This window comes from Castanea sativa, chromosome 11, assembly GCF_040712315.1.
Source record: "Castanea sativa cultivar Marrone di Chiusa Pesio chromosome 11, ASM4071231v1".
Lineage (NCBI taxonomy): Eukaryota > Viridiplantae > Streptophyta > Magnoliopsida > Fagales > Fagaceae > Castanea > Castanea sativa.
The window spans coordinates 46,856,367-46,915,463 of record NC_134023.1 but is presented as its reverse complement, the minus strand read 5'-3'; the positions used below and the strand labels follow the sequence as shown (position 1 = coordinate 46,915,463).

Here is a 59,097-nt window from a genome sequence, read left to right as displayed (position 1 = left end):
GATAGATGGGAGAAAAGAGAAAGAATGAGTTGATAGGGTATTTTATATTATTTTATTGGGCTATATGTATAAATAAAAACTGAGATGTTAAGTGTATTGTTGGATGAATTGGTAAAATAGATAAAGTAGTATTTGATGATGTAAAATAAATATTTTTTCATCTCCCATTGCTAGTACTCTAACACATTTTAACATTCAGAATTCTCTGATAGTTAGGTCAGCTAGTAAAATCTTTCAAAAAGTTAATCAATCTGTGTCTTGGCTTGATGATATGAAGTTATCATAAAAAACAGACACTATTGGTTAAAATTCTCTTTAAAAAAATTATATATAAAAAAAACACTCTGGTAGTTTGACTTTTTTATTTTAATGAGAATTTTTTTGACCTATCCTACCATTTTCATTGGTCCTTAATGCTTTTGTTTGCAACTTTAATGATTGATTTTTTTTTAAAATTTTTATAAATACGGTAGAATTTCAACTTTTAGTATCTACTTCAATTACTCTTATCATGAAGTTTGAGGAAGGGGGATTTAAATTCTAGATGTTGACATTTAAATCTTCAACAAAGTTAAAATAATTTATTTTATTACTTTACAAAATTTAAAATGATGATTTTTAGTCCTATCAAATATGATGTCAGATTTTTTTTAGGTTATGTCCTCTAAGGGACTGAGAGTAACCATTTTAAATGTCATGGACTAAATCACAAGCTAAGCTTTTGTTATCAATAGTATTTTTAAGCCATTGTTCTAAACAAAATTTGTGGGATGTAATCCACCCTCTAGCAAGGTCCATCAGCTACTTGCATCCAGAAAATGCCAAACTTTTTTTTCCTATGGAAATAAACATTCACAAGTTAACTCTATTTTACGCACCAATTTGTTAAAAACAAAACTACCAACCTATATGGAATGATTTAATACAGGAGAACCAAGTTGGAATGTTGAGGTTGTTCCCTGAAAGAAGACCAGTTTAAGGAGCAGCTCATCCTTAAGTGAAGATTATTAAAAAGGAGATGCTTTATTGTCTGTGGCAACTTTTACATGGACGACAGAGGCCATTCAGAATTTGCCGCTTCCTCTGTATAAAAATATGGCAAAGAATTTTCCAAGGAAATGTATTGCATTTGTTAGATGTGCTTAATGAGGCATACTGTAGGTGCATGTTTGTGTTATTTCAAAACTCTTTCGACTAGACTCAGATTGCCAATTCTCAAAGGCTAGGAAAAACAGGTAAATTGATCTAGAAATATAACTTATAGTTCTAAAGAAAAATTACCAAATAGGAGGTGGCACTAGCACAGACTTGTTTGGCTTAAAATCTCAGCAGACCATTGTTTTGTGGTTTGGTTTGTCACGAAGGGGAGACTGCAAAATATGGACAACTGAGAAAATCGAGATTTTCTGTCTTGATTAGGCTAGTAGGAAAAGTGCAACCCTTGTATCTGATTGTGACTTAAGATATCTTGTTTAGGCTATTTGCAAGATGCAAAATGATGCACTGCAATTAATGTAATGAGGTTCATAAATCAATGGCTATGAATCATCTTAAAGGGGAGAATGCGATTTGCTCAAATCAAGATAAAGTCCAAGCAAATTGAATCGGTAACAGTGCTGTGTTGGCTAAGCAAGTTGTATCTGCAGTAGCCCTCAATGAAGCTGCACTTATTCTAGGTTGTAAAATGAAGGCTCCTTCTTTGTTAAGGAAATTTCCTCCCTAGATATCACAGTAAGTCCCACAATCTCTGACATTTAGGCTATTGACTGTGCAGCAGTCAAATGAGGATCACATTTAAAACTGAATATTTGAACTAATGTAGTTGCAAAATTGTAGGGATTAAGTAGAACCACGCAAAATTCTTGTTATTTTTTTTTTCCTGTTTTAATTACACAGGTAAGGAAGTTGCCCCTGAGATAAATTTTTCTGTAGAACCCAAAATGCATATGTAGGAGCAGAGACCAAAAATATAGAAAGCCAACTAATAAGTTATATATATTCGTTTTCCCACTGCAGTATCAAATTGCTTCTGTTTAACTTGAACCAACTAACCTGTTGAGGTTTGCACTAAGTTTAAACTCCTGGCTTGTTATTCTGAACATCTGATACAATGTGTTGAAATTTTCCATTAATCTATTTGCTGTTTAGATGTTCACTTCAAACTTCAAAGTATCAAGCTTTCAACAAAGCATGCTTGAAAACTTGCACTTCATCACTAAATCTTTCCATACGTATTGAAATGCTTTTGTTAAATTAATATTCAACATCAATTCTATAGGAAATTGTGTCTTACTCTTATGGTCATAGCCCCTAGGACTTGCCAGTCTACTAGAATGTAACCTTTCTTGGATCATGGTCGAGTGGATCAGTATCATATTCAACAGCTTAGCATTTGGCCTGCTTCTACACTTGCATGCTCTACAGGTTAGCAAACGTCTAATGAATTATCCCACAAATGTCTTGGTGGGAAACAATTTACCACTTGTGGATTCAAAGGAATAATAGAATCTATGTTGATGAGGTTAAGACACGAGCAAATCCTTAAGTCTATAAAATAAATATATATATATAAGGTGAAGAATGGAGGGAAGCAGTGAAGTGGACAACTCCAACCTTAGCACAATTCTCTGTGCAAATTGGGCTATTCTAAATGAATTTATCAGCTTTGTAACTTGTTGTAACTTGGACGGGCTGGTCTTGGCCCTGATTGATGTTGTGTAGTGAAGTTTGTGAACTTGTCTTTGTAGTTAAGTTAGTTTTGACTCTTCACTTGTGCTCTGTTGTTTTGGCTTTGCTGGCTCCAGGCCTTGGAGCCCGAAAATTATATGTTGTACCCGGCATATATGCTGGGTCTCTCACACAGAGGCGGGCCTCACAATGTGTGGGACCCGCCAGTGTGTGAGTGACCCGGCATATATGCCGGGTACACCATATACCAGCTCCTTGGAGCCGGTCTAGTGCTGGGTTATGAACTTTGTTCTTAGTTCAATGAAATCAAGAATTCTCAAAAAATAAATAAATAAAATTTGAATAGATATCTATTCATCAGTGCTGTAACCGGTTTCTCTAGGATAAGCTATTAATCATTTTCAAAAGATGACCACAAAATTATTAAATAGAAACACAATGCATTAGCAGCTGAACATACTCATTGCTTCTTATTTCCCCTAAACAAACATATGATTTAGCCACTAATGCATGAGGAGGAACAATTCTGTGGGGGGTAAAAAGATCCTGATGGGAACGTGGGCCTTTTGGGCCGTGTTAAGGAAGGCCGACCTGACCCTGGGTTTAGAAGTTGTTAATACTATGAGTCGGCCCATGCGCCGAGGATCCGAGGATCCAGCCGAGGGTGAACTTACCCTCGGATGAGCACCGAAGAACTCGGGACTTCATAGTAAAGGTTAGGGGATGGCACAGTTAAGGCCAATGGTTAAAAGGGGGGAACCCTAGAACGCCCCAAAAGCACCGGTGTTGAAGAAATGTCAAAGATAAAGGCTGCTACCTCCACATTAAAGACCCTGCACCTACCACCCTGGCCGCATTAATGAGGAAGTGACACTTGAACAGTGGAAGGGAAACTTCTAGTTACTGTTCAAAGGCACTAAGAAAAGAAATATCTAGGCTAAGGGAGGAATTGGGGCAACACGTGTATAAAGTATTAAAAAGAGGAGTATTTAAGGAAGGACCTGGGACAGAAAGAAGGACGGACTTTTTTGTAACCTAAAAAGAAAAGAAACAAAGAAAGATATAATATAAGAACAGCCCTTGGCTTACGTCCGAGGAGGCCAATTTGCAATATTCCTTGTTGTTTCCAATTATTTACCACCCTTAGTTTGTTATTTGATTCCCACCCATTTCTAATCTAGGTTTCAAGCCCACACTCTACAAATTCGTATTGTTTAAGGCTCATTGGGCCTGAGCCCATAACTGTTCTTGGGTCCAGGTGCAATTGTGCACTTACAAATTCCAACACCCAAACAGTCAAGGTGTTGACAAATATTAAAAAGTAAATGTTTAATAAATATGTTCTGTCATGAAACTGCCAGAAGCTTCAAGATTTGATATAAATCAAGAATAATATTCACCCCTTTACATCAGACCAATACATTTATGCCCACCACAAAACAAAATGACAGCATAGGAAACAACATGATAATGATCTCATTTATATCACACTTACATAACAAAATCCTATGATTATCAATAATAATTTCACCTCTTATGCGGATAGCTCGGTTCCTTCATCAAGTAACACAAGGCTTTCCATGAAAGTAGTAGCTATATTTGGAACATGTTGAACAACATGTAAAGTTTCGAGATCGATTGAAACAATCATGCAGTCATCAATTAGACCCTTGACTTCTCTTTGCACTAGAATTCCACCACGACTAGTGAAACTAAAGCAGTCTACAACATCTCCCATCCGTAATGACAAAATTTTATTCCATGATTCATGTACACCATACTCCCCCATCACCGAAATGGAGCATGGCTTTCCTAATATAATGTGGGCCAACTTCCCCTTGAACACTGCTACCTTTTTGTGATTCATTTTACGTTTACCAGGGAGTGCTATCTCTCCGAATTTCTCATTGTTTACATCAAATGACAAAATCTTTGTTTCATCATCATTGTCTTCATTAAGTTCAAGAAATTCTCCTAACCAATGCAAAGCCCCACCAACAAATGTGGCAGTTGAATTAGCCGTGAAACAATTACTGACCTCAACCTCGGGTCTCAATGAGATTTCAACCCTTCTCCGCGAGCCGGAGCTTAATGTGTATACTTCAGCCACAAGCTGAGGTTCTTCATCATAGCATTCAGAAAGAAGAAGACGAATAGATCTTTGCAACCTTGCAGTCATTGGTCTCGGACTGATAAGTAAATCCGTTAGCCTGCCATTTATATTTTTTTATGCACCAGGCAACCTCTTAAATTTCCTAATACTGGGATTTCACAAATTTATAACTTCAGCCATATTGGCAATAGTTCTGAAGTCCGTGACACACAATAGGCCATTGCATGAATCGACTATTTCAGCAAGGTATTAACGAAGGTGAGAGGGAATTGGATAGTTGGAAATCCTATCTAACATGCAGTCACAATCAACCATGCAAACTGGGCTCTTGGAAATCGAAGAAGAAAGCATGTGCATGAGACGAATATGATCTTCGCTGTTATTGTTATTTAAGGTGTGTATAGATGAAACTGGGGCAAGTGATTTCGGAGGCCTAAGGCAGAATCTTCAAATTTAGTATTTATGTTATCACTTAATTATTATTTAACTAGCATTTTATATAATATATTTTCTTAAATCCATTCTTTTTACTTATTGATATGATTTTTTTATATAGAAAATGCTAAAGTTCTAATAAATTTTACTACATACTGATGTTGTAACGGATGTGAGCAGTGACATGAGCTTACAAAAATGCTAGAGATATTATAAAATTTACAACATGAGAATTACAAAATGTATCACTAATCACAAAAATTCATTAAAAAATGCATTTAATAGTTTGTTAAAGCCCACATATCATATTCATTGTCACATCAAATTATAAAAGTTATGTAATAAAATTTATAGTATTTTTAACATTTTCTATTTGAATTAGTTGTGATTAGTAATACGTCTATTTGTAAGACTAATTTATTTATATTTGTCTTATCTCTATCTCTAGCATTACTTATAAATTTTTTTTTTTGAAGTTAGGGGGTTCATTTGAACCCCCTCTGAATAGACTGTAGCACCACCCTTGAATCACCTGGTGTTGGATATGGGAGAAACAAATGGACCAAGTACCTTCTTAAATTTTGTATTATGTCAAAAGCAAATATCAGTTCTCGATAGCCTAGAAACTAAGTGATGGCACAATGAAAAAAGAAATGGTGTTCCCTTCCCCATTTCCATGGAAGGGTATTTGGACCATTAAGGTTCCTAGGTTGTGTTCTTTATGTGGACGGCAGCATTAGGTCAGATCCTTGTGTTTTGGATAATCTTATGAGGAGGGGATTGCCATTAGTGAATCGGTGTTGTGTGTGTTGAAGTAACGGGGAGTCAATGAATCATCTATTACTTCACTGTGATATTGCCATGCTATCACATGCTTTGTGGGGGCATGTGTTTCAGATATTTGGGATTCATTAGGTCATGTCAAGTTCTGTGGTGAATTTATTGTTTTGTGAGAAATTGGTTTAGGAAGCATGGCTAAGATAATTGGAACTTGGAACCAAATTTTTTTATGTGAATTATTTGGAAGAAAAGAAATCATACTTTGTTTGATGACAAAGAAAACTCCTCCTTGGATCAATTAAAATCTGTGCTTCGCACTCTTTTTAATCTGTCAAGGTGTTGGGGTCCATCTAATTGTTCATCCATGTTTGAGTTCCTAGCTTCTCTTAGACCTACAATTTGATATTTGTGTAATTCCTGTTTGTGTTCATCATCATGAACTCAAAGTTCCTTTTTTTTCCTGATTAATAAAATTGCTCTACTTACCTATCAGGAACAAGCTACAATTTGAGACTTCACAATGACAAGGGAAATGAGCTTCAATTCATCACACACACACACACTCTCTCTCTCTCTCTCTCTCACACACACACACACACACACAGCAAACCAGACTTAAAAGTTCATACATGCCTTATCATCTCCAAATTATCATATCTTAGGAATTATGAATATAAGTGTATAAAATATAGTAATGTAATGAAATTGATTCCTTGTTGGGTCAATGAGGACAGGTTAGTAGTGAAGAGAAAATTTTGGTTCCAAAAGGCAGGCTATTGTTGATAATGTAATTTGGGTTAAGAGGGATAACAACAATTAACAAGACAGAGAGTATCCAAAATAAAATAAACAGAAAAATTCTTAAACTACAGCTTTTAAAAGCAGATACAAAGGCTGCTACTTGGAATTGGAAAATACGAAATTTCAATTTATTGATGTTGCTAAAACTTAAAAACCATCAATTAGGGTAACCTACCACATTGTCTAGGGGGCTACAAAAACATTAAAATGTAAAAAAAAAAAAAAAAAAAAAAATTATTATCTTAATGGAAAAGCTTGACTTATCATAACTATGTGAGAAGGATTACTATACACTCTTTTGTGCTTTGGTTGACCATAAATCATTCCAAACAACCACCTCTATCGTTCTCGTTACATCACAGTCGTAAAATTTATGCTTGACGTAAAATAAGTGGATGAAGGCTGGGTTAGAGAATTCTATGTTGGAAGAAAATTTCTGTTTCATATGATATAAGTATGAAATTTCTAGAGGATAGATTGATATTTGATCTAAGTTAACTCTAATTCAATGGTAGCAAAAAGAACCAAAAAAAAAAAAAAAAACACCAGTTAGCTGTACTAATATTATTTATGGAGCGATTAAATATGAGAAAAACCATTGTTGGAATGTCAGGTGTGCACTAACCTAGGTGAAGACCACTTCTAGACACAGGTGACAATGTCAGTTGTTTCATGCCTAATCCAAATATATTTAACTGCAAAAAATTATCAGAGGCCCCAAATCAATAAAAAATACAAAGTTTCCATATATGTATATATATATATATATAGGTAAAACTTCCAATTTATCAAAAATTAAAACAAAAGGACCTGAAGAAACACGACTAATAGGAGATGGCATGCGCTAGCACAAAATTGTTTGGTTTAAAGGCACTACCAACCAAATGTTCGTGCTTTGATTGGCAAGGAACACAACAGACCACCATCTGTTAAAAGAGTCCTAAGCCCAAAGGCTTAGCAAATTGCTGCAAACTTACAATTACCAACACAGAATAAACAAACACAGAGTAAACAAACACAGAGTAAGGGAGTTCAAACAGAACTAAGAATTAAGAACCTGTAATCCAAAAACATTGTCAAGAAAACACAACATAAAGCTCTATTAAAAACAAAGTTTTTAAACCTCGCTCTAGCAACTACACAGGTCTTGAATCTTTACTTCCCATTTGATAGACTGCACAATACCTTCTTCAGAGCTAATCATACCTCCATATATGTTCCATCTCTCTGCAATAAAAGATGGTAAACTGCAGAACCCCAAGCAAATCCGCACAAAACAGCATTCAAACTCCAAGCAAATCTCCTGTATTAGATACCCCAATCCAGAAGCAGTAAGGGATTTTATCCATCATGAATAAAATCCACCCCTCCATGTTATAAGACTACTAGTTGGGATTAACTAGTAGTAGTTATCGTTTGCATAAACACTAACTTCTATTTCTAATCAGGATGGCTTTGTTTATACCGTTGATTGACCTCTGTAGTCTCAAAAATGTTGCAAGTTCATATATCTCAATGTATATTGCATGTTTTTTAAAACACCTCTTGTGCTTGGAAAGGAACTTTAACTTTCAATCACCCAAAAAGAACAAAAAAAACACCAATTAGCAGTACTAATATTCTTGATGGAATGATTAATTATGAGAAAAACCATTGTTGGAATGTCAGGTGTACACTAACTAACCTAGGTGATGAGCACTACTAGACACAGGAAAATGTCAGTTGTTTCAAAACTAATCTTCTAACTGAAAATTTATCAGCGACTCCATATCAATGAAAAATAACATTAAAAATTCCAATTTATCAAAAATTAAAATAAAAGGACCTGACAAAACATTGACTAATAGGAGGTGACATACACTACCAAAAAATCGTTTGGTTAAAAAGCACTACCAACCAAAATTTGTTTAGCTATGATTGTGAAGGAACACAACAGACTGACATCTGTCACAACAGTCATAAGCCCCATGCTTAAATTGCCGCAAACATACAATTGCCAACTCAGAATAAGCAAACACAGTTCAAACAGATACTATTACTAAGAATTAAGAACCTGTTATCCAAAAACAGAGTAAAAAAAAAAACACAATGTAAAGCTCTATTAAAAACAAAATTCTTAAACCTCCCTCTATCAACCACACCATTCTTGACTTCCACTAGATTACATAATACCTTCTTCAGAGCTGATCAGGCCTCCATAAATGTTCTATATCTCTGCAAAAAAAGATGGTAAACTGCAGAACCCCAAACAAATATGCACAAAATAGCATTCAAACTCCAAGCAAATCTCCTGTATTTGATACCCCATTCCGCAAGCAGTAAGGGATATTATCCGTCATCTAAAAAATCCAACCCTCTGTGTCATACCAATACTTTCATGCCTACCACATAACTAAAAGTAAAAACATGATAATGATCTCATTTCTATTAAAGATTGCATAACAAAATTCTATGAAAGCTAATGATTTCACTTCCTATCCAGACTGCCCATCTGCTCGATCAAGTATAACAAGGCTTTCCTCAAAAGTAGTAGCTATATTTGGAAGATGTTGAACACCAAGATACTTCTCATGTAAAGTTTCAGGGTCAAGTGAAGCAATCACACAATTATTCCACCTCAATACTTCACTAGCACCATACTTAAACTTGAAAGCCTTTTGAACTAGAAGTTCACCAAACCTGGTGCAACCAAAGAAACTATCAACTTTTCCCAACCGCACAGAAAAAAGTTTATTCCAAGATTCACATACACCATATTCCTCCATCACCCAAACGACACATTGGCAAGGCCTGATACTATCTACTAAGTAAAAAAATTCGCGATCTCCAAATGTAATTAAGGCCAGTTTCCCCTTAAACACCGCTAGATTTTCTTTGAAGCGCTCCGAATGTAGCCGTTTCCGTCCATGCCTACCAGGGAGTGCAATCTCACCAAATTTATCATCATCCACATCAAATGACAAAATTATTTTCCTATTTCGAAATTCCACTTCACCTTCACTAACACACACCAACCAATGCAAAGCCCCATTAACAAACGAGGCCGACGAATAATCCTTGACCTTGGAGACCACAACATTGGGCCTCAATGAGATGCCAACCCTCGTCCACGAATCCGAGCTTAAACTATAAACCTCAGCCTCAACCTCAGGCCTTTTAATTCTGTTCGACGAGGGAGAATAAATCTTTACAACCTTGTAGTCATCTCTCTCCGAATGATAAGCAAACCCAGTAGCATCCCAATCATATTGGCTTAACCGAGTCCGAGGCAACCTCTTGAATTTTCGAATACTGGGGTTCCACAAGTATATAACTTCATCATAAGTAGCACCATTTCCATACTCAGCGAGACACAATAGACCATTAAACGAACCTACTATTTCGGCGAAGTTGATCAGAAGATCAGAGGGAATTGGGTACTCGGAAATCCTATTGAAAGTTCGGTCACAAACAACAGTACAGACTGGGTTGCTAGAACTAGAAGACGAATACATGGTCCTTGTAATAACGTTGGGCATGTGTAAGAGATAACCATGATGATCATCGTCATCTTTGTTCACGTTGTTGATGATTTTGTTGTTGTTAAGGTGGGTAGAGATGAAATTGGGGGTGGTGATTGAGGAGTCCCAGGATTTGCAAACGCACCTGAATCTCATTACTGGTTTGACCGGCAGCCTTGCGAGGATGTTGTGTACGATGTCGATTGGGACATCGGTGTTCCTCCGTCGGAGAAACGGTGGTAGTGAACGATGTTCTCCCGTTTCCTGCATTTCTTTCAACGGAAGGAAAGAGAGAGTTTAGGGCTGGAGAGTAAAAAGATACGAATATAATACTAGATTGGTAATCGGATAAGTTATAAATCTCCACTTTTAGTTTTCCCCTATTACCCTTATATTTTAGTTTTTTTTTTTTTTTTGAAAATTAAAAGTTACCTTAGGTGTTGTTTGACCGAAATTTAAGTCCCATATTTGGGGTTTGAAAACTCATGATGCCAGTATTCCACTGTATTCTTTTTATATTATTTGATCTGGTAATTTTATGTTTTTTGTGTTTTTGAAGAAGAGAGACATACTTAGCCTTGTTGTGGGTTACAAAACTATAATTGAGTTAACTTTAGGTAGGTAAAATGTCAAATTTTAAACCACATGTGAATAAGTTGTAATTTAGTATTTTTTTATATTATAAGTTAAGACATAAACTCTACATTCGAATCAACAATTATCCTATGAGATCATTTTGGTGGATTACGGAACTTTAATTAAGCTAATTTTAAATGAGTAAAATGTTAAATTTTAAATCATATGTAGATAAATTGTAATTTTTTTTTTAAGTTAAAACATAAAATCTACATTCGAATCAACAATTATCTTATGAGATTGTCTTGGTGTTTTATAAGCCATCTTTCTCATAATATATGTGGAACTCATGTAGAAATGTCTCATTAAATACTTTCTTTATCGGGGCACCCTACTCCTAAAATAAAATAAGTTCTAACGTTCTCGAAAATTTCTTAGTCCATGACTACACCGTCTACTGTAATGCAAGGAGATACAAGGAATTTACCAATGTAAATATATAGGACTTAGAGCATCCACATTCATTTTTCTCAATTCTATCCTATTTTACCATCAAAAAATCACTTTATCAATTATACAATACCATTTTTCAATATACTCAACATCAAAACTTCTATTTTTCTATTCTACTCATTAAAATAATATATTTTCACAATAAAATATTTTTTTTTCTTTTTTTCTTTTTTCTCAATTTTTTCTTCCTTCCCGAATCTTCTGTTAGTTTATTTCTCACCCACCTATGTCTATCACATATACCAGCAAACCCAGAAAAAAAAAAACCCATCCAGCCAAATCAAAAACCCATCCAGCCAAATCAAAATCCACCACCCAGAAAAAAAAACCCACGCCGATCTCGTCGAAACCACCCACCTACGCCGATCTCCACCACGCTGATCTCGTCAAAACCCACGCCGATCACAACCACCACAACGCCGATCACAACCACCCACGCCGATCAAAACCTATGAACAAACCCATCTAGCCAAATCAAAATCAAAAATCAAAAATCAAAAATCAAAATCAAAAACCAAAATCCATCATCAAACCCAACAAACCCATCAGAACAAATCCCCCAAACGCCGGCCTAAATCCGACCCAAACGCCGGAAACCCATCAACAAACTCACGCCGGAAACCCATCAACAACCCCACGACCTCCACGCCTCCACCACAGCAGTTGATCGAGCCTCCACACCGTTGCCTCCATGCCGTTGAAGAAGAGAGACCATGAAGAAGAGAAAGTAGAAAGAAAGAGAGAAAGATAGGAAGAAAAAGAGTAGAGAGAGCAGAAATGATTGGAGAGAGTTGAATAAAAAATAGTTTTTTTTATACTATTGAGCTACAGTGCAATTCTAAATGTAGAATTGCACTGTAGCTCAATTGCATTTTTTTTTAACAATTCTGGCATTGTACAACTTTCAATGGAGAAAGGTTTTGGGCCTCAATGCTATTGTACTTTATAATTTGGCATGGAGAATGGGTTTAGCCCATTCAATGTTGGTGCTCTTACAACGATCCAAGGGCGACTCAACTTCTATTTCGAATCTGGATGGCTTTGTTTGAAAGGTTATTGACCTCTGTAGTCTAAAAAATGTTGATAATTGATATATCTCAATTTGTATTGCATGTTTTTTTCGAAACACCTCTTGTGCTTGGAAAGGAACTTTTACTTTTAATCAAATGATTTTGTTAAAAAAAAAAAAAAACAACAACAACAACAACAATAACAAAGGAAAGAACATAACATCTATTGATAATTCCGTAATTTCTCAATAAAAATTCAACAAGTTCTACAATTTTCTTATAGTTTATAATTTATTACAATTTTTCACAAATTCTATAATTTCAAATTTGTACGCAAATAAATCTATACAAACAATTCGTAAATTTAAGATCCATACACCCAAATCGTTAAGTTTGACTATTGCACTCAAGCTAACCCTTGTAAATAAGGTTGGACAAAGTTTAGATACAAAATTAATTGTAGTCTAAGACAATAACCTTACTCAATAAAATAAATATTACTACATATTTTGTAAATTTAACTGTTGAATGACATATTCTTTACACTCTTACTACACATGTCAAATTTTGTGTCAATTAGATATTATTTACTATATGATTTATAAGCTTATATTTTATGCATAATTTTAAACAACCAAAACTTGTCATTTAAACAATTTATTGATGATATATCTATTGATCTTTAATTTCATAGAAATTTTGCAAGCATGGGGGATATAAGAAGAAGATATAATCCAATGGTAAATTTGTCAAAGTTTACCTCCAATAAAAAAATATTTAGTAAGATTGTAATTTTAGGGTACAACTAATTTTGCAGCTAAATTTTATTCATTAGGTTTTTGATTTAGCTTCCTACTTGAGTTTAAATGGAATTTGCTAAAGAACTTGTGGGGACTAAAATGACCTAAGTAAGTATTTGGGCCTTGGGCTTTGTTGATGGGCGCTAGTTTGTTTAAGACTAAAAGCCCCCTAGAACTGTAGGTCGGCCCATGAGTCGAGAGTCCGAGGATTCGTCCGAGGACGAATCTCTCCTCGGACAGACCCACGATGACCTTGGGATTCACCAAAAAGATCAAGGCAGAGTTCTGCAAAAATCGTTGGTTAAGAGGGGGATTTAAGCACCCTCCAGATGCAACGGTGTGAGAGAAATATCTCAGAAAAAGGCTGCTACCTCCACATTAAAGACCCTGCACCTACCTCCCTGGCCGCATTAATGGGGGAATGACCATTGAATAGTAGAAGTCAGCCTTCTTGTTGTCATTTAAAGACTTCCAGAGGGTGGTGGATAGGACATGTGTCTAAAGGGGTGATTTGCGTTACACGTGGATAAAGAGGGAAGAAGAAGAAGTATTTAAGGAGGGAAGAGAGTAAAGAAAAAGGAGGGGGAAAAACATTAAAGAATGTAACCTTTGAAAGAATAAAGAGAAATAATATATTAAAAAAGGGAAGTTGTCCTCGGCTTACGTCCGAGGAGGTTCATTTTGCCCCATTTGTCTATTATTTGTAAATACTGTAATATTTTAGCCTGTTCATCAAGTTTCGAATATCACTAAAACTAGGTTGCGAGTCCACATTCTACAAATTTCATTGTTTAAGGCTCATTGGGTCTGAGCCCAAGTGTGCTTTTGGATCCAGGCGTAATTGTGCTCTTACAATTAGCGCCGTCTGTGGGAATCTAATGTTGAAGGAACTGGAACACCATGGCAGGCTTAAGCTCACACCATGCAGAATCTAAGGGATCGCAACCTGAGGATCTTTTCGAGCGTCTTGAGTGCCGGAGGGGTCGAGAGGGTAACGTTCACATCGAGTATCCTAGAGCGAGTCATACTCATGGTGGAGGAGACAGTACCACCCATGAAGATGGTGCCAAAGCCATACAGAAGGAGATCAATCATCTTAAGAGGAAGTTACTCCGCGTCAGACGGAGGCATTCGCCATCCTCATCTAGTCTTTCTTCAGGGAGATCCCGGGGAAGTAGTTACAGTTCAAGGTCATGGTCGCCCCCCAGCAAAACATCCTCTTGTGAAGAGAATGGCTCACCAGGTCATAGGCACAGGAAGCTCCCCTCCAGGGGCTTGGGGAACGATGCTATGAGCCGGGCGTTGCACCAACTCTCTAAGTCACCATTCTCACGTAGGATTGAGAATGGATGACTCCTCAGAAGGTTCACCCAGCCCACTTTTATCATTTATAACGGCCGGACTGACCCGGTGGAACATGTGAGCCACTTTAACCAGAGAATGGCAGTGCATTCTTACAATGAGACCCTGATGTGCAAAGTCTTCCCTTCTAGCTTGGAACCTGTTGCTATAAGGTGGTTCAACGGTCTGAAATCTAGGTCTGTAGGTTCATTCGAGGAACTGACTAGAGCATTCGCATCACGGTTTATTACATGCAACAGAGTTCCTCGACCATTGGACTCGTTGTTATCTATGGCTATGAAGGAGGGCGAGATGTTGAAAGCATACTCCGACAGGTATTAGGAGATATTTAACGAGATAGACGGTGATTTTGACGAGATGGCGATCAATACTTTTAAAGTAGGTCTTCCAACCGATCATGACTTGTGGAAGTCCTTGACCAAGAAACCCGTACGGAGTGTACGTTGCCTCATGGACCGTATTGACGAATACAAAAGGGTCGAGGAAGACCAACAGCAGGGGAAGGGTAAGGCGAAGGTTATCCCGCAGGAGAGAAGGGATTTCAGGTCGGACAGATATCACAACAACAAGCTGAGAAGAGATTACTCCGGACAGTCTGGCTCGGCGGCACCTCAAATTGTTAATACCATATTTCGAGAACCGGTGCACCAGCTATTGGAGAAGGTCCGTAAGGAACCCTACTTCAGATGGCCTAGTAAGATGGCGAGGGATCCTACCAGGAGGAATCAGAATCTCTTTTGTCAGTACCATCAAGACGTGGGTCATACTACCGAGAACTGTCGGACCCTCTAGAACCACTTGGAGCAGCTCGTCAGTGAAGGAAAATTAAAGCAGCACCTGTACCAACCTAGCGGACAGGGCAGTCAGTCTGGCTCGAATAACTAGAGGAATAATTCATCTCGGCCTCCTTTGGGAACGATCAACGTTATCTTCGCTGCGCCTGGCAGGACTGGCTCATGTCCCACCAGGGTGATGGCAGTTTCACACTCCCAAGCCGAGGAGCGGGGCTCCAAGCCGAAGAGATTGAAGTTGAATGTGCCTGTCTTGGGATTTTCGGAGGAAGATAAGGCTGGAACCATCCAACCCCATGACGACGCCCTAGTGGTCACTCTGAGGATAGGGAATTATGATGTAAAAAGGGTGATGATTGATCAAGGCAGTGGCATGGATATCATGTATCCTGACTTATTCAAGGGGTTGAAGTGAAGTTGGAGGACTTCACCCCTTACGACTCACCGTTAATAAGTTTTGAAGGGAAAGCCATTATACCAAAGGGACAGATTCGGTTGCCCGTGCAATCTAGCTCCGAGACGGTTGAGGTGGATTTTATAGTGGTCGATGCATATTCCCCATACACAGCCATTTGCCCGGCCCTGGCTGCACACTCTGGGGGCTATTTCCTCCACCTTGCATGTTAAGGTTAAGTTCCCTTCGGAGGAGTGCATTGAAGAGATTCTCGGCAGCCAATTGATGGCCAGGCAATGCATATCGGCCGCAGTACTGCATCAGACCGAAGCGCAGTCCTCGACCTCGGCTGTGAAAGACTTATAGCAATTAATGACTCTGGATGCGCTCAGCGTGGTGACAGCAGATGAGGCCATATGCGAAGACCTTGAGAAGTTTTTGATATCGAATGATCCCGAAAGGTTCTTTCAGGTTGGAGTATGTTTACCACACCAAGAGAAGATGAAATTGGTGGAGTTTCTAAAGAATAACATCGATGTTTTTGCTTGGGACCTCTATGGAGCTCCGGGTGTTGACCCAAGCTTCATTTGTCATCATTTGAACATCAATCCTGCTATTCCTTCTAGAAGGCAGCCCCCTCGGCGTTCCTCCAAGGAGCATTCCGAAGCCGTTAAAGAGGAGGTGCTCAAGCTCAAGAAGGCTGGGGCTATCAAGGAAGTTTTTTATCCGGAGTAGTTGGCGCATGCGGTTGTGGTAAAAAAGAAGAATGGAAAATGGCGAGTATGTGTAGACTTCACAGATTTAAACAAAGCCTGTCCAAAGGACTCGTTCCCGATGCCCCGCATCAACCAGCTAGTGGACGCCACCGTTGGGCATCCTCGAATGAGTTTTTTGGATGCCTTCCAGGGTTATCACCAAATTCCATTAGCGACAGAAGATTAGGAGAAAACTGCCTTTATTACTCCAACAGGGAATTATCACTATAAAGTGATGCCGTTCGGGTTGAAGAATGCTGGGGTAACTTACCAAAGGATGATGACCAGAATGTTTGAATTACAGCTGGGAAAGACCATTGAGATATATGTGGATGACATGGTAGTGAAGAGTAAGGCGATATCTGCGCACGTGAAAGATTTGGACGACACTTTTCAGGTACTTAGAAAGTACAGGTTGCGTCTTAATGCCTCGAAGTGTTCTTTTGGGGTGAGTTCTGGTAAGTTCTTGGGTTATATGGTTACTCATAGAGGGATAGAGGTGAATCCAGCACAGGTCAGAGCCATTCAAACTTTACAGCTACCTCGAAATCCAAAGGAAGTTCAGAAATTAATTGGAATGATCGCTGCTCTCAGCAGGTTCATCTCGCGGTCAGCTGACCGATGCAGGCCTTTCTTCCAACTGTTGAATAAATGGAAGGGGTTCCAATGGTTTGAGGAGTGCGTTGTAGCCTTCCAACAACTTAAGGAATATCTTTTTCGGCCACCCATTATGTCTCGGCCTGAAGTAGATGAGGTCCTATTTGCGTATCTGGCAGTGGCTGTCCATGCGATCAGCCTGGTCCTCATAAGGGACGACAGTGGGGTGCAAAGACCGGTCTATTACGTTAGTAAGATGCTGAATGACGCCGAGGTGCATTACTTACTTTTAGAGAAAGCACTTCTAGCTGTAGTTCATGCCACGCGGAGGCTTCCTCATTATTTCCAGTTCCACACCGTTGTAGTTTTGACCCAACTGCCTCTCAAGTCAGTGTTGCGTAGTGCCGACTACTCTAGAAGGGTGGCTAAATGGGAAACTATTTTGAGAGCCTTTGACATCAAATATATGCCACGTACCTCAGTGAAAGGCCAGGTTCTTGCAGATTTGGTGGCAGAGTTCGCTGAACCATTGTTGGAAGAAACTTTGAAGGAATCACACATGGATGAGAAATCAGTTGGCATGATTACAAACGAAAGACCTTTGACTTGGAACGTATCCGTTGATGGGGTAGCTAACCAGAGAGGTTCTGGCATCGGACTCGTCTTGGTATCCCCCGAAGGGATTGTCTTCGAAAAATCCCTAAGGTTGGCGTTCTCGGCTACTAATAATAAGGCCGAGTACGAAGCAGTCTTGGTCGGCATGAACATGGTACATAGGATGGGCGGAAAGGAAGTTCACATGCTCTCAGATTCTCAGTTAGTGGTCGGCCAGGTGACAGGGACCATAGAGGCTAGGGACCCAAGAATGCAAGAATACTTGACCGAGGTCAAACGTTTACAATCTAAATTCGATTCCTTTATCTTGTCTCACGTTTCTAGAAGTGGAAATATGCATGCAGACTCTTTGGCTACCTTAGCTACGTCATCGACTCAGGGTTTGCCTAGGATTATCCTTGTCGAAGATTTGCTAGCGCTAGCTCTTACCACTGTTAGTGCAGCCCGGATCCATTTGATAAGGCCTGGACCTAGTTGGATCGATCCTATGATATCTTTTCTGAAAAACGACATTCTTCCCAACGACAAGTCTGAAGCAAACAAGATCCGTCGAAAGGCACCGCATTTCTGGTTGTCCGAGGATCTAAAATTGTATAAACGGTCCTTCTCCGGACCATATTTGTTATGTGTGCACCCCGAATCAACGGAGACACTTTTGGAAGAACTGCATGAGGGAATTTGTGGTAGCTTTACTGGGGGAAGGTCCCTAGCTCATAGGGCACTCACTCAAGGATATTGGTGGCCGAATATGCAGAGGGAAGCTCAGGACTATGCAAGAAAGTGTGATCAATGCCAGAGGTTTGCTCCTAACATCCATAAACCTGGGGGAGTCCTTAACCCTCTTTCTAGTCCTTGGCCTTTCGCTCAATGGGGATTGGACATAGTAGGACCCTTTCCGAGGGTTGTAGGAAACAAAAGGTGGCTACTTGTAGGGACCGACTACTTCACCAAATGGGTAGAGGCCGAGCCCTTGGCAAATATTAGGGACATCGATTCCAAGAAGTTCATATGGAAAAACATCATCACTAGATTTGGAGTACCACATACACTCATTTCGGATAATGGCGTTCAATTTGATAGTAGAGCTTTTAGGAAATATTGTGGTGACATGGACATCATAAATAGATACTCCACTCCAACTTATCCTCAGGGAAACAGGCAAGCCGAGGCCGTTAATAAGGTTATAGTTAATGGACTCAAGAAAAGGCTGGACGATGCGAAGGGCAGATGGGTAGAAGAATTATCACACGTTCTATGGACGTATCAAACTACGCCGCGCAGATCCATAGGAGAAACGTCATTCTCTATGACTTATGGGGCGGAGGCAGTGATACCTTTAGAGTCGGGCTTCTCCACATTGAGGACGAGTACTTTTAGCCCAAAAACTAACAACGGCCTCCTATATAAGAGCCTAGATTTAGTTGAGGAACGGCGAGAGACAGCTATGGTCCAAATGGCTTATTATCATCAGAAGCTTAAACGAGGGTATGATGCCCATGTGAAGCTCAGGCCACTCGCGCCTGGGGATCTGGTCTTGAGAAAGGTTGTAGGTACTACTAGAAACCCAGCCTAGGGTAAATTAGGACCGAACTGAGAAGGACCATATCAGATTATTTCTGTAGTAGGCATAGGGTCATATCGACTAGCTGATCTAGATGAAAAAGTTGTACAACGTCCGTGGAATGTAAACAACCTTTGAAGGTATTATTATTAATAAAGGGTGCTTTTGTCGTTTGTGGTTTAAATTATAAATGTATATGGGCTTATCAATCACAACTCTCAAAATATCAAATAGAAACTTGGTAATGCATGGTCCTCGGATCACATACCTTGTGAAAATTGATATGTTCTAAAATATCAAACAGAAACTTGGTAATGCATGGTCCTCGGACCACATACCTTGTGGAAATTGACATGTTCTAAAATATCAAACAGAAACTTGGTAATGCATGGTCCTCGGACCACATACTTTGTGGAAATTGACATGTTCTAAAATATCAAATAGAAACTTGGTAATGCATGGTCCTCGGGCCACATACCTTGTGGAAATTGATATGTTCTAAAATATCAAACAGAAACTTGGTAATGCATGGTCCTCGGACCACATACCTTGTGAAAATTGATATGTTCTAAAATATCAAACAGAAACTTGGTAATGCATGGTCCTCGGACCACATACCTTGTGGAAATTGATATGTTCTAAAATATCAAACAGAAACTTGGTAAGGCATGGTCCTCAGACCAAATACCTTGTGGAAATTGATATGTTTTAAAATATCAAACAGAAATTTGGTTAAATATGGTCCTTGGACCACATATCATGTTTAAATAGAATTTTAAGTCATACATCTTTAAGTATTAAACATAAATTTGGTAAGGTAGGATTCTCGGACTCCACATTTTACTATTATTAGCATTTAAGTTACAAATTCTAAGTATCACATGGGTTTGCAAAGTGTGGCACTATTTATCATCTAAACCAAGTTTATTTTTGGTAGGTTCTTGAACGCTTTACTTTTCAAATGTTTGCAAATAGTTAAGTTAGTCTGTTAGGCGTTTGTTATTACTTCATGCCTGATATACTCATGAAATATAGTTTGAGAGGAATTCTTATGGCAAACACAAAGATTAAATAAGTACAAGTCAAATGAAAATCAAACGAAACTGTCTTTCATTAATTATTCAGACATACATTACATGCTAAATTTTAATTACAAAGAAAGAGAAGTCCTAGGCTCGGCCCTAAACTTTTGGAAGGGGGTCTTGCTGAGAAGTGCTGGTTGACTCATTGTTTCTTAGCTCCAACTCAAAGGAAGATAGAACTTGCTTCCCTTTGTCTGCTGTAGTTGTTGGAGGGACAATAGGCTCCACACTTTGGCTTGGGTCTTTCTCGGCACCTCCGCACCCTTATTTTTCTTTATTGGAACCTGAAGGTTCTGTAGGATTTGAAATGGGTTTTGGGATCACAGGAGGGAGAGCAAAAGGAGCTGTCTCAAGGGCAGGTGCGACACTAAGAGCCTTTTCTATCTTTTGTATGTCAAGGGGAAGCCAAACGTTCTCTGGCTTCCTCAGCTCGAAAATTGAAGGAACCCCTGCTATGTTTAGGGCTTCACCCCAGACCTGTTAACAGTATTCTCGGCACAAGGCCGCGAATGCCTCTGTCAGCTGGTCTTGTGCCGCCGTCACCCCTTCTTGGTAGCTAGCCTTCTTCTCAGTCTCTAGTAAACCTTTGAAGGTGCAAGCTTCCTTCTTCATTTGCGCAAGCTCCTTCTCCAAGTCATAGTGTTTCTTCTGTACTCTGGAGAGTTCATCGTCCTTTTGATGAAGAAGCTTGCGCTGCCCCTCCACTTGAGTCCTCATCGTTCTTAGGCTGGCCTCAGCACCGTCTCTCCCCCTTTTTAGGTTGGCCAGCTAAAAGGTGAGTTTCTCGTTTTCTGCGAGGGCCTGGCCCAGGGACTTCTCAGTCTCCAGTCGTATATCCTGCTCCATTCTGGCTTTCTTCCGAGAATCCTCCACAAATTTCTCGGCAGTAAAGACCTCTTGAATGGCCTGTGGCAAAGTATCAGAGAGTTAGATGCAGAAAAACACTTACTAATAATCCGATATCATTAAAAATGAAATATCCATAAGAAGTGAAACTTACCAGGGCTAAGTCCATTTTCAAAGAAAGAAACAGCTGAGGCTAGCTCATTTTTTTCAAGGCGTCTATATCCTTGGGCAGCAGAAGGGGACGTTCCAACGCCTCGGCCAGGTGGTGGGTGTGGCCTTGTTGGAATGCCCTGATGCTGGACTGGCAAGAGATTGGTGCTCCGTCCAATCTTAAGTCAGGAGACCAAGTAGCCGGTGCTCGGCGCACTTCGGCCATGTCCCTAATTTCCCCACTTTCAACTGAACAAGCACGTCCCTTGCCTTTGTCCAGCTTCTGCTGCTGAGCTTGCTGAGGCTGCTGTCTTGGCTTCTTCGGCTTTTCGCCACCAGCCTCCTCGGCCTCCCCCTTTCTTTTCTTCTTGGGCTCCTCAACCGGAGGTTTAGGATCAGCTGGAGGAGGAGGAGGTGGCAAGGATGGAGGAACTTGGGACCCTCCTGCTCTTTTTTGGGCGACTTTCTCGCCTCTCTTCATTAGAAGGCCTTGAAGCACGTCCATTTCTTCCTCTTCAGAATCGTCGTCAGGCTGAGCAACTATTAAACCTGCAACTCCGGAGGCCTTGGCGGGCTCTTCTTCCTCGTCAGAGAGCACGATAAATTGGTTTCCTTGGGGTCTTTCGACGTCCTCAAGCTGAAACTGGTCTATCTCGTTGTCCAACGTGTGCGAAGAGGACACTTGCTCATCCGGAACGGTAGTTGCTTGAGAGTGCGCCGAGAGAGGTATCGCCGCGATGGGTCGCATGTATAGGATGGTGTTGAGGTCGTTGGGGATGTCGTGGTCGGCAAGAAAGTGCGGCCTTGCTATGTTTATTCTCTTACGCCTCCTATCCCCCGCGATAATCGCGTTTTCTATCTCCTGGAAATCCGAGGATATTAGGTCGTACCCTAGTATTAGGTGAGCCACTCTAAGTTGTAGGTCTTCACTCACAAACACTTCTGAGCGCAGTATGCAGTTCAGATCAGCAACGTTGCAGTGGCTCAGACGGGGGCGCACGAGTTGTTTATCTGTAAGAAAGAATACCAAAGAAGCCAAGTATGGTCAGATTTGCAATGCATATGAGAAATCGAAATGGACAATGTGTAAAAAGGAAATAAATAATAGAAGATTTTTAGATTAAAGGTCGGGGTAGAGAAATTAACTCCTAAAGAGCCACACCTGGGTCTCCCCATACGACTAGGCAGTGAGGGCCGTCGTGCCAGTTGCCTGACGCGATGAGGTAGTCGTCTTTCATGCCTTTATTAGATTTGGGCAGACAGGAAATTAACCTAACTACACTAGACCGAGATTTAATGTAATAGCCTACGTTCCTAAGTTTGTGGCATTCGTACATGAAGACAACATCATGCCAAGTGAGGTTCAGGCCCATCTACTCATTTAGAGCGTCGACACTTCCTAAGACCCTAAAAACATTGGGTGCGCATTGGTCTGGACACAACCTGTGGTTGCGAAGGTATTCCCTAGTTACGCTTCTCATATGGAGGGTCATCCCACCTTCTATGAAGGCAATCATGGGGATAATGACCTCTCCCGTATTCCTAGAACCACCTACGGCTTCTACCGGGCAGTATTTCAAACCCACGTCACTGGGAATATGGTATTTGGCCCTAAAGCCTTCCATCCCAGCGGCGGTATCAACTAAACACTTAAATCTACCCATCTAAGAGAAAGGAAAGGGCAAGCTTTAAAAAGGAATGTGGTTAAGAAGGAAGCCGAGGACATAATCCGAGGAGAAAAAGAGTAGAGAAAGTAAGGACTCACGAGTTTGTAGTTATGCGAGTTTCCATGGGTTTCTGGAGAGAAAAGATGATGATTGACGCTCTGATGTGATTGAATTCTGAAGAAATGAATGAGGGTGCAGATTTCCAAATGTCATGACATGCGGGAGGCGGCCTAGAAAATTGGATTCTTCCCGCCCAAATTTTTAGGAGGAGATGAGGACCATTGGATGTTTATCTCACCGTTGAACGTGGGGAACAAGGTGTAACTTGCGGTCATAAATGCGCGCGTTCTGGAAATCGAAGCGCCAAACGGCATTTTCTAGGAATGAAACAACCCCCACACGCATGGTGATGTACGAAACGTGTGAAGGGAGCTCTGGTAGGATCAAAACCCTATTTTTCTCCTCGGATGAGGAAAAATAAAGTTTTGAGGGGCTATTGTGGGGACTAAAAGGACCTAAGTAAGTATTTGGGCCTTGGGCTTTGTTGATGGACGCTAGTTTGTTTTAGACTAAAAGCTCCCTAGAACTGTAGGTTGGCCCATGAGTCGAGAGTCCGAGGATTCATCCGATGACGAATCTCTCCTCGGAAAGACCCACGATAACCCTGGGATTTGCCAAAAATATCAAGGCAGAGTTCTGAAAAAACCGTTGGTTAAGAGGGGGATTTAAGCACCCTCTAGATGCAACAGTGTGAGAGAAATATCTCAGAAAAAGGATGCTACCTCCACATTAAAGACCCTGCACCTACCTCCCTAGCCGCATTAATGGGGAAATGACCCCTAAATAGTAGAAGTCAGCCTTCTTGCTGTCATTTAAAGACTTCTAGAGGATGGTGGATGGGATAGGTGTCTAAAGGGGTGATTTGCGTTACACGTGGATAAAGAGGGAAGAAGAAGAAGTATTTAAGGAGGGAAGAGAGTAAAGAAAAAGGAGGGGGAAAAACATTAAAGACTGTAACCTTTGAAAGAATAAAGAGAAATAATATATTAAGAAAGGGAAGTTGTCCTCGGCTTATGTCTGAGGAGGTTCATTTTGCCCCATTTGTCTATTATTTGTAAATACTGTAATATTTTAGCCTGTTCGTCAAGTTTCGAATATCACTAAAACTAGGTTGCGAGCCCACACTCTACAAATTTCATTGTTTAAGGCTCATTGGGCCTGAACTCACGTGTGCTTTTGGGTCCAGACGCAATTGTGCTCTTACAGAACTAACTAGTCGAACAATTATGGTCGTAGCCTTCTATGGCAGGACCATGCGTGGAGAACTTCCAATTGGAGAGTTTGTCAAGACCAAGTCCAATGCTGGTGACTAACATATGTGGAGGACTGATTATGCGGTTATTTCACTTGACCTCCAAACTTTAAAAGAGAAAGATCTTGGTATTCAACATGTTCCAACTATAGCTACTACTTTCGTGAAAGCCTTAGATTTTGTGTTAATTGATGAAGCAAATGCGCTGTTTGTCTAAGATGTGAAATTATTAGTGGTATTGCCATTTTGGTAGAATTTTGTTATCATATCTGCAGTAGAAATGAGTCCAATTATGTTGTTTCATTTGGTTTTGCAATAGACTTGAAAATATTGGTATGATGTAGTGGAGTGAATTTTATTCATGATTGATTAAGCCTTAATACTTGTGGCTATTTAAGGTAAAATCATACTTATTCGGAAATTTATGTGCTTTTGTATGACTATTTTTGGAGTTATCTTTGTTCTCCCTCATGCTTCGGTCATTGCCAGTCATTGCCATAAGTGATGAGAATCTATCAGTATGTTAAGCATCTCATACATTGTTTTTCTATTACTATTGTTTTAGTTTTCTTCTAAAAGTTTTTAATTGGAGAAATTACATTTTGTCTACCTATGATTTACCTGAAAATACTTTGCTTACGTGTCTTTTAAAAATTGGCATTTACTCACTTGAGATAATCTCTATTTGTTTCCGTTACTCACCTTTGTTAAAAATAAATGAAAATTTGTATTTTTGCTATCTTTTTATATATCTCTCCTCTCAAAACATTAAAAAAAAAAAAATCAAGAGAAAAAAATTTAAAAGCCAGGTTTTGTAAAAATTAAAACCAAGCTTTTAATTTAGATCAGAAAAGAGTATCCATAATTATAAGATTAATGAAGCTATTGAAGATATCCTTCAAGAAAATGAAGACCTAGTTTTGAGGAGTAGCACTAAATTGTTGCCTGGACGTCTCCAATGGATTCAGATCAGGTGCAATACTTAGGGTATTGCACCTGGTGCAATTGTAATTAAGGGTTGAGATTGAAAGTTAAAAAAGTAACTTTCAATCTCAACCATTAAATAAAATATATTAAAAGAGAGTTAAAGAGTTAAAGTTAAGAAGTAAAAAAAGTAAAAAAAATTGAGAGGGAAAATGGGTGAATTGCACCAGGGGTACTGCACTTGATCCAAATCCGTCTCCAATATATACTAGTGGTAACTTTTCAATTCTCACGCTTCCATTCTAAACAGTTCCATTTTTTTTTTACTCTTTACGGCACCATAACTGGGCACTTTGTATATGCACATTGAGGTAGCTTTACTAACTCCTAAACGCTATTGTTCATTTTCCATTTGAAATCTAAGTGAAAGGAAACTAGATAGAGAAATTGCAACTATGCACTGATGGCAAATATCTTGTTTTTCTTTTTCTCCCAACAATTTTCACAGCAGAAACTCAACAAGGAGAATCCATTGTTAAAATAGGCTCTTTTTTTTAAAATAGGTATAAAGATGTTCATTGCCAATCCTCCTGAACCTGTGACATCAACATCAATGCTTGATTCAGGAAACTTTGTTCTCCATAATTCTGACAAGAAGATTATATGGCAGATTACTGGGTCAGTGTCTCTCATTTGGAATAAGGTTTTATTAATTTTTATAAAACTTAGCTTTTAGATATTTCTTTTTTCTTGATTTTTTAGTTTTTTATGTTTTAAGAGGAGAGAGACATAAAAGGGTAACAAAAATACAAATTTACCCATGTTATTAATAGAGGTGGGTAAAGAGAGACAAATAGATCTTACCTCAGGTGGGTAAAGTGCCAATTTTCAAACCATAAGTAGGCAAAATATTTTTTGGACAAACATAGGTAGACGAAGTGTAATTTTTCCTATTTAATATGTGATGTAGAACAAACAACATAGTCCTTCCTGGAGTTGCTAGAGTGTTGGAAATCACTGCGCAAGATCAAATGGGTGTTAGTAGAACTCATCGGGATGATGATGTCAAAATTGCATGAAATTAGGAGGGTTGAAGGGAAACGGTCTTCTAATCAAGACTTGAGTCACCTCGAGGTTCACCCAAATTCTGGCGAATTCATCCATTAAGGTCTCGAAAACAATGATTTTGACATATTTAGTAATATATTTATTTTCCATTATAACTTTTAGTTTAAAAGTTATAATTAAGGTCCCGTCTATTTTAGGACATCTCTTAAACAGTAGTTTTAATTTTCTCAATTATCTATTGTTTATTAAAATTTACTATTTTGCTACCTAATTACATGATTAGCTCAAATTATGGTTTTTAAGGCATTTTCTTAATGACTTAACCACCCTTTTTTTAATAGTATTTAAATGCATTTTAGCCTCCAAGGCAATTTAGTTTTTCATATTAATAAAAATTCAGACTTTTTCTGTTGTTTCTCTCTGTCAAATTTCAGAACTTTATCACCTTGTGGATTCAAGGAATCCCTCTTGGATTTGAGGTTTAATTTCTTTTCCATTCTAAAAGCAACATATTTGTTTTCTAGTAGCTTTTGTGACATCAGTCTTCCTAAAGAAACATGCTACACTCTATGGCAATATGGAAAGTACTTTTTTTTTTTTTTTTTAATTAGAGGTTATGAAATACAAAAGGTGTTTCTAAACTTTTTTTTTTTTTGGTTGAAAAAGAATTAAAGGCACATATTATTGTAAGATTGTCAAATGGCTTGGCTTTTCTTCAAGAAATGATGTGATTTGACGCTCCTTGATTCAAACCAGAAATTTGATTCAAGATGCATCCCTATTTCACTTCAATTTTTTTTTTTTCAATATTTCAGAAAAAGAGTTGGAATTAAATTTATCTTTATAATAATATCTACTCATAAAAAATAAAATAAAAATACATAGGATCCAAGTTTTTCAATATTAACAAAAATTGGATTGAATGTCTAATGTATAAACATATGTATATATAATTACACAAATTAGAATCCCACTTACATGAAATGAGAATTTGAAACAAGTCAGTAATGGAACTTAAATAACTAGTATTAACACTTCCAACTTACCAAATGTTTAAGTCAATTTAGTGAAAATATGTAACAAAAATAACAAATACATTATTTTATTTATGTATTCCAAAGAGTAAAACACCTATTTTCAATTTAGAGTTAATAAATAAATCTATAATTAGCACGGAAAACGATATGGAAATAGTGTTTACCTCACCATCGTAATTAATGGGGACATACACTAGTTACAAAATCGTGGGTTTATAGTAATGAGAAAATAGGTGGTATTAATACATTGCTGTTGACGTAACAATTGGAAAACTCCCCAGTTAAATGTTCTCTCTCTATCTTGCTCTCAATAATTATATTTAAGATTTGTTCCAAGCAAACAAGAAAAACTAGTTTTTGAATTTAGGAAAATTTAAATTGAGATGTATGAAAGATAGAGAAGAAATGGTCTCCAATATTTTGTAGTGAATTAATATTACAAATATAATGCATGATTTTTTTATACTTTTTTTTAAAGATAATTACAACATGCTGCTAACCTCGCAGCTCGAACCTTTTCTTCCCTAAACCCCCGAACACTTTGTGCAAGGAGATGTGTCAATTCAGCTACAAGACATTTTTATATATATTTTTTTATATAAGATTGTGGGCAGTAATCATTTTCAATTGTGCAATATAAAATGGTGGAAGGCAATCGAGCTCATGGGTTGATAAATTTTTTTTAAAAATATTTAGGAAACAATCCATATATATATGCAACCATAAAATGCACAAACATATCAAATTGTCTCAATCTCTAATAGGTATCCAACATCATAAAACATGAGAATATGATTCATTTAAATATTATATTTAAATATATGTTTATGTTTAGAATATGTTCTAAATTTAATATGTGTGAGTTGCTACTTTGTTTATTTAGATTTATCAATATCAGTTTCGATTTATGGGGTATAACTAAAATTAATACATTCAAGTATTTAAATTTAAATAGTCACTTGACTCGTATGATAGATTTGCATTTATTGACATAATTAACATAACAGATGGTGACTTAATAATTGCGCTTAAAGTTTAGAGTATGTCCCCAATCAAGATAATCTTTTAATGTCCAAATTGGTAGATCAGGTAGGTCTTATAAAATGCATCTGAAAATACTCCTGCCTATGTTGCATGATGTGATCATAAGTGACGTATGACCACAGGTTTAGGACACTTTAACCAACATATGTAACAATATAACATAATAATAATTGTATAATTTCCCTTAATTCACCATATAGTTGGTACAGGATATTAAGTTCACTAATACTTTAGAAATAGATCTAAGTCGGTTGGAATTAATAAAAATTAGATTAAATTTCTTGTGTAAAAACATAAACATTTAAAGGTCCTCCCTTCTCAATGACCATCTCGAGGTTACGCATTGTAGTTCTTATTGGCTTATTGTTATATTTTTAATTTATTGTTGTATTCATGTTTAAACTTACATATATGGTCAATTCTCCTATGAGTAAGAGTGAAGTTTATAGGACACTTCTTCCTCTGTGGGAGGGTCGTTGGTTCTCTTAACTAATACATTTTTTTTTTTTTTACTAGAGAGTGTGCGGAAAAGAAGAAGAAAAGGAGAGGAGAGATATAGGTTAGGGGAAAAGGATAAAAGCATGGTTAAGACTACTAGTAGGGAATAATTAGTAGTAGTAGTTATTGTTATTGCAAACACAAACTTCTATTTCTAATCAGGATGAACTTTATATAAACTGTTGATTGATCTCTAATGTGTTGTTAGTTCATATTTAAAATTTGATGTATACTACATGTTTTTTTGAAACACTTCTTGAAATTGGAAAGGAACTTTTATTTTTAATCAAATAATTTTTTAAAGAAGGGGAAAAAGAACATAAATTTTTCTATAATTTATAATTTATTACAAATTTTCACAATTTCAATAATTTTCAAATTCGCCAACAAATAAATTGATACTAATAATTCATAAAGTTTAAGATCCATTAACCCTGAAACCATCGCCGTAGGTCAAGTCCAATGTTGGTAACTTACATAATGTAAAGGACTAATTATCTAATTGTTTCACTTGACCTCGAAATTTTACAACAAAAAAGATCTTGGTATTCAAAATGTCACAACTATAGCTACTACTTTGGTGAAAGCCTTCTTCTACTTGCTTTTCGTGTGACTTTTTTTGGATTTGCGACTGTTTCCCCTAGTGCTTCGGTGGGTAAATCGCATACCCATTGCCACAAGTGATGAGAATTTATCCGTATGTTAAACATCTCATACATTGTGTTTGTATTACTATTGTTGTAGTTTTCTTCTAAAAGTATTTAATATGTCTTCCTAAAGAAACAAGCTATAGTGTATGGCAATATGGAAAGTACTTTTTGAAATTATATTATGGCAATACAAAAAGTGTTTCTGTCCTTTTGTTAGTTGAAGAAGAATTAAAGGCACACATTGTTGTAAGATTGTCAAATGGCTTGGCTTTTCTTAAGGCATTGATGTGATTTGAACCTCTATGATTCATACCACAAACTTTATTCATGCTGCAACCCTATTACACCAGTTGTTTTTCAATATTTTATAAAAAGAGTAAGTTCGGATTAAATTAATTTTACGAATTGACATGATGAAAAGTCATTCCCCCCCCCCCCCCAAAAAAAAAGTCCCAGGTTCCTATTTTGAAAGTCGAAATTGACAAACATTTAAATTCTCAATTCACCATTTGCTACAAATAAAAGTTTCTCATTGGTACCAAAGCTCTTAATCTTGGTTTCTCTAAAATGATAATGGGGAGCCAATAAAGCTTCCAACAATTATCTTATGAGATCGTCTTGGTGTTTTATAAGCCATCTTTTTCATAATATGTGTGGAACCCACATAGAATTTTCTCATGAGATACTTTCTTTGTTCGAGCACCCTACTCTTAAAATATCATGAGTTCTAACATTCTCAAAAATTTCTAAGTCCATGACTACACCGTATGCTGTAATGCAAGGAGATACAAGGAATTTAACAATGTAAATGGAACTTACAATGATCCAAGGGCGACTCAACTTCTATTTCCAATCTGGATGGCTTTGTTTGAAATTGACCTTTTTAGTCTCAGAAATGTTGATAGTTGGTATATCTCAATGTAGATTGCATGTTTTTTCGAAACACCTCTTGTGCTTGTAAAGGAACTTTTACTTTTAATCAAATAATTTTGTAAAGAAATAAAAAACAAAACAAAAACAAAAACAACAAACGAAAGAACATAACATCTATTGATAATTCCCTAATATATATATTGATAAAAAGAGCTCTTTGTATTAAATAGGTAACTATACAAAATAAAATAGTTATAAATGCTTAATTAAATAGTTATAAAATTCATCAAATGGAGCTTATCTTTAATTTATATATCTGTCTTGATAAAAGAAAAAGCTTAATTAATATTATCTTTATCTTCAACGTTAAGGTTGAGGTTGATGTCATGGCCGGCCCAAGCGTTTCGGAGGCCTAAGGTGAAATCTTCAAATGGAGCCTTTAGGTTATTACTTAAATAATATTTAATTAGCATTTTATATAATAATTTTGTTAAAATCCATTCTTTTTACTTTTTAATATGATTTTTTTTAGAAAATGCTAAAGTTATAACAAATTTTACTATAAACTGATATTGTAATGAATGTGATTAATGACATGAGGCTTACAAAAATACTCATCCGCCCCTCTCATCCCTTTATAAAACCTAAATCCTCTTTTCTAGCTCCCACTTTCCTTGCTTCCCAAGAAACGTAGAAAATCCCTCATCCATCCAAGATAGTAAGAAAGAATACCCTAGCCATGCAGCTGCAGCCGCAGCTGCAACCACTGCCACAGGTCGTGAGAATCCCCAATCCACAGCCATGGCTAGGGCCAACACTTCAGCCATATCTTGGTGGAATACCACTGCCAGCTGCATTGTGAATTACTACCTTAAACAGAAAAGATTGCAGCCACATCAGATGCTCTCCTTCCACACATTCATTATGGTATTTTTTTTAAAGATGCTTAAGCTTGAGCAATCATCACCTTTCTCTAAAATTTTGTCTTTTGAAAGGTTTGTTCTTTTTTTTTTTCCTATTAAAATTTCTTTCGTAAGTTATATACATGGTTCCATTAATATTTCCAATCTTAAGTTGCTTTCAAGAAATTACAGAAAAGTTTTTCTTTTAAGTAATAACACACAAAGTGATGAAAACTCGGTGAAGAACTTTTTTGTTAGAAGCTATACAAAGCCAAGAAAGTCGAATTGTTTTTTAGCAAGTGATCTTTGCTATGCAAACTTCTAACTACAAATTTCAAAACTATGGACTTTTAGTTGTTGCCATTTGAATAGTTTATACTCTATCGTTAGGGTTTCATTAGTGGAAATTCAATTTCATTCCAGCCATGCTAAATAGGGTTATTGTAATGCTAGCTAATTATGTAGGGTGAGGCTTTCTTCATTCTCATAATTTCTCTTTTCTGTACATTGTTACAACATTATGTTCAAAATTCTAAATTCCTTGATGTGAGACTAGCAACTTTTTTTATGAAATTCAAGGAATCTTGGAAATTTTAAATTAACATAAAACATGTAGCCCAAAGAAGATGGTCAAATTTACATTCCATCCCATCTCTCTCTTTTTGTGTCATTCCTTTGTTTTTTATTTTCTTATTTAAATTTTATAATAATAATAATAATAATAATAATAATAATAATAATAATAATAATGATTTTTTTTGGTTACTGAGAAATTGTACGAATCAAATTATGAATAATTGTGGGTTTTTAGTCAATATGTTTGGGATTCAATTTATATAACTGTTTTATTTTTTTTTTATTAATTGGTTGCAATGACACAATGGATGCAAATGGACGAAAATCTGTATAGTTGAGGGTGGCTGTCACAATGTTAGATATGATATTGAGTGTTTTTACAAGAAATGTACAACTTGCGTTTATGTGACGGATAACACCTACTCTTCTAAGTTTATGAAAATTTATATGTATTATTTTTGTGTTATTACCTCTATGAAATTGTATATTTGTTGCATCAGGTTTCTGCTTTAAGTTTTTTCAAGTATTGTAGATAAAAGTTGTATATATTGTGTATTTGTACTATTAAAGTGTTGTCTAAACAAAAAAAGGAGGAATGTTTAAACATTTGAATTCTTATTTTAAAATAGGAAAAAATTTAGTTACAAAACTGATTGTAGTCTTAGGCTATAACTTTACTCAATATCGTTTAATCAGAGGTGATTTTTGACAAATTCACTATTAGATTACATCCTTTTTTTATATCCTCCATGCTTCTAAATTTTTTGAAAAATTAAAGATCAATTGCTATATCATTAATAAATTGTTTAAATTGTAAGTTTTTGTAATTTAAAATTATGCATAAAATATAAGTTTATAAATCATATAGTAAATAATATCTGATTAATACAAAATTTGGTATATGTATTAAGAGTGTAAAGAACATGTAGATTTTCAAAATCTGTAATAATACTTATTTTGTTGAGTAAAGTTGTTGCCTCATGCTACAACCAATTTTGTAGCTAAATTTTGTCCTTTCAAATATACCATGAAAAGATTGAAAATATTAAGACGTGTGAAATGAGTCTTTTTTTTTTATACATTTTTTTTTTGTTGTAGTTGTCTTTGGAGAATCTATCAAGAAAATTCAATATTATTATGTTCCTCTAGCAATTTGAGAACCTCCAAGCATGCACTTGCAAGCCTTTCCAACACATGTAAATTCCTTTATACAAATGTATCTTTCGTGTATTAACTCATTTGTTTTAGTCAATAACTTTTAGATGAAATGTGTGAACCTTTATTTTGAACAAAATTATTTATTTTCATTCATTTTAAAGTCATATTACCTTCAAGCAAGCTATATATTTTTAATTTTTATTTAATTATCCTGTGTATTGCATGGCTTAGTGACTAGTTTCTCAATAAAAATTCTACCAATTCTACAATTTTCTTATAGTTTATAATTTATTACAATCTTTCACAAATTCTATGATTTCAAATTTGTATGCAAATAAATCTATACAAATAATTCGTAAATTTAATATCCATACACCCAAATTGTTAAGCTTGACTATCGCACTCAAGTTGACCCTTGTAATTAGGTTTTCAATTTAGCTTCCTACCTGAGCTTAAACGGAATTTGCTAAAGAACTAACTAGTCGAACAATTATAGTTGTAGCCTTCTATGGCTGGATCATGCGTGGAGAACTTCCAATTGGAGAGTTTGTCAAGGCCAAGTCCAATACTGGTGACTTACATATGTGGTGGACTGATTATGCGGTTATTTCACTTGACCTCCAAACTTTAAAAGAGAAGATCTTGGTATTCAACATGCTCCAACTATAGCTACTACTTTCGTGAAAGCCTTGTGTTTTGTATTACTTGATGAAGCAAACGCGTTATTTGTATAAGATGTGAAATTATTAGTGGTATTGGTAGAATTTTGTTATCATATCTGCGTTATAAATGAGTCCAATTATGTTGTTTCATTTGGTTTTGCAATAGACTTGAAAGTATTGGTATGTAGTGGGGTGAATTTTATTCATGATTGATATTAACCTTAATACTTGTGGCTAATTAAGGTAAAATCATACTTATTCGGAAATTTATGTACTTTTGTATGACTATTTTTGGAGTTATATTTGTTCTCCCTCATGCTTCGGTGGCTAAATTGCACGGTCACTACCGCAAGTGATGAGAATCTATCAGTATGTTAAGCATCTCATACATTGTTTTTCTATTATTATTGTTGTGGTTTTTTTCTAAAAGTATTTAGACGGAAATGCATTTTTGTCTCTACATTTTGACTCAATTCCCATTTTGGTCTTTACTTTTTTTTTTAATCACATTTAGTCCCTATGTTGAAAAATGCCATTTGTTTCAATCCCAACTGTTAGCTCCCCAACGGAAATATCCAACATGGCTAACGGTGCATTGTTAGCACTTAGAACGCCTACATGGCCATTAAAATAATATTAAAAATGCCACATCAACAGCCAGTTTTTTTTTTTTTTTTAAATTTATCAATTTTAACAACTTTTAAAAAAGAAAAAAACGAAATTAAAATCCAAAAAAATACATTAATTTAGATCTGTGTTCATCTTCAACAAGAACACTAAAGAACAAAAATCCAGGTTTTAAACATAAGAACACATGCCAAATTTTTTGGCATTTTCTTGCCCTTTCTTGTCAACCAAACACAAAAACACAAACATAACCCGATCTCCAACAAGAGCACGAGCACAAACACAAACCTAGCAGCAAATCTTCTCAGATTTTCTTAAACCATAAAACACATTTTCTCAAACTACAAAACCCAGATATACAAAATCACAACTTAAACCCAGATTTTCTCATCTTTCCTATAATCCAACACAAAATCAACTTAAACTAGCAGAAAACTCAACGATTGAAAACTCAATGATCAACGACCCACCGATTTGAAACCCAATGATCTAGAAACTCAACTCAAATTGCCAATTTGAAACCTCCAAACCCACCATATCCGCCACCTCCGATCTCTACTTCTATTTTATTGTAAGGAACCTAGGCTAAAACTCCTCAAGTTTCAATCTTACACCATTGATTACAAAAACCATGAATGGCAGTGAGTCCTTTCTGGGCTTGGTTTATGGGTTTCACATCAAGTTCTCTGTTGATAATTTCTACTTGCTCGTGTCCACCCAGGGTCAGTATCGAGCTCAATAAGTGGTAGTTCCTCTTCTTTTTTTCTCTCATCTCTCATGGCTAGGATCGAGCTTAATGAGAGGTTGAAGTGCTGAACCAGAGAAAGCAAAAAGGAGAAGCTGAACCACGAGAGAGAGAGAGAGAGAGAGAGAGAGAGAGAGAGAGAGAGAGAGAGAGAGAGAGAGAGAGTGTGTGTGTGTGTGTGTGTGGGGGGGTTTAATTTATTGGGTTTGTGTGCGTTTAATTTTGAGTTTGTTTTCTAAGAAAAACAAATATAAAATATCAAATAAAGGAAAAATACTCTTCTTGTGTTTGTGTTTAAATTTGAGTTTGTGCTCTTGTAAGTTCTTGTTCAAGATAAACCTAAATCTTAATTCATGTGTTTTTTTTTTAAATTATTTATTTACTTAAATTTATAAATTGAATTTTAAAATTTAGAATATGATATGGATCTAACATGGCATTTTTTAAATACAAAATAATTTTTTTAATATTATTTTAAAGGGTACTTAGGCATTCTAAGTGCCAACAGTGCACTCTGTTAGCTATGTTTGATATTTCTGTTAGGGAGCTAATGGTAGGGACTGAAATTGATGACATTTTTCAAAATAAGGATTGAATGTGGTAAAAATAAAAAATAGGAACCAAAATGAAAATTAGATCAAAATGTAGGGATGAAAAATACATTTCTGCCAAGTATTTAATATGTGATGTAGAACAAATAGTGTAGGCCTTCCTGGAGCAGCTAGAGCATTGGAAATCATTGCGCAAGATCAAAAGGGTGTTAGTAGAACTCATCGGGGCGACAATGTTAGAATTGCACGAAATTTGAAGGGCTGAAGGGAAACAGTCTTTTGATCCAGACTTGAGTCACCTCAAGGTTCACCCAAATTTGGTGAATTCCTCCATTAAAGCCTCTAAAATAGTGATTTTGACATATTTAGTAATATATTTATTTTCCTTGATAACTTTTAGTTTAAAAGTCATAATTAAGGTCCCGATTATTTTAGTACATCATTCAAACAATAGTTTCAATTTTCGCAATTATCTCCATTTTTTTAAAATTTACTATTTTTCCACCTAATTATATGATTGGCACAAATTATGGTTTTAGATTTACTTTATTTTCCATTAAAAAAGCAACATGTGTGCTTTCTTGTAGCTTTTGCGATATCAGTCTTCCTAAAGAAACATGCTATAGTGTATGGCAATATGGAAAGTGTTTTCTGTAATTATAGGTTATGAAATACAAAAAGTGTTTCTAAACTTATTTTTGGTTGAAAAAGAATTAAAGGCACAGATTATTGTAAGACTATCTAATGGCTTGGCTTTTCTTCAAGAAATGATGTTATTTGACACTCCTTGGTTCATACCACAAATTTAATTCATGATGCATTTCTGTTACACTTCAATTTTTTTTTTTTTCAATACTTCAAGAAAAGAGTAACTTTGAATTAAATCAATCTTTATAATAATATCTACTTGTAAAAAAAAAAAAAAATACTATAGGATCCAGTTTTTTCGAGATTAATGAAAATTGGATTGAATGTCTTATGTATAAACATATGTATATAATTACAAAAATTAGAATCCCACTTACATGAAATGAGAATTTGAAACAAGCCAGTAATGGAACTTCAATATCTAGTATTAACACTTCCAACTTACCACATGTTTAAGTCAATTTAGGGAACATATGTATCAAAAATAACAAAAACATTATTTTATTTATGTATTCCAAAGAGCAAGACACTTATTTTCAATTTTGGGTAAATAAATAAATCTATTACTAGCATGAAAACAATATGGAAATAGTGTTTACCTCGTTGTCTTTAAAAAAAAGTGATAAGGTAGTATGCAGAAATTCATAGTAGGGGTATGATAGACTGCCCAACTTTTAATTCAACTTGGCTAGGAGAAACTCCATGATTTAAATGCCTTCTCTCTCTCTCTCTCTCTCTCTCTCTCTCTCAATAATTATATTTAGGATTTAAACTAAGAGAAAAAGAAAAACTAATTTTTGAATTTAGGAAATTCGAATTGAGATGGATGAAAGACAGAGAAGAAATGGTCTCATTTGTTATGCAATTTTTTGTAATGAATTAGTATTACAAATATAATACATGAATTTTTTTTTATATCTTTTATATAAGACTGTGGGCAATAATCATTTTCAATTAGGCAATATAAAATGGTGGAAGGCAGTCGAGCTCATGGGTTCATAAATTTTTAAACAAATATTTAGGAAAAAATCCATACATATATTCAACCATAACTAGTACAAACACAACACATTTTGTATCAATCTCTGATAGGTATCCAATATCATAAAATTTCTTTTCAAATGAGAATATGATTCATTTAAATATCATATATAAATATATGTTTATGTTTAAAATATGTTATAAATTCAATATGTATGAGTTGCTACTTTTATTTATCTAGATTTATCAATATAAGTTTCTATTTATGGAGTATAATTAAAATTCATACATTCGAGTATTTAAGTTTAAATAGTCACTTGACTCATATGAGAGATTTGCATTTATTAACATACTTAACATAACCTATTGTGACTTAATAATTGCGCTTAAAATTTAGAGTATGTCCCCAATCAAGATCATCTTCTAACATCCAAATTGGAAGATCAGGTAGGTCTCACAGGATGTGTCTGAAAGTACTCTTGCCTATGGTGCATGATGTGATCATATATGGACCACATGTTTAGGACACTTTAACCAACATATGTAACAATTTAACATAATAATAAGCGTATAATTTTCCTTAATTTCACTATATAGTTAGTACAAGATATGGAGTTTACTAATTCTTTGGAAAAAGATCTAAGTCTGCTGGAATTAACAAAAATTAGACTAAATTTCATGTGTAAAACGTAAACATTTAAAGTTCATCCCTTCTTGATGACCATATTGAGGTTACACATTGTGGTGCTTATCGACTTATTATTATATTTTTAATTTATTGTTGTATTCATGTTTAAACTTAAATATATGGTCAATTCTCCTATGAGTAAGAGTGAAGGTCAAGACTCCAAATTCAGGACACTTCTTCCTTCGTGGGATTGGTTCTCTCAAACACATTTTTTTTTTTTTTACTAAAGAGTATGTGGAAGAGAAGAAGAAAAGGAGAGGAGAGGTCTAGGTTAGGGGCAAAGGATAAAAGCATGATAAAGACTACTAGTAGGGAATAGTTAGTAGTAGTAGTTATTGTTATCGCGAACAAGAACTTCTATTTCTAATTGGGATGAACTTTATTGGAACTGTTGATTGACCTCTAATGTGTTGTTAGTTCATATATAAAATTTGATGTATACTACTGTTTTATTTAACCCCTCTTGAAATTGGGAAGGAACTTTTATTTTTAATCAAATAATTTTTTTAAGAAGGGAAAAAAGAACACAAAATTTTCTATAATTTATTGCAAATTTTTACAATTTCAATAATTTTCAAACTTTCCAACAAATATATTGATACAAATCTATATATCTATATATATAATAATAGGTGAAGCTAAGAGAAACTCAAATTAGAATTCCAAATTAGAGTTCCAATTTTGCGCCATGTGCCCTAAATTATTTATTCTTAAAAAGTTTTATTTCTTAATTTTAGAATCAAATGTGGGACCACATCATATATATTCATCCAAGTAAGTTATTAAGTACAAAAACTAAAGAGTTCAGAATAAATGAATCATAAAAAAAGTGTTTCACAGTAATTTAAAAAAAAAAACATAGACAATTTACATTTGATACCTAATAATAATCATACAAAATTTTTTAAAGAGTTAACAAAATATAAAAATGACTATCAATAATATTTAAATTATATATATAAATTATATTATGCATCTTATTGTATATCTTTAAGTGTATCCATATATATGCATGAGATTACAAACTAGTAATTTATAAAGTTTAAGATCCATTAAACCTGAAACCATTATCGAAGGTCACTTCCACTTAAATTATATTGCACTCAAGCTGACCCTTGTAATTAGGTTTCGAATAGACTACCTACTTGAGTTAGAATGGAATTTTCTAATAAACTAACTCGCAAAGCAGTTATAGTTGTAGCCTTTAATGGCCACACCATGCATGGTGAACTTCCAATTGGAAAGTTTCTTAAGGCCAAGTCCAATGTTGGTAACTTACATATGTGAAGGACTAATTATGTAATTGTTACACTTGACTTTTAACCACAAAAAAGATCTTGGTATTCAAAATTTTCCAACTATAGCTACAACTCTGGTGAAAGCCTTGTGTTACTTGATGGTGCAAAGGCACCATTTGGATAAGAAGTGAAATCGTTAGTGGTATTGGTAGAATTTTGCTATCAGAGCTGTGGTAGAAGTGCGTCCAATTATGTTGTTTCCTTTGGTTTTGCAATAGACAAAAGTATTGGTATGATGAAGTGGGGTGAATTTTGTTAATGATTGATATCAACCCTTAAGACTTGTGGCAATTTCAGGGAAAAACGTACTTTTTAAAATATTTACTTCTTGCTTTTTGTTTGACTTTTTTTTTTTGGATTTGCAACTGTTCCCCCTGGTGCTTCGGTGGATAAATCGCATACGCATAGCCACAAGTGATGAGAATTTATCAGTATGTTAAGCATCTCATACATTGTTTTTGTATTACTATTGTTGTGGTTTTCTTCTACAAGTATTTAATATGCCTAAAGAAACAATTTATAGTGTATGGCAATATGGAAAGTGCTTTTTTGAAATTATAGGTTATGGCAATACGAAAAGTGTTTCTGTCCTTCTGTTAGTCGAAGAAGAATTAAAGGCACACATTGTTGTAAGATTGTCAAATGGCTTGGCTTTTTTTAAGGCTTTTATGTGATTTGAACCTCTATGATTCATACCACAAATTTGATTCATGCTGCATCCCTATTACACCAGCTGTTTTTCAATATTTTATAAAAAGAGTAAGTTCAGATTAAATTAATTTTTTGAATTGACATGAAACAAGTCATTCCCCCCCCCCCCCTCAAACCCAAAAAAAGTCCCAGGTTCCTATCTTGAAAGTCAAAATTGACAAACATTTAAATTCTCAAAACACCATTCGTTACAAAACGAAATTTTTCATTGATACCAAAGCTCTTAATCTTGGTTTCTCTAAAATCATAATGGGGAGCCAATAAAGCTTCCAACTAAATGGCTTACTTCCTTCCCCCCACTCCCGAGTCACAAGTTAGGTTAGATCATAGCAAGCAGACTTTTTTATTGAAACACAGCTAGGAACACATCAAACAGCCATCTGTGTTCTGTGACGAGACTCCTAAGCCCAAAGGCTTAATCAAATGTCCCCAATATTCTAACTGCCAATATGCTCATCAAATGTTGAAATCACTAAAAACAAAGCATGGGACTCTAAAGCAAAAACAAAGCTGGGGATTCCCTGAAAACAGGGGGTCTAAGCTAGGCACTCTTGCCATATAAAACTCAGTAATCTGCAGACCTCCAAGCTAATCTTCACTGTTCCATTCACTTCTTAGATAGCTCAATTTCTCCATCAAGCAACACAAAGCTTTCCATAAAAGTACTAAATGTATTTGGAACATGCTGAATATCAAGTTTCTTCTCATGTAAAGTTTCGGGGTCAAATGAAACAATCATGTGGTGACATCGGAGTGTCTCCAGATCCAGCAAGCCCAACCTGATATTAGTTTGGCCCAAAAGCTTTTCCTGAAAACTAGAATAATAATCCATTATTTTGAACATTTTTTATTATTATTATTAATAAAGTCAAATAATCTTTATTTAGTGTCTCTTGGAATGAATTAGACTTTATGTTTTATTTCTCCTATGTAGGGTCCGTCTGGATAGAACTTATTGTTGAAAACTGAAAACACTGTAGCAAAATAATTTTTAAATGTATGAATAGTGCTGCGGGACTCATTTTTAATAAAAAATTGCTAAAAAAGTACGTGAACAATGCGCGCACAGTACACGCACAGTACGCGCACAGTGCGCGCACTGCGCGCTTGTCCCCCCGCAGCAGAGAAAAAAAAAAAAAAAAAAGCAAAAGTCAAAACGTGGACGCAACAAAAAAAAAGTTGGATCCAAACCCTCTCGTAGACAAGTACTTTATTGTGTTTCTAAGTTTCTAAGAGTCATATCTGACTTTGGTTAGGTTACGTGAATGTATTTATAATTATTTTCGTTTTCCTATGCTTGGGGGGCTGTTCCAAGCTCTATTTAAGCATTTGGCTGAATCTAATAAAAATAAGAGTATATTTGCATAATTAAACCTTGTGTCTTTTAGAAGATAGATTTCTTCTAAATCAACTCTTATCCCTTTGGTGGCGAGTCTCGGTTTCTATATTTCTTGGGTGATGTTAATTTGTATCCCATAGAGTAGTGAGCCAAAATAGTTCTGTATTCTTAGTAAAATTTCTTTGGGTGGTGTTATCTATATCCCTTTGGGTTTACATTGGTGGTGAGCTTTTCTATCTTTAAATTATTAAGTGCATTTTCTCATCCCATAAAACCATAAAATATAAAATATACTTATCTAACCTACTCTCATTTATCATATTGGTTAAGTTTGGGTTGCCCCTTACGAATCTGGTATCATGTAGTCATTGAAGCTCTGTAATTCACTAGCATTAGATTTGGCCTTCACATTCTTTTGAACTGGAAGTTCACCACACTAGGTGCAACCGATGAATTTTACAGCATTTTCCAATCGAACCAAAAAATGTATATTCCATGATTCAAGTACACCATACTCCATCATCACCCAAATTGAGCGTAGACGTAGATTCAGTCATCGAATGCTCATTCCAAGGTAGTTTACTGTAATGAGGGTGTGGCAGAGTTTGGAATTCATCTTTGTGGAGGCCAAATAAAAAATGTGAAAGTATAGTTTCTTAGCTATATATTATATCAACAGCATATACAAAGGTCCAAAATAGTATTAGAACAAAAATTATTTTGTATTCTAAATGATCATATTCCTTTCTTTTGAAAAATTAATTAATAGTTTTTTAATTTATCTCTAGATTTTCAACTTACATTATAAGCCATCAAGTAACGACTAAGATTAATATATATATATATATATATATATATATATATATATATATATATAAATAGGTTAAAGATTGCTAATAAATATATTAATAATCATTGAATTAAAAATAATGAAAAAGTCTAACCAAATAACAAAATACACGTTCTATTATATTATTTATAATATAATATAATCAATTTTACTAATTTACTATACCTATATCTTATAAAATATATTTATTAATTTAATAACAAATAATTACGAGAAGAAAAGTCATAACAGGAGAGTAGAATTTTACTTTTGCTTTTGAAGACAATAAACGTGGTAGAACCTATAGCAAACAATAACATGCAAAGAAACAACTATTTGACAATCCATACTGTCTTGAACTAAGAAGTAAAGAAGAAAAGTCAAGAGCGACTAGAGTGGAACGAAGAAGTTAAAAAGAAGGCGGGAAAAAAACTAGAAGAAACTAGTTCCTGAGTCCAATGCCGGAATGAGAAATCAAAGATAGATATTGAGAAAAGAGTGGAAGATTCACTTGTGTGGGCGTTCTGCTGAGATTCAAATCAACTGCAGCTTATGAGTGAAATAGGGGCTGGTGATTGAGAGTCCTAGAATTTACAAACACGCCTCAATCTTATAAGTGATTTGACAGGTTACCTTGCTAAGATGTTGAGTATGATGTTGTCTGAGACATGGTTCTTCAGATGTTGAGTACTATGCCATCTAAGACATGGTTCTTCAATTATAGGTGATGTGATGCCAACTCTAGAAAAAGGACTTCTAATTCTTCTTGAAAACCACTAGGATAGCTACTTTAATTTGTATTAAAAAAGATTCTATTCTATTGGAGCTCAATCCAAGCGAAGTTTAGTATGTTGGTACACCGATGTTGAACTATGAACATGCACGAAACATGTCACCTAAATAATACAACGAACAAAATTGGTTTCTTAGTACTTTTAAGGGTAATTTGTAAATTACATCCCTAAAGTTTGGGATTGACAAGATTTTACACTCTAATATTTCAAAAACTTGATTTTATACTTTAAAATTTTGTTCTGTTAGCAAGTCAGCCCCCATGATTGGTTTCAACCATTAAGTAACATGTCATTATGTTGATGTGTTTTATTTTTGACAAATCAGCCCCAAAAATGTCATTAAAATATACACTTATTTTCAAAGGAAATAAAGAATATTTTCAGTATCACAGCTAAAAAGAACTTGGGTTAGGGGATTAAAAAAAATATTTATTAATCCATCCTAAAGATAACATTGGTACAACACACACCAATTCAAGAAAATGAAATATATATGAGCTGTGTATACAAAAAATAATAATAATAAAAAAATATAAAAAAAGAAACAAAAAATAATCACAAAAGCTGAAATAAGATAACAAAAATATGGCATTAAGTGAGTGCAAAAAATCAACGGGAGTGAAAACTAATGGAGCTTTGGTAGGTCTTTTGGCCTCTTTAAAGATGGGGGTTGAGGAAGTTCATGAATCCAACAAAAGAAATGGAAAAGGGGCATGGGTACTGGGTAGTATTTTTTGTAACCACATATGACACTTTTGGAACATAAAATCTGAGTTTGTTGAGAGAGAGAGAGAGAGAGCACCATTTTTTTCCTGGGGTTACTTCTGTGAAACAGAGGTGGGTGGCTAAAAGGGCTGAAACTAGTGGTGGGAGCAATGCAGGGTGGAGTCGAAGAACTGTGATGGAATGAAAAGAGATATTTCTGAAACTTGATTAGAGAGAGAGAGAGATTCTAAAATTTGATTTGAGAAAGAAGGGCTATTGAAATTTTCAAGGGTATAGTGGTCTTTCCGTATATAACATGTGTCCCACTATTATTGGGTGGTCTTATGGAATGTGGTGCTAAGGTGGAGAGATTGTCACTAAAACTATGTAGTTTTGGGGCTAATTTGACAAAAATAAAACACATCAGCAAAATGGTGTGTTACTTAACGGCTGAAACTAATCGTGGGGGGTGACTTGTTAACAGAACAAAATTTTAGGGTGTAAAATTATGTTTCCGAAACTTTAGGATGTAAAATTCAATCACTCCAAACTTCAAGGGTGTAATTTGCAATTTACCTTACTTTTAATATATAGTATTCAATAAATGCATTTTTAATTTCTTGATGTTAAATTATATTGATAAGCCCTAATTTGTCTATTTCAGCCAATAAACCTGCATTGCATTGGTAAATGCATGTTGCTATTCGAACCCTAAATCTCCCTTTACCACGAATACTTTGAATACAAAATAGAGTTTTGAGTTCATAACTTCATGATATACGATTCAACAATGTTAATTATGATTTCTTTTTTCTTTTACTGAATCAATATTGAATATGATTTATCTACTTAAAACACGAAAAATCTAATCTATATATCTATATATATCAATAGCCAAAGCTCATAGAAAAACTAATTAAATTTTAATTAGATTTTCAATTTTGTGGAACGTGTTCCATTTAATTTTTAATTTTGTGCCAAGTTAATTATTGAGTGTAAAAATCGAAGAGTCTAAATCCAATTAGATTCTAAATTGAATTTCAATTGTTGTCCAATATTCCACTATGTGTTGATTTAATTTTTTTAATTTTTGTGGCAAGTGAATTATTGGGTGAAAAACCCAAAGAGTCTAAATCCAATTAAAACCATTACATATTTTAGAAATGTAAGGTTAAGAAATATGTAAGCTAATACTATGTATAATTTGAATCTCTTCTTAAAAAAATGTATAATTGTGATTGTTTTTAATTGTACATGTGCATATGTATACGCTAGTTTGTTTAATAGATAATAAATGATCTCTTTGTCTTTTTAACCTATAGTTTTCAAAAAAAGTGTTTTAACTACCTTCAATCTCACATTACTAAATAATCAATCTTGAACATGATTTATCAACTTGAAATACGTAACATCTAATTTTTTACAACAAATAAAAATATGCTTTCATTGTCTTTTCAACCGATAGTGTTCATAAAATGGGTTTTAATACTAGTTATTGAAGTTCCTTTTGTCTTTTTAACCTATAGTTTTCATAAATGTGTTTTAATATTGGTTGTTGAAGCAGTGGTGGCTTCAGGAATTTTGTTTAGGGTGGTTATTAAAATCTATTGCCAATGTGAGTAGCTATAAGCCTTTAATCATTTTATTTTGTTAAGTTTATCTAAGATTTTTATTTTTATGCAGTTTTTATTATCTATTTGTTATTATTTTTATAAAAATATTTTAAACTAAATGATTAAACTAAACTCATTGGCTTTATATTAATTATTGACACACAAAACCACACTCATTCATACATAAAATTATACACTAGTATTTACTTAACCAATCAAATGCTTGAACAATCACTAACTTTTAAATTGTTTTCTTGAATTTTACTAATTTTATAACAAAAAGTTATTATAACATGACAACAATACACAAATATGTAACAAACCATCTCTATTTCCTAATTATTAAATTATAAAAATTGATATTATATTTATATTGTACACACAAACATTCACACACATCATAATCACACAAATAACAAAAATATTTTTTCTTAAAATATTTTTTCTTAAAATATTTTATATATAACATTATAAGAAAAATTATAGTATTAAACTAACAAAAATAAAATATTTTATAAATATAATTTTTTTTTTGAAGTCAAGGGGTTCATTTGAACCCTTGAAAATAGTGTAGCGCCACCCCTGTGTTGAAGTTACTTTGGTACAAAGGAAAATTATGGTAAAAGGTTGATATGGCTAAACACGAGATTGGACACCCATTTCTCTATAACGGCAATACTAAAATCAATACTCTTATATGTTGTAAGTAGAAAGATTTTTACATAGAGTTTGAATTTGGTAAGGATGGGTTGTAAAACTCATATTTTACACCATCCAATAAGAAATTGTCATATCAGCATTATATTTAAAATTCAGTATATCTTACCATATATAATAACATTTTAATAAACTGCTAATTTGGTTGAATTTATATATGAGTATTAGAATTTTTTTTTTTAGAGAAAGTTTTAACCTATGGCGTTCACTCCTGATGATAGTTTTTTATCATCAGAATAAGACACCAATAATTTTTTGGTGTAAACAGAGATCGAATCCCAGATCTCTTATACAACCATCAGAGACTTTACCAGTTGAGCTAACTAGAACCCACATATGAGTATTATAATTGATTGAGTGTAATTATGTTTATTCTTAAATATATCATAAGATAATGTTGCATATTGGGATTGAAGAGGTAAAATATGGATTTTACATCATATCCTTACAGAATTCAATCTATTTTACATATATTATCCACGACACCATCTACATGAAGTGCAGAACTAAGCAAAAATGTACTGAACAAGGTTATGAATAGTGGTAATAGCAAGTGAAGTTGGAATATTTTAGCATTTACCTTATTCTTCAAATTTCTTTTTTAATCTAATGAAGAAAATTATATTTTTAATCTAACGAAGAACATTATATATATACATATACACACGCGCGCGCGCGTGCCCACACACACACACACACACATATATATATATATATATATTATTTATTCTTATAATATATTCTAAAAATGAGCATGATTTATCTAAAGGGTTTTATTTTTTAAAAATGGAACATATATAATCAAGTAAAAATATAAGTAATTATATAATCCCTATAATTTGACCATATAATTAGGTCGCGATTTGATGTAAACACTAATTCTTTAGAATGTTATATATCCACTCATAAAAGAATAAAAATACAATAGGATCTAAGTTTTTCGAGATTAATAAAAATTGTTTCGAATATCCTATGTATAAACATATGTATATATAATTACAAATCCCACTTTTATGAAATGGGAATTGCAAACAAACTAGTAATCTAACTTTAAGAACTAGTATTAACAATTACATCTTTCCACATGGTTAATACAATTTACCACTTGGTACGGTCGTCACTTCACAAATATAAATGCTTGTGGGGTGTGGGGAGAGGGTAAGGACCGGGATTTGAGTCTCCAAGAAGGAGCTTCACACACATATACACTTAGATTAGGCTAGAGTAGAAATTCTATTTTGTATCGAAAAAAAAATACAATTTACCAAACATATATAACAAAAATAATAAACTCTATTATATTTAGGTATGGCAATAAACACAAAACAATTGTATTCCAAAGAGCATGACACTTATTATCAATTTAGATAAAATATGGATACGATATGGAAATGGTGTTTACCTAACCAACATTGTTACTTACATGTTTTTGAACATTTTAGTGCAAGGTAAGTGAAAATTTTACTCCAAAGTTTAGGAATTGGGTTTTATGGAATCCCTTCTTCCGCATTAGGCGTAATTGGAACTAATTTGATATTGAGCCGATTTGTACTGATATCACAATGTCACTATCAATAGGCCAAAAATCAATATAAAAAACTTTTATTTTTATTTATGAAAAATAATTTCACTACTGTTATGTTTGCAATCTTGTTGTTACACTAATATGGTTATGTTTGAACATATATTTAATAGAATATTCGAATGGATCATATTCTTATTTGGGAAAGATTTATGACGTTGGAGAGCATATAATTTTGGTGAAAGACCATATATAATATAGGACAAAGTTTAACTACAAAATTTGTTGTAATCTAAGACTACAATATTATTAAATATTATTTTATTGAAGGTGAATTTTGACAAATTAATCATTGGATTACATTTTCTTCTTATATCATTTATGTTGCAAAATGTCTAGAAAATTAAAGATTAATAGTTATGTAATCGATAAATTGTTTAATTACAAGTTTTTATAGTATAAAGTTATGCATAAAATATAAGCTTATAGTTTTAAATCATATAGTAAATAATATCTGATTGATATAAAATTTGACATACATATTAAGAGTATAAAGAATATGAAATTCAACAGTTAGATACATTACTATTTTATAGCGGAAGTTAATAAACTGTGATATCAAGATTTGGGAGGTTCATTTAAATGCGATATTTATGCTGTGCCTTAGTGATATTTGCCAAATTCATTAATGAAGGAAAAAACCAACTAAAATATGCTCTCTCTCTCTCTCTCTCATCATATCATATCAATACTAATATTTTGAATTTATTGCAAGCATAAAAGAAAAAAACTAGTTTTTGAATTCAGAAAAATTGACTTGAGAGTGACGAAAGATAGAGAAAATATGGTCTCATTTGTTACAAAATTTTTATTAATTAATTAAGTCTTATTACTAATATAATACATGATTTTTTAAAACCTTTTTCAGAAGATCATGGGTAGTAATCTTCTTCAATTAGGAAATATAAAATGGTGGCAAGTAATCAAACTAATTTCCTAGGTTTATAAAAAAATTTAAAATTATTTTGGAAAAATCCACATATGGTACAATACTACTACAAACATAATAAAATTTGTTTCAATCTCCGATTAGTATCCAACATCATAAAATTTCTTTTCAAATGAGAGTATGATTCATTTAAATATTATGTCTAAATATATGGTTATGCCAAAATTTTTCTTGTAAATTCAATATGTGGGTTGCTACTTTTATTTATTTAAGTTTATTCATATAAGTTTCCATTTATGGAGTATAATTTAAACATTAAGGTATTTAAGTTTTAATAGTCACTTGACTTGTATGATAGATTTGCGTTTACTGGCTTACTTGAAAATACAAATGGTGACACAATAATTGAGCCTAAAATTAAAGTATGGCCCCAATCAAGATCATCTTCTTACATCCAAATTGATCAACCAAGTAGGTCTCACATAATGCACCTGAAATTACTCTTGCCTGTAGTGCATGATGTGATCATAAGTGACATATAGACCATATGTCTAGGGCACTTTAACGTATATATATAACAACAACTTAACATAATAGTAATTGTATAATTGTTTTCGATAATTTGACCATAGGATACGAGATTTACTAATTCTTTGAAAAAATATCAAAGTTTATCAAAATTAATTAAAATTAGATTAAATGTCCTATGTATAAACATAAACATATGAAGGTAGCCTGATTTTGACGACCATCTTGCCGTTTCACATTGTGGTACTTATAGACATATAGTTATATATCTAATTTTGTTGTTGTATTCGTGTTTAAACATAAATCAACTCTATAATGAGTAAGGGTGAAGTTTAAGAATCATAATTTAATATGGAAATAGGGTTTAGGACACTTCTTCCACGGGAGGGTCGTTGTTTCTCTCAACTAATACATTTTTCTACTGAAGAAGAAGAGAAGGAGAGGAGAGATATAGGTTAGCGGCATAGGATAAGCACGATTATGACTACTAGTAGGGATTGGTTAGTAGTAGTAGTTATTATTATCACAAAGACAAACTTCTATTTCAAATCAATTAAGATGGGCTTTGTTTGAATTGTTGATTGACCTAATGTGTTGTTAGTTTATACACAAAATTCATTGTATACTGCGTTTTATTTTTTTTTGAAACAACTCTTGAAATTGCAAAGGAACTTTTATTTTTAATCAAATAATTTTGTAAAGATGTGGGAAAAAAGAAAATAAATTTTCTTAAAATTTATAATTTATTACAGTTGACCCATGTAATTAGGTTTACGATTTGGCTACCTACTTGAGTCAGAATGAAATTTGCTAAAGAACTAAATGGTAAAGCAGTTATAGTTGTAGCCTTCTATGGCCGCACCATTCTTGGTGAACTTCCAAATGGAGAGTTTGTGACGGCCAAGTCCAATGCTGGTAACTTACATATGTGGAGGATTGATATGTGATTGTTTCACTTGACCTCCAAACTTTACGAGAGAAAGATCTTGGTATTCAACATGTTCGAACTATAGCTACTACTTTCGTGAAAGCCTTGAGTAGTTTTGTTAATTGATGGAGCAAATGCACACTTTGGATAAGAAGTGAAATCATTAATGGCAGGGCCAAGCCAACAAAATTTGAGACCTAAGGTGAAAATTTATATAGGGCATTTTATATGTAAACCTTAATTAAATAAAATTATACAATACTAGTTAAATCAAAAGTAATTTGATGTAAATATAGAAATTGATGAATAATACTAATTAAACTAAGATTAACATATAGAGGATTGAATACCATAGGTGAACCATAAATTTAAACAAAAAGAACTTTGAAAAAAAAAAGTTTTTTAAAAAAGAAACTTACTTTAACTTGGATATATGACTGTGCATAATTAAGTAAATTTCTAATCTAAATTTTAACTTTATATCTTCCTTTTAAGAGGAAGAGATAGATATATATTATTTGGTTTGTGGTTTTGTAGGAGATTAATTTACAAAAATTCAAGTCTTAAACTATTAGGGGAGTTTAGTCATCATTGATAATCTATCATATTTGCAGCATTTTTTTGAAACATTATAGGGTTTCAATTGAGTGAAATTTCTATTTGTCTCCTATTTTGGAAGTCTTGTTACAAATGAAAAAGAAAAATACTAAAGATATTACAAAATGTTCACAATATAATGTGATGATGACTATAATTGATAAATTTTAACAACTTAATTTATAAGTGTTTGATTTATTTTTTATGTGGTTAGTGACATGTCAGTTAAGCCTACAATAAAATTTGTGGAAACCTTAGCTTAGCGTTGCTCATAAAACAAGTACTCAATTATTTGAAAAATGTTATGTTTTTATAAAATTTTGGCCTTTTACTACGGTAGATGGGGCCTTTTTTTACTAGGGATTTTTTTTTTGGTTGTTGGGCCTTAGGCTGGCCTTGATTAGTGGCATCAGTAGAATTTCATTATCAGAGCTGTGATAGAAATGAGTCCAATTATGTTGTTTCATTTGGTTTTGTAACAGACATGAAAGTATTGGTATGATGTTGTGGGGGTGAATTTATTCATGATTGATATCAACCCTTAATACTTGTGGCAATTTTAGGGAAAAACATACCTATTCAAAAAATTACTTGCTTTTGTGTGACTATTTTTGGAGTTGCAATTGTTCCCCCTCATCCTTTGGTGGCTAAATCGCACGTGAATTTATCAGTATGTAAGGCATCTAAATACATTATTTTTCGATTTCTATTGTTGTGGTTTTCTTTTTAAAGTATTTAATATGCCTTTCTAAAGAAACATGTTATACACAAAAGCATTACTGAACAACTACCTTCTTACAGACTACTTCTAATACTAGATCTCACTCGTGGAAGGCCCTATTACAAGGGAAGAATCTCTTGCAGGGTGGTCTAAGATGGATTAATTGTAATGGTAGTAACATAAATTTTTGGACGGACCATTGGCTGCCCTCGAACCAATTTGGGGTCTCATCCATGGCCCCCTACTTCCCCATGAGGAGGAGATTAAGGTAGCTAGTTTAATCACTAACAATCACCAATGGGACTTTACACCTCTTAGCATGATACTACCTTTGACAATCACCCAATTGATTTATGCTCAGCCATTACCCATTCATAGTTCTTCGGAGACTCTGACGAATGATCGTGTCTAGGACCATCATGGGGGTGTTTGTTTTGTCAAATCTTCCTATCATTATCTTCTACCTAATTCCAGAGAGATTATAGGGCGGCCCCCAGCAACTTGGTCGTGGATTTGGAAACTCAAAATACCTCCCAAAATTGAACTTTGTGTATGGAAATGTGCGCATCACCGTATTCCCACCAAATTGATCATTTTTCCACATGCTGCTCTGAGCGACCAAGGGTGCCCCATTTGCAATGAGCTTGAAACACCAATTCATGTTTTGCGTGACTGCCATTTTGCTCGTCAGGTTTGGTTGTCGTTACCGGGGAATTTACTTATTCAAGACTTTTTTAGTATTGAGTTACATGGTTGGTGTAGGTTCAATTCCAAACTTGGTTACCCTTCATGTTATGTCCCATGGAATTTTATTTTCACATTTACTATATGGACAATTCGGTTGGGTCGAAATTCTTTGATATATTTTAGGGAAATTCATTCCTCCCCATTTTTTAAAACAAAATGCTTTCTCTCATGCCACGGAGTTCTTCTTTCTTAGCACTGTTCCGTTGAGGAAGTCATCTCCATTGACCATCAAATATATTAGGTGGAGCCCTGCTTCTTTCCCTTACGTCACTATTAATACATACGACAGCTCAATCGGTAACCCTAGAGAATGGTTGTGGGTTTTCTCCCTACATCTGGGAGTCACCAATAATACTATGGCCAAATTGTGGGGTCTTAGAGAGGCGATGGCTTGAGCATGGGCTAAGGGTCATCACCGAGTTTGTTTTCAAACTAATTCTCTTCTTGCGTACAAATGGTTGACTACTAATGAAGTTTATCCTATGGAATTCTTTAACTTGATTTTGGATTGCATGTGGCTCCTTAACAGGGACTGGGAGGTGCGTGTTGAGCATATATGGAGAGAGGCAAATAACTGTGCGGATTTATTGGCAAAGGGGGGGGGGTGCTTCCTAGTCTGAAAGAGAAATTTTGTATGATACACGCCCCACTTTTTTGTGGAAATGTTTATATTGGGACTCCATGGGTTTTGTCTCATCCTGGAGTCATCGCGGTTAATAAGAGTCTAGTAATGTTTTGTTTAGTTTCAGCTAGACCTCTCTTCAGTTTTGGTTTGGTCAGTCTGTGTTTGGGTTTCTTGCTGTTAGTTTATGTGGTGATGTTTTTTCTTGTAAAAGAAGTACCCGTTTGTTTCAACGTTTGAAACCCAAAAGTTGAGTTTTCAAAAAAGTCAGCCCAAAAATAGTGTTTGGTTAGTATAAAACGCAACTTTTTGGAAAAAGTTGCGTTTTATATTTATGAAGAGAATGCACGTTTGATATTTGGAGCTCTGATGGTCTATTTTGTTAAAAGTTCGTGGGCGTTTAATAGATCCGTTGAGGGTGAGTTGGCAATTACCAAATTGCCCTTCAATAAATCAGAAAAGATCAATCAGCAATTGTCCACCCATTGATTTGGTCATAGTAACCCATCATTACCCTTTGTGCTCACAATAACCCATCACCCACACCTCCAAAATCAATGAGAATAGTACAATATTTTCTTATAATATTTAAGAGAAAAGAGAATCATAGAGTAGAATCACATAGGAAGAAGAGAAAAAAAAAAAAAAAAAAAAAAGAAGAAGAAAGAAAGAGCTTTGCGGAATGAAACTAGAATGTTCTGGAGGAAGATCAAGCACAGTAGAATCACTCAGCAAAGATCAAGCACAGTAGAACTTGTAGACGAAGTGGTAAGAGAAAAGAAAAAAAGGAAGAAGAAGAAGAAAAAGAAAAAAGAAAAAAGAAAAGAAAGAGCTTTGCGGAATGAAAAGAGAGAAAGGAAGAAGAAGAAGAAGAAAAAAAAAAGGAAAAAAGGAAGAAAGAAAGAGCTCTGCCGAATGAAGGTTCTGTAAGAAGTGGTAGGGAAAAGGGGAAAGAAGGACAAAAAATAGAAAAGAGAAGAGTACATGTGTGGAGGGGAAAAAAAGAGGGAAAGAAGGAAAAAAAAGAAAAAGAGAAGGGTACGTGCGTGGATGAGAAAAAAAGAGGGAAAGAAAAAGGAAAAAAGAAAAAGAAAAAGGAAATGCTATCACAATATTTTCACAATAAATTTTAAGTGGTAAGTTACTATTAGCTAATATTGGTAAGAAAAAAATAATTTTAATAGTACGTTCAAATTAAAATCAGTATCAATTTTTATCACAATACTTTCATAATAAATCTTAAGTGGTAAGTTATTATTAGCTAATATTGATAAGAAAAAAATAATTTTTTTAGAAAGAGAAAAAAATATTTTAATAGTACGTTCAAATTAAAATCAATATCAATTTTTATCAAAATATTTTTACAATACTTTCATAATAAATTTTAACGGGTAGGTTATTATTAGCTAATATTGGTGAAAAAAAAAAATTTAGAAAGAGAAAAAAATAATTGTAATAGTACATTCAAATTAAAATCAGTATCAATTTTTATTACAATAATTTCATAATATTTTCACAATAAATCTTAAGTAGTAGGTTATTATTAGCTAATATTGATGAGAAAAAATAATTTTTTTAGAAAGAAAAAAATTGATTTAAGTATATGAAGTAGTTGATTTAAGTATGAAATAAACTCCCTTATATATATATATATTGTCCTTTTTGACAATTTATCCCTCAAATTGCAACTTTTATAAGTGCTAGCCAAACACTCAATTTTTTCAAAAAACACTTTTTAACAATTTTTACCAAATACTCAGCTTTTTGAAAAAACACTTTTCATTATGTACTTTTTGAAAACTCTATTTTTTCATTATGTACTTTTTCAAAAAGCTCAACCAAACTCACCCTACGTCCGATTGTAATGTTTATGTTTGGAAGACTTATGTTTATATAATATATTGCTCGTTTATGCAAAAAAGAAAAGAAAAGAAAAAAGAAACATGTTATAGTGTATGGTAACATGGAAAGTGCTTTTTTGAAATTATAGGATATGGGCTTTTTGAAATTATAGGATATGGGCTTTTAACAATTTTTATCAAATACTCAGCTTTTTGAAAAAACACTTTTCATTATGTACTTTTTGAAAACTCTATTTTTTCATTATGTACTTTTTCAAAAAGCTCAACCAAACTCACCCTACGTCCGGTTGTAATGTTTATGTTTGGAAGACTTATGTTTATATAATATATTGCTCGTTTATGCAAAAAAGAAAAGAAAAGAAAAAAGAAACATGTTATAGTGTATGGTAACATGGAAAGTGCTTTTTTGAAATTATAGGATATGGGCTTGTGGTAATACAAAAAGTGTTTCTGAACTTTTGTTTCGTTGAAGAATAATTGAACGCACAGATTGTTGTAAGACTGTCAGATGGCTTGGCTTTTCTACCAGCATTGATGTGATTTGACCTCTTTGATTCAGACCACAAATTTGATTCTTGATGCATCTCTATTATAGTTCGGTTGTTTTACAAATAATTTCAATATTTCAGGAAAAGTGTAAAAGTTTGGATTAAATTAATCTTTTGCATTGACCTGAAACAAATCATCTGCCCCGCCAAATTGACAAACATTTAAATTTTCAAATCACCATCTATTACAAATAAAAGTTTCTCATTGGTACCAAAGCTCATAATCCTGGTTTCTCTAAAATCATAATGGGGAGCCAATGAGCTTTCAACTCAATGACATACTCCCCTCCCACCTCTCCCAAAAAGTTTAAAAATAAAAAAAATGAGGAGAAGCAAGCTGAAATTTTATTGAAACACAGCTAGGAACACATCAATCAGCCATCTGTGATGAGACTCCTAAGCCCAAAGGCTTAAAAAAATTTCCCCAATCTTCTTACTGCCAGTATAGACTCTGGTCAAGCAGAGAAAAACAATATAAACAAAACATGGTACACTAAAGCAAAAACAAAGCTGGGGATTTCCTCAAAACAGGGGCGAAAACTAGGCACTCTTGCTATACAAAACTTAGTAATCTGCAGGCCACCAAGCTAACTGCACATAACAGTCCCATTCACTTCTTATCCAGATAGTTAATTTCTCCATCAAGCAACACAAGGCTTTCCATGGAAGTACTGACTGTATTCGGAACTCGCTGAATATCAAGTTTCTTCTCATGTAAAGTTTCAGGGTCAAATGCAACAATCACATCGTCATTGAAGCTCTGTAATTCTCTAGCATCAGATTTGGACTTACATTCTTTTGAACTAGAAGTTCACCATACCAGGTGCAACCAATGAAGTTTACAACATTTTCCAATCGCACCGAAAAAAGTTTATTCCATGATTCAGGTACACCATACTCCGCCATCACCCAAATTGAGCATAGACATGGATTCAGTCGCTGAAAGTTCATTCGAAGGTAGTCTACTGTAATGAAGGTCAGATTCCCCTTAAACACCACTAGACTTTGATCTCGCACTTTATCTACAACAGGGAGTGCCATCGCTTTGAATTTTTCATTATCAACATCAAATGACAAAATCATGCTTCGACGTCGGAATTTCCCGTTAGTGAAAGCTTTAATCTTAGCGAACCAATGTAAAGCCCCACTGACAAAAATGGCAGACGAAAAATACTCCATTCTTGAGACCACAACATTGGGTGCCAATGAGATTTCTACTCCTCCAAGAATCCGAGCTTAATGCGTAAACCTCAGCCACACTAAAAGAAAAGATCTTTATTACCTTGTAGTCACGTGTGTGGGACTGATAAGAAAATCCAATAGCAAAAGCATATTGAATTTGGCTTAAGCATGAATTAGGCAACCTCTTAAATTTTCTAATGCTGGAGTTGCACAAGAATATAATTTCAGCATAAGTCATGACATTGTTATAGGCGGCGACACACAATAGGCCATTGCAGGAACCGGCTATACTTGTAACCTTTGATGAAAAATCAGATGGAATTGAATAGTCGGAAATTCTATTGAACATGCAGTCGCAAGAAAACGTACAAACTTGGCTTCTAAAAAACTGAGGCAAGTGTATGAGATAACCATGATCATAATTGTTGTTATTGTTATTAAGGTGGGTGGAGATGAAATATGGGGTGGTGATTGAGGAGTACCAGGATTTACAAACGCACCTGAATCTTATGAGTGATTTGACAGATAACCTTGCCAAGATGTTGAGTACAATGTTGGCTGGGACATGGTTCTTCCTCCCTGGGAGGATCGTTGGTTCTATCGACTGAGACATTAAACAAAAGAGAAGAAGAGAAGGAGAGAAGAGTGAAAAAGATTAGGGGCAAAGGATAAAGGCACGATTAAGATTTAAGACTACTAGCAGTAGTTATTGTTATCTCAAACACAAACTTCTACTTCTAATTGGGATGGGATTTATTTGAACCCGTTGATTGACCTCTAATGTGAAGTGTTAACAATATAAAGTGAGGGAGAAAGACGGAATAATCTGTATATTGATGTGTGTATAATGATGTACAATAGAGAGTCTTATATAGGTTAGATATGTGTGCAGTACAAGTAATATGAGTGAACTATAAGTACGATATATTGGGTCTAAGCTATGCACTAACATGAAGAAATAGAATTTTGGTTACTTCTAATGAACCAATAAAATAAACAAGAGGTAAGTTTGGATTTAACATCAGAATTCCTGATCTCTGGGAATCAATTTGGATCCAACTTGATTAAAGTTCTCTCAATATCCTTTATTAAAAATAACTCCATCTATTTAAATACAACAAAGTAGCGTTACAAACCCAAAAAAAAATGGAGCACTTCTTCAAAAATAATCCTTACTTCACTCTTATAATGCAAGTTCTCTTGATATATTCTTCTCACAAAAAAAAAATCTCTTGATATCCTTTATTGAAAATAACTTCAGCTATTTAAATACAATAAAGTAACTTTAAAAACCTAAAATAATGTAGCACTTCTTCTAAAATAATCCTAACCTCACTCTTATAATGAAGATCTCGGAATACAGAGTGAAGCACATGTTGCTTGAGAAAAATGATTAATCTATTAAAATTTAAATTGGCTAATTTCTGTCTAAGTCATTATCAATTTGTGAAGTGTTAACATATATAGTGTTGTGGGCTTTAGGCCCAAACTAGTTTACTTGTTTAGCACTCTTACTTGTATAGCACTCTTACTTGTACTACACTCATATTTACTTGTACTGCACTCATATGCCTCCTATATAAAGGCACTCATGTATATTCTTTCAGTGAGAAATACAATACTATTCAATTCAGTATTTCTAACATGGTATCGAGCCCCTTTGCTCGACCTTTTCTTAGCAGTCTTGTCTTTATTGGTGTAACTCCGTTCTCAATATTGCTTCCGCTGTCACGACAACTGCCGCAGCCTTTCGCCGTTGAACCTTCGAGTCTTCCAGACATCGTCCTTAGGTTCCGGACCTGCAGCAGCCGTCGTTGAGGAGTCCGAACACTGCAAAGACCACTGCCTTTTTCGGCACTGCCGTGAATATTGCTCCGAAAAATTTTCCGAAGGTACCACGAAGATCGTCTTGCTCCAATCTATCTTTTTCGTGAAAACCTCACAGTTATCGGAGTCTTCACGCGCCTCCACGCGCCTACACGCGTCATACTGATCCTGCTGACGTCAGCCCTAGCCACGTCAGTTGCCACGTCATCTGCCACGTCAGCATGCCACGTCAGCAAGCCACGTCAGCTACCGTTGACTTTGACCGTTGACATTGACCGTTGACTTTTCTGGAGTTGACTTTTTCAGTCCAGACAATCTAGTAAACGCTTTTGCAATTTTTGCAAACGTTTTGGCCATAATATTGAGACTTGCTTTCAGCGCAATAAATCAGCTGTTTCAGGTTCTTCTACCACTATTGCTAACATTGAGAGTGTCCAACCAATGGCTCCCGTCTTTGCACAGTCTAAGTCTTCAGGTCGTACTTTCACCATGACCACAAATGACCTTAAAAACATCATCGCCAATGTCATTCGTATGGTTGGTAATGCATCTTATTCCTCTTCTCTCTCAGCTTTGTCCGGTATGTCTCCTTCCTCTTGGCTTATGGATTCTGCTTGTTGCAATCACATGACACCTCACTCGTCCTTATTTTCTAAACTTAAACCTGCACCACACCCTCTTACTATTCGCACAGCAAATGGTTCCACAATGTCTGGTCATAATATGGGTTCCGTTTCAACCTCCAACTTCTCCGTTTCTGGGGTCTTTAATGTTCCTGACCTTTCTTACAATTTGTTTTCTCGTAGGACAATTAGCCGAGTTGGGTTATCGAATCATATTTGATTATTACGGGTGTATTATGCAGATCCAAGGACGGGACGGGAGCTAGGGACCGGTCCCGAGTTGGGCGTATGTTTCCGTGGACAACCTTCGTCTTCCACTTGTTGCTCCCGTTTCTATTGCCGCGGCTCTTCTCAGTTCCTCTATTCCTTCTCTTGCTCTTTGGCATGCTCGACTTGGTCACGCATCTTCTTCCCGTGTACAACAATTGGCTTCTAGAGGTTTGTTAGGTTCGGTG

The 59,097-nt window shown here is 34.8% G+C and overlaps 2 protein-coding genes across 2 annotated transcripts; both read right to left on the bottom strand.

Annotated features, from left to right (window-relative positions):
* Positions 1-4,041: 4,041 nt before the first annotated feature.
* On the bottom strand, positions 4,042-10,515 carry LOC142615835 (uncharacterized). The gene is made up of 2 exons (XM_075788689.1): positions 10,463-10,515; positions 4,042-7,512 (listed from the first exon to the last, which is right to left on the bottom strand). The coding sequence occupies exon 2, from the start codon at positions 4,865-4,867 to the stop codon at positions 4,223-4,225; it is 645 nt and encodes a 214-aa protein (XP_075644804.1). The 5' UTR covers positions 4,868-7,512; positions 10,463-10,515; the 3' UTR covers positions 4,042-4,222.
* Positions 8,825-10,620, bottom strand: LOC142615831 (F-box/kelch-repeat protein At3g23880-like). The gene has a single exon (XM_075788688.1). It carries the CDS (start codon positions 10,585-10,587, stop codon positions 9,292-9,294), a length of 1,296 nt encoding a protein of 431 aa, XP_075644803.1. The 5' UTR covers positions 10,588-10,620; the 3' UTR covers positions 8,825-9,291.
* Positions 10,621-59,097: the final 48,477 nt, after the last annotated feature.

Bases quoted from the DNA above. Each gene is read 5' to 3' on its own strand.
- LOC142615835 (XM_075788689.1), bottom strand. From the start codon at position 4,867: ATGACTGCAAGGTTGCAAAGATCTATTCGTCTTCTTCTTTCTGAATGC.
- LOC142615831 (XM_075788688.1), bottom strand. From the start codon at position 10,587: ATGCAGGAAACGGGAGAACATCGTTCACTACCACCGTTTCTCCGACGG.